At 57.5% G+C, this 61575-nt stretch overlaps 4 protein-coding genes across 4 annotated transcripts; 2 read left to right on the forward strand and 2 right to left on the reverse strand.

The window, feature by feature from the left end:
• Positions 1–2292: 2292 nt before the first annotated feature.
• Positions 2293–15429, reverse strand: KAT7 (lysine acetyltransferase 7). The gene is made up of 15 exons (XM_054000339.1): positions 15165–15429; positions 13685–13832; positions 12060–12236; positions 10966–11205; positions 10419–10501; positions 10119–10208; positions 9468–9566; positions 9219–9329; positions 8118–8309; positions 7498–7587; positions 6950–7090; positions 6481–6574; positions 6195–6341; positions 5568–5674; positions 2293–4272 (listed from the first exon to the last, which is right to left on the reverse strand). The coding sequence occupies exons 1-15, from the start codon at positions 15417–15419 to the stop codon at positions 4171–4173; spliced, it is 2076 nt and encodes a 691-aa protein (XP_053856314.1). The 5' UTR covers positions 15420–15429; the 3' UTR covers positions 2293–4170.
• An 882-nt stretch (positions 15430–16311) lies between these two features.
• Positions 16312–22281, forward strand: SLC35B1 (solute carrier family 35 member B1). The gene is made up of 9 exons (XM_053999992.1): positions 16312–16495; positions 16882–16985; positions 17092–17222; positions 18533–18563; positions 19071–19228; positions 20566–20692; positions 21107–21213; positions 21536–21689; positions 21917–22281. The coding sequence occupies exons 1-9, from the start codon at positions 16317–16319 to the stop codon at positions 21967–21969; spliced, it is 1044 nt and encodes a 347-aa protein (XP_053855967.1). The 5' UTR covers positions 16312–16316; the 3' UTR covers positions 21970–22281.
• A 7602-nt stretch (positions 22282–29883) lies between these two features.
• SPOP (speckle type BTB/POZ protein) lies at positions 29884–49025 on the forward strand. Its single transcript, XM_053999990.1, has 10 exons — positions 29884–30151; positions 36271–36403; positions 37490–37611; positions 38873–39024; positions 39879–40006; positions 41981–42158; positions 42941–42996; positions 43695–43817; positions 45919–46061; positions 47920–49025. The coding sequence occupies exons 2-10, from the start codon at positions 36326–36328 to the stop codon at positions 48062–48064; spliced, it is 1125 nt and encodes a 374-aa protein (XP_053855965.1). The 5' UTR covers positions 29884–30151; positions 36271–36325; the 3' UTR covers positions 48065–49025.
• Positions 49026–57308: 8283 nt separating this feature from the next.
• On the reverse strand, positions 57309–59530 carry NXPH3 (neurexophilin 3). Its single transcript, XM_054000292.1, has 2 exons — positions 59261–59530; positions 57309–58373 (listed from the first exon to the last, which is right to left on the reverse strand). Exons 1-2 carry the CDS (start codon positions 59315–59317, stop codon positions 57642–57644), a joined length of 789 nt encoding a protein of 262 aa, XP_053856267.1. The 5' UTR covers positions 59318–59530; the 3' UTR covers positions 57309–57641.
• Positions 59531–61575: the final 2045 nt, after the last annotated feature.

A 61575-nucleotide genomic window follows, 5' to 3' on the forward strand; every position in this document is an offset into this window, starting at 1 on the left:
TCCATGGATTCCATGGATCCCTCCCTCCATCCATGGATTCCATGGATCCCTCCCTCCATCCATGGGTTCTGTGGATCCCTCCCTCCATCCATGGATTCCGTGGATCCCTCCCTCCGTCCCTCCTCCTCTGCAGTGACTCACAGGGAGCAGCAGCTCCCGGTGAATCACCAGGAAAACTTCCTGATCCAGCCGGATCCGCAGGGAGAGCTCCCCTGGAGAATCCCAGAGTCCGAGCCAGGCCCTGCTCTGCCCAAACAATGCCAGGGCTCCGTGCAGAGGAGCCTTTCCCGATGATCCCGGAACCTTGGGATGGTTATTGGGATCCGGGCTTTCGGGATCCCACTCGGGATCACCTGTCCCTGTTCCTTTTGGGAACCTCCTCCCTGGCAGAGCAGGAGACACCAAAAGAAGGGAAAAAGGAGTCCCTGAGTTGGGATAAACCCCAGCCACGGTGAAATATCCACAGCACCCCCATCCCCATCCCCATTCCCTGGGATGGAATGAGGAGGAATTCCCTGTCCCAGCTGGTGGCAGGAGCCGGAGCGGGGCGGGATGCTCGGGGCTCCCTCGGGAAGGGGAGCGAGGAGGACACAGCCCATGGAATGTCCTGGGCTGGCAGGGAAGGGGGGCACTGGAGGGGCTTTGGCTTCCTTCCAGCCCGATCCAGGCTGGGATTCCCGGATTCCTGATGATTCCCTGATGATTCTCTAATTCCCCACCAACACCCCGCAGAGCTGGGAATGGTTCAAACACCCCAGCACAGCTCGGGAATTGTCCCTCTCCCCGTGCCCTTCCCACAACACCAATATCCCTCTCTTTTTGCCCAGAAATCAGGGATAAATTCCCAGCAAAAGCCACGCCGAGCTCCCGGGAGGTTCCTGCCTTTGCCCGGGGAAGCAGCACCCTCTGCTGCCCTTCCCGGCAACCCAGTCCTGCTGGAAAACCTCGGCAGGGCTTCCCCTCACTGCCACTTCCCCGGGGCTTCCCGGGGAGTTTGGCTCACCAGGAACCCGCTGGAATTGCCCCAAATCCCCGTTTTGCTGGGATCCTGCTCCTTCCCAGCTGCTCCGGGCTCAGGCTGGGCCTCCAGGGGCAGAGAAGCCTCCTGCTCCCAGCTCAGGAAAGGATGTTCCAGGTGTGCCCAATCTGGGAGAACTGGGATCAGCAGGCGTGGTGATGAGGGGCTGGAACGGGTTTTTCCAGAGAAAATGTGGGTGCTCCATCCCTGCAAGTGTCCCAGGATGGGGCTTGGGGCACCCTGGGATGGTGGAAGGTGTCCTGCCCACCGCAGGGAATTAAGATCCCTCCATCCCAAACCGTTCCACGAGCTGTGATCCCAAAGCAGGCCTGGACCCGGGAACGTTCCAGCTCCCTGGGCCCTGCAGGGAGGTGTCAGGTCCCGTCTGGCAGCTCCGGGGGCTGAGCTCTCCTGCAGGAAAGCCACTGGAGCCTTTGGGATCCGTGGTTTCCTGGGGATGTTTTCTTTTCCCTCTCCTGGCTCCCGTTTTTTTTCTCCTGCACCTCTGGTGGTTTCGGGGCCGCGTGGGCCGGGCTGGGGAGGGCAGGAAAGGCTGAGATAATTACAGGGGATGATCCCAGGAATAGAGCTGCTCTTCCCTGGCCAGGAGAGGCTGGTCCGGCTCTTTCCGTGGGTTTGGGACAGCAGGGGGGGGCCGGGGGCACAGGGATTGTCCCCATGGATTGAGGATCACAATAGGAACAGCTGAAGTCACTGCATGGATTTAGCTCCCGTTTCTTCCTGCTTCCCCCGGTTCCTTTTGGGAATATCAGCCTCTGTTCCCTGCCACATCCTGCCCCAAACCATCCCAGCAAAAGGGAGCAGCCAGCAGGAGTTCCAGTGGGAGAAGGATCAGGAAGCACAGAGCAGCTCCTGGAAATTCAGGGAGATCTCGGGGAATTTACTGAGGGAAAACTCTTCTGGTCCCAAGAACGGCCTCAGGTTGTGCCAGGGGAGGTTTAGGATGGGTATCAGGGAAAATTCCTTCATGGAAAAGGGGAAAACTCCATGTGGGGAAAACTCTTCTTGTCCCAAGAACAGCCTCAGGTGCCAGGGGAGGTTTAGGATGGGTATCAGGGAAAAATTCCTTCATGGGAAGGGTTTAAAGCACTGGAACTAAACAAAGCAGGATGTCTGGGAGAGACTCAACCCCGAGGCTGCTCCAGTCCCAATCCTAAAACCCCCAGGCCTGGGGATGGGTTCCAGAGGAGCCCTGGGGACACGGAGGAGCAGCTGCTGCTCCCTGGAGCTGCAGGGAAAGCAGGAGTCACGGCTGGAGCAGGAACATGCTTTTATTGAGGAGTGGGTACAGGAGCAGCACAGCCCAGCAGGGACGGGAGCAGGAGCACGGCCTCGCCCCTTCCCTGCTCCAGAGCCACTGCCTGGGACATTCCTGGGAATGCCAGCTGGGCAGCAGGGACAGCAGGAGTCAGTAATGCCCACGAGCAGCGAGGGGCTGGGGCTGGTTTGGGGCTCCAGGAGAAAGGCAGGGAGCCAGAGGAGCAGCAGGGAACTTTTCCAGTCAGGATAGGGCAGTGGTTGATGGGAATGGCTCCCACCTTCCCAGGAGTGCTTCATTTCACACCCTGTTCCGTGAGGGATCACTGGGATGGAGGAAATCAGCACTGGGATCACTGAAATCAGCACTGGGATCACTGAAATCAGCACTGGGATCAGGGAATCCAGCACTGGGATCACTGAAATCAGCAGTGGGATCACTGAAATCAGCACTGGGATCACTGAAATCAGCAGTGGGATCAGGGAATCCAGCACTGGATCACTGAAATCAGCACTGGGACCAGGGAATCCAGCACTGGGATCACTGAAATCAGCACTGGGACCAGGGAATCCAGCACTGGGATCACTGAAATCAGCAGTGGGATCAGGGAATCCAGCACTGGATCACTGAAATCAGCACTGGGATCAGGGAATCCAGCACTGGATCACTGAAATCAGCACTGGGACCAGGGAAATCAGCACTGGGATCACTGAAATAAACACTGGGATCAGGGAATCCAGCACTGGATCACTGAAATCAGCACTGGGATCACTGAAATCAGCACTGGGACCAGGGAATCCAGCACTGGATCACTGAAATCAGCACTGGGATCACTGAAATCAGCACTGGGATCACTGAAATCAGCCCTGGGACCAGGGACTCCAGCACTGGGATCACTGAAATCAGCCCTGGGACCAGGGAATCCAGCCCCTTCCCAGGGCTGTCCCCTCTGCCAGTGACACTGGAGCCACACAGGGACGGGTGGCACAAGGACAGTGGTTTTACTGGGAGGCCATTCTGGGATATTTCTGCTGATGGGAGGGAGGAATCAAAGGGTTTTTTTTTTTCCTCTGCCAGGGAATCCATCCCTCCCTGGAGCACAGCAACCCAACAGCTCCTGGAATTGGTGCTGGGAGTTCTTGTGGCTCTTTGGAAAAGGCCAAAGTTTGGATTCCTTCAGCCTGGAGGGGAAAAAAAAAACTCCAATAAAAAGGGACCTGCAATTCCAGGAAGGCTGCTCTGGGAAAAAACATCTCCAGGGGAATACACTCAGCAGGCTGTTTATGTACAGGAACTCAGCAATTCCACGAGATACACACCAGGAAAAATGGGAATTCTAATCCAGAGGTGCTTCCAGCAGGGCTGTGGTGGCTCCAGGAGGGGGTGACAGGGACACCCAGTGGCTCCCTCAGGTGCAGGAGGTGCAATTCTGGCTGTACAACAGGAACTAAGTGAAGATCTGCTGGATCCTAGGGAAAACTGCTGGGAGAGAGGGGGAATGATCCCACTAAAGCTATTTCAGACAGGGAACGGGACAGGAGCCCAGAGAAGCATTTCCAGCATTGTCCAAGAGCCAGGGGTGACCCCAGCAGCCAGGGAAGCTGCAGGAGGGACAGGGGGACGGAGCAGGACAGCAGGGACAGGGACAGGCCCAGCAGCCAGAGCTCCTCAGCTTCCTGGGGCTCCCAGACACTTCCAGTCCTCGCGGCCTCACTGAGGCCGAAACATCCGAGTTCCTCAGAACTGTGGGGACACGGGGCCAGGCCAGGCCAGCCCGGGGGTGACCCGCCCTGGGGACACTGCAGCAGCCAACCACCACGGCACCACACGGATCCCTACGGCGCTTCTCTGCTGGGGACACTGGCGGGGACACTTAGGTGCCCTTGGGAGGGGTCCACTTCAGGCAGCTGGGATCCATGGTCTTGTTGCTGTTGGACCTCTTGGCCTCCTTGGCGATCCACTCATCAATCAGGTCCTGGGGAGAGCAGGGGAGGGGCAGGTCAGGGCTGATCCTGGTGGGGAATCACCCCTGGGACAGCAGCACAAAGGGGAGGGGGGCTCAGCCATTAATGCCTCAAAGGAACGGCAAAACAACAGCAGAGTTACAGCAAAACAAGGCCAAAACAACACCAAAACAACAGCAGAGTTATAGCAAAACAAGGCCAAAACAACACCAAAACTACAGCAGAGTTACAGCAAAACAAGGCCAAAACAACACCAAAACAACAGCAGAGTTATAGCAAAACAAGGCCAAAACAACACCAAAATAACAGCAGAGTTACAGCAAAACAAGGCCAAAACAACACCAAAACAACACCAAAGCAACAGCAGAGTTACACCACAACAACAGCACAATAACAGGAAAGTAACACCAAAGTTACCCCAAAAGAACAACTTCTCCCCCATGGAGTTTTCTAGAAGCCCTTCAATCGAGCTCCAAAGGGGCCCCAGGGAAGGGAAAAGGTTTGGGGTTCAAACCCCACCACCCAGGGATTGATCAGGGAGGGAACAAGCAGGAGCCGTGCAGGGTTCCACCAGTCCCGTTCACAGCGGGCCAGGGAGGGTTGGGTTGGATTTTAGGGAAAAGTTCTCCATCCAGAGGGTGATGGGCACTGGAACAGGGAATGGGCAGGGCCCCGAGGCTGCCAGAGCTCCAGGGGTGTTTGGATACCCCTCCCAGGGATGCTCAGGGTGGGATTTTGGGCTGTCCTGCAGGGCTCATTCCTGCCCTGCTGAAGAACAAGGTCAAATTCCCACCTCCTGTTTTATTTGGAGATGAGAACGAGCAGGCTGGAGAACCCAAGGAAGCCCTGATTGCAGCAAGGAAAAGGAGGAGAACCCAGGGAACCTCTGATTCCAGCAAGGAAAAGGAGGAGAACCCATGGAAGCCCTGATTGCAGCAAGGAAAAGGAGGAGAACCCAGGGAACCTCTGATTCCAGCAAGGAAAAGGAAGAGAACCCATGGAAGCCCTGATTGCAGCAAGGAAAAGGAGAACCCCAGGGAACTTCTGATTCCAGCAAGGAAAAGGAGGAGAACCCAGGGAAGCCCTGATTGCAGCAAGGAAAAGGAGGAGAACCCAGGGAAGCCCTGATTCCAGCAAGGAAAAGGAGAAGAACCCAGGGAAGCCCTGATTCCAGCAAGGAAAAGGAGGAGAATCCATGGAAGCTCTGATTGCAGCAAGGAAAAGGAGGAGAACCCAGGGAAGCCCTGATTGCAGCAAGGAAAAGGAGGAGGTGAAGGGAGATGCCCCCAGGAAGGCCCAGGCTCACCTGTCTCTTGAGGACCAGGTGTTTGCCCTTCCAGTACTTGAGCATCTGCAGGGCCTGCAGGGTGCTGACGATGTCCACGGGGTTCACGGCGGTCTCCTGGCTGATCTCTGCAATCAGAGCCCACCCAGAGCCTCTGAAACAGCCCCCAGAGCCCAGGGCTCCAGCAGCAGCTCGGTGCAATCCCCTCAGGAATGTGGGACTGAGCAGGCACAGCCAGGATTGCAGGGGTTTGGGGGTGCAGGGTTTGGGATCTGTAAGAAATCCCCTGAGAGAAGATGCAATCCTGCTTTTCCAGGGTACCTCGTGTCCCCAGGAAATCCCCAGGTGCCACCAACAGAGAAATACCATTAAAGAAAGGCCAAATATTCTCAATATTGGCTGCTGGAGCCTTTTTTTTTTTCTTGTTTGTTAAAATAAACATTCTAATACACAGCTGGATGAAGCTTTTTGCTGAATCTTTTAAAAACTGACGTTTTTTCATCAAGCAGCCAATTCATCCTTTCAAAATGCTGCAAATGGCCCATTCCCAACCACAGGAACATCCCATGAAACTCAGTGCTCCACAAACACCTGGGTGGGTGAGGCAGGCCTGAGAGGCACAGGGATGTTCCCAAAATCCCCCCTGACCTTTGATGGAGATCTCCTTGCCCTGGAAGTTGTGCAGGTACCGCAGCAGAACTTCCTTCCAGTAGCTCCTGTAGCTGATCAGGCCCAGGTCAGACAGGGGACGCTCAGGGGAGCCAACTTTTTCTTCTACTTTAGACAGCAAATAGCCTAAAAAATGTAAAAATAACCATGCTTAAACGACTCAGGAACAAGCCAGGATGGAAGCTGCTCCAGCAGCAGCAGCCAGGTGAGATTTCCTGGTGGAGCTGGAGGGATTTGTCCCTGGAATTTCCCCCCCAACACTCACTGAAGTCAATGAGCATTTTGCCATAGCCTTGTCTCATGTACTGGGGCATGGTCAGGATGCAGGACACGTTGTAGTTGAGGAAGGAATTCTTCTCCTGGAAACAAGAGCAGGGGCAGAACTCAGAATTTTTATTCATTTAGCTGTTTTTTTTTAAATCATGGTGATAAATATTTATTTTAATGTATTTTCCTCCACATTCCTTCCCAGTTTCTTTCTCCCTAACGAAGACACCACTCTGCTTCCTGGCAACAACAATTCCTTGGAGCTGGTTTGGCTTTTGCTGGGAATGAGAAAAGATTGCACAACACCTGCAATCCCTCAGCAAACAGAACAACCCCTGCAGCTCAGCCTTGGACTTTTATCTGCTCCCAAAAGCAGCAAATCCTGAGACTGCAAAAGGGATTCAGTGCTGATAAGGGGGCCCTAAATCCCATTTTAGTGAGGTGGGGGATGAATGTTTTCCACTGACCTTGGAGAAATACCCGATCAGGTGGCAGCCAGTGTTGTCAGCCTCCGTCATGACATAGAAGAGGAAGGGTTCCACATCATAATAAAGGGTTTTGTGGTCCAGGAAAAGCTTTGCCAGCAGACACAGGTTCTGACAGTAGATCTGGGCACAAAAAAAAAAGAGATGCAGGTGTTTACTCCAGTGGGATACCCCAAATGTGGGCAAAACCACCTGGGAAAGGACAAAAAGAGTCAGAATCTGAGAAATGATGGGGAAACAGAGCAGCTGGGCCAGGAAACAATTCCATTGGTGACAGAAATGGATGAGCCTGAATCCCACCCCTCACCTCTGCTGGGTGAGACGCAGAGGGAGCTGCTGGGAGCACCACAGGAGCAGCAGCAAAACTCCTGCAGGAATGGCCAAACTGCAGCAGCCCCTGCGTGAGCAGGGCCAGCAGGGCCACCCTGGCAGGCTGCAGGGCCAGCAGGGCCACCCTGGCAGGCTGCAGGGCCAGCAGGGCCACCCTGGCAGGCTGCAGGGCCAGCAGGGCCCAGCCTGCTCCCTCTCACCTTGTTCTTCTTGCCGTCCACCTCGAACACGGAGATGGAGCCCTTGCGGTAGATCTCGTCCCCCGGGGGGTGCTTCCAGACACACTTGGCCTGGGACAGGGACAAAAGCGGGGCTGTCACCGCTGGCCTGGGGACAGCAGCTGCTGCAGGGGGACAGGGAGCTGCAGCCTGGCCTGCTGCTGCAACCCAGCCACGCCAGCCTGGTGCCAGACACTGCCACGTGCACGGGCTGAGCCTGGCTGGGCATCGGTGCCACAGCGGCATTCTCAGAGGGAATGAGCCACTCCCTGACCCCACAGCAGCATTCCCAGTGGGAATGAGCCACTCCCTGACCCCACAGCAGCATTCCCAGTGGGAATGAGCCATTCCCTGACCCCACAGCAGCATTCCCAGGGGGAATGAGCCATTCCCTGACCCCACAGCAGCATTCCCAGCAGGACTGAGCTCTCCCTGACCCCACAGCAGCATTCCCAGTGGGAATGAGCCACTCCCTGACCCCACAGCAGCATTCCCAGTGGGAATGAGCCATTCCCTGACCCCACAGCAGCATTCCCAGTGGGAATGAGCCATTCCCTGACCCCACAGCAGCATTCCCAGCAGGACTAACCCCCAGCCCTCACCATGTGCCTGCGCAGGATGGTCTGGCTCTTCATGTACTTGAGGCAGAACTCGCACATGTAGAGGCGCCCGAGGCGCGCGTACTCCTCGGGGTAGGGCGAGTGGTACCACGTGTCCAGCTCGTAGCGCCCAAACGCGATGGTCTTGATCATGTTGCTGCCCTCAGTGATCTGCCCCTGCAGCCTCAGCTTCTCCTGCCCCAAGGGAAAAGCAGGGTTAGCCAAAAAGTTTCATTCCAAGAGGCAGGAGGGGAATTGGGATTTGTTCTCCTGGAGGAAATCGGTTTCGAGTTTTCTGGATTTGTCTTTCATGAAATTCCTACAGCTCCTCGCCACTCCCTGCTCCTTTCCTGAGCCACAGGGACGGGGCTATGAGGAGCAGCTGAGGGTGTTTATCCTGGAGAAAAGGATCAGGGGACATCTCCTGGCTCTTCAGGGTGCAGCCAGGGTGGGGCCAGGCTCTGCTCCCAGGGAACTGCAGGACATGAGGACACTGCCCCAGGCTGTGCCACGCCAGGTTAGGCTGCACGAGGAGGAATTTCTTCCCAGAAAGAGGGATCGGGAATTGGAAGGGGCTGCCCAGGGAAGTGCCGCCATCCCTGGAGGTGTTTAGAAGAGCCTGGATGTGGCACTTGGTGACAAGGTGGTGTCAGGTCACGGGTGGCACTCGATGACCTCAGAGGGCTTTTCCAGCCCAGTCCATCCTGTGGCTCCATGACACAGCCCAAGGTGCCCCAACTGTCCCAGGAAAGCATCAAAGGATCGTTTGATCCCTCTCTGGAATGGGATGTGGCTTTGGGAAGCTCCTCGGGAGCTTCAGCAACACCAGCCTGTGAACTCAGTCACGGGCTAAGGCCAAGGTGGCTTTTGCTGCCACCAGCCCTCAGCAGGGACACTGAAGCTGTCACTGTCCCCCGGGAGCACCCCTGGAATGTCACCACACATTCCTGAGCACAGAGCTCAGCTCCAGCACTCCCTGGGGATGCCTGGCACTCACCCCCAGCCCGGGCTGACTGTGCTGGCCTGGAGCTGCTGCCCAGCTCCCCGTGCTGCCTCCAGGGTCCCACAGAGCCCCCGGGGCTGTGCCAGGGGCAGGGATCTCACCAGGTCCTCGGAGGCGCGGGCCTGAGCCCTGCGGAACAGCTCCAGGTCGTACTCGCTGGTCAGGTTCTCCAGGAGAGGCTCCCTGGTGTTGCCATAGGTTTGCCTGTGCTCCTGGAAAACCAAAGGACAGCGCTTTGGCTGCTGAGCTGTTGGATCCTGCAGCTTTTCTAGCTGGGAGTGCTGCAGGATGACTGGGAGAGCCACACTCCATCCCCGGGGGGGGTGAAAGGATAGAATTCCTGCTTTTACCATGTATTTCTCCTTCTGCTCCTTGCTGAGCCCTGAGTTCCTCTTCTTCCTGAGCTCAGCCACCTTCTCTTTGTACCGCAGCTGCCTCTCTGTGGGGGCCTGAAAGAAAGCCCAGGTGGGACCTTGAGAGGCTGCAGCCCCTCCAAACCCCCCCCTTCCCTGCCCACTCCAAAGAATTCTGTCCTGGCTGCCATTCCATGAGGTCTGAGCCAGATCCTCTGCTAATCACAGGGCACTGCAGCTGCAGCACAGGAATGCAAAGCAGGAAATTTTCCTTCCCACCACAGGACAGGGTGAGCTCCCCACAGAATGCTCCGTGCTGGGGAAGAGCTCCCAGCTGACTCAGGGACTGGGAAATGTCATTCCCCTGGTTTGTCTCTCTGCTGGTTACTCAGAGGGAAATTGCAGTTTACAGCTCTGCAGGAATTCCCTGGTCCTGCACATCCAGATGAAGGGGAAGGATCATCCTGAGAACACAGCTCTGCTCTCCCTGCCTGCTCCAACCTCACTGAGGGGATCCAGGGAATTCCCCCTCTGGAATGGCAGCTGGGCAGGGTCAGGATTGCCCCAGCAGCTCCTCAGGATGTGGAGAAGGGAGCCCGGGCCCCAAGCCCTGCGCTGGGAGCTGGGAGCTGAGGCTGTGCCCCTTACCTGGTGCCTGGTGGCGTGCCTGTTGTTGTCATCCTGCCTGTGGGCCAACATCCGCTCCTCAATCTGCTTGTCCCGGCTCTGCGCTCGCACCTGGAGGCCAAAATTCACCTGTCAGGGCTGCAGCCACCTCCTGTCACCCCCTGCCCTCCCAGGTGAGACACACAAATGCTGCTGCCGCACAGCCAAGCACAGCAGCACACAGGTGTGAACTGTTTGGTGCTCACAGATCACAAGGCTCAGCATTTTGTCCTAAAAATCCCAAAGGAGGAGAAATCAGAAGGCAAAACCATTCAGGTTTACCTTGCACTCATCTGCTGAGAGGTTGTGGTAGAGAGGGCAGCCCGAGATGGAGAAGTGGCGCTCGTGCTTCCCGGTCAGGTGTCCTGCAAGGGGTCAGAAAAACAACAAAACTTGTGACAAATGATACAAAATTTGTGACAAATGATTCCAAAGAGGTGGAGGAAATGTCCCAGATGGGCAGATCCCTCACAGGATCATCGACAGGGGGATAGGAGGAAGAAACTTCCTGGTTTCTCACACTAAGCCAAAGCGGCCAGGGATCTCTGCAATAGTTTGGCACTGAAATCCTGTTTCTGGCAAAAACCAGTTCCACAAATCTGGGACATTTCCTCCCACACCTGTGCTCACCCTCCTGTCTGCTTCCTCATCCTGTCACCCCCCAAAACAGAAAACACCTCCAGGAATAACATCCCTGTATTTATGCTTCACATCCCTTCTCCAGACCCGCTCCTTGACATTCCTGACCCTGATTCCCTTCCTACTTTTAGGATTTCCACCCAGCCAAGCAGGAATCCCGGAGCAGGACTGCCAGGGCCGCGGGGATTACCCAGGGAGTTGCAGCCAGGAGTGGGACACTTCATGTTGAAGTTGTAGCTCTCGTGGAAGCGGCGGCGCTTGGGCCGGTGCGAGAGGTCGCTGCCCGAGTCCTTCATGGACATGTCCTTGGCCAGGCTCTCGTCGTGGGACACGTTGGGGCTGGAGATGTCGATGTCGGACTCCGAGGACGGCGCGTTCCCCGTGGGCGTGCGGGGCGGCGACTCGTCGTGATCCGCCGCGTTTTTGGTGTCTGGGGAGGAGCAGAGGGGACAGAGCTGAGGGGAGAGCTCCCGAAAATGCCTCAGGGGCTGCACAGAGCCTCTCCCACCCCGGGAGCAGCATTCCCTGTCCTTCTGGGTACCAATGTAGTGCTCCCTGTCCCTCTGGGTACCAATGTAGCATTCCCTGTCCCTGTGGGTACCAATGCAGCGTTCCCTGTGCTCTGGGTACCAATGCAGCATTCCCTGTCCCTGTGGGTACCAATGCAGCATTCCCTGTGCTCTGGGTACCAATGCAGCATTCCCTGTGCTCTGGGTACCAATGCAGTGCTCCCTGCCTCTGTGGGCACCAATGCAGCATTCCCTGCCCCTCTGGGTACCAATGCAGCATTCCCTGTCCCTGTGGGTACCAATGCAGCGTTCCCTGTGCTCTGGGTACCAATGCAGCATTCCCTGTCCCTGTGGGTACCAATGCAGCATTCCCTGCCCCTCTGGGTACCAATGCAGTGCTCCCTGCCTCTGTGGGCACCAATGCAGCATTCCCTGTGCTCTGGGTACCAATGCAGCATTCCCTGTCCCTCTGGGTACCAATGCAGCATTCCCTGTGCTCTAGGCACCAATGCAGCATTCCCTGCCCCTCTGGGTACCAATGCAGTGCTCCCTGCCTCTGTGGGCACCAATGCAGCATTCCCTGTCCCTCTGGGTACCAGTGCAGCATTCCCTGCCGCTCTGGGTACCAATGCAGTGCTCCCTGTCCCTCTGGGTACCAGTGCAGCATTCCCTGCCCCTCTGGGTACCAATGCAGTGCTCCCTGTGCTCTGGGTACCAATGCAGCATTCCCTGCCCCTCTGGGTACCAGTGCAGTGCTCCCTGCCCCTGCGGGTACCTCTGTCAGAGAAGTCCACGGCCTGCTCGGTCTCGGAGCCGGAGGAGCGGGTCTGTCGCAGCGGGTACTTCTTGGGGGTGACAGGAGCCGGCTGCTGCTGGCTGCGGGTCACCCTCCGCGTGGAGTACACCGGCTCGTCCGGCCCGAACGCCGGCGGGTTCCGCACCGGGCTGGAGTCTGCTCCCGGGGAAACGGGACAGTTACACCGGGGGACACCGCGGGGACACCATGGGGACACCACAGAGACACCACAGTCACACTGCGGGGATACCACAAGAACCACAGAGACACCACAGGAACCACGGGGACACCACAGTCACACCACAGCCACACCACAGCACTGAGGGGACACCACAGTCACACCACGGCACCCACAGGGACACCACAGTCACACCACAGGGACACCACAGTCACACCACAGCACCCACAGGGACACCACAGTCACACCACAGTCACACCACGGGGAACACCACAACACTGAGGGGACACCACAGTCACACCACAGCACTGAGGGGACACCACAGTCACACCACGGCACCCATGGGGACACCACAGTCACACCATGGGGAACACCACGGCACCCACGGGGAACACCACAACACTGAGGGGACACCACAGTCACACCACAGCACCCACAGGGACACCACAGTCACACCACAGCACCCACAGGGCCCCCCTGTCCCTCGCTGACTGACACCCTGCCGCTCAGTCCTGCTCACGTCACCTTGCCTGATAAAATCTCAGGACACTTGGAGCAATCTGGAGTGACAGCAGCTTTCTCCGGGTTTAACAACTTAATTGACCCGTAATTAGCACCCAGCTCCCATTTGGAGAAGCAAAGATCCCTTAGTTTAGATAAGAAGCCATAACCCTGGGGAAGAGCAGGATTGCCTGTGGAGCTGCAGCTGGGATTTGTGTGTGGGGCTGGAAGAGCCTTGCCCCCGTTTAAGGAGAAGCTTTTCCCCAGTTTAAGAAGCTTCTCTCCAGTTTGGAGAGAAGCCTTGCCCCGGTTTAAGGAAAGGCTTTTCCCTGGTTTGAGGAGGAGCCTTTTCCTGGCTGGAGAAACCTTTCCCCCGTTTGAGGAGGAACTTTTCCAGGGTTTGAAGAGGAGCTTAACCCCGGTTTAAGGAGGAGCCTAGCCCCGGTTTAAGGAAAGGCTTTTCCCTGGTTTGAGGAGGAGCTTAGCCCCGGTTTAAAGAAGAGCCTTTCCCGGGTTTAAGGAAAAGCTTTCCCCAGTTTAAGGAGGAGCCTTTCCCCAGTTTAAGGAGCCTTGCCCCGGTTTGAGGAAAGGTTTTCCCCAGTTTAAGGAGCCTTGCCCTGGTTTAAGGAAAAGCTTTCCCCAGTTTAAGGAGCCTTGCCCCGGTTTGAGGAAAGACTTTCCCCAGTTTAAGGATCCTTGCCCCGGTTTGAGGAAAGACTTTCCCCAGTTTAAGGAGCCTTGCCCCGGTTTGAGGAAAGGCTTTCCCCAGTTTCAGGAAGAGCCTTGCCCCGGTTTAAGGAAAGACTTTCCACAGTTTAAGGAGGAGCCTTTCCCCAGTTTGAGGAGCCTTGCCCTGGTTTAAGGAAAGACTTTCCCCAGTTTAAGGAGGAGCCTTTCCCCAGTTGGAGGAGAGCCCTTCCCTCACCCTGGGAGCTCTGGCTGAGCCGGGCCGAGGAGCGGGTGACGCGGGCGGATCTGCGGGAGGTGCCGTCGCTCTCGGAGCTGTCCGTGTGCTCGGGATCCGTGGAGAAATCCGAGTCCTCCGTTCCATCCGAGCTGCTGCCCGCGTTCCTCTGCAACGGCACGCGCTGCACTGAAACGCTGTGCTGCTACCGCCAAAAACCGCAACAAACTCAGCGAATATTTCATATTCTCCACAGCCTTCAGCAAGGGTGACCCATGAGGTTTAGGCCAAGTCAGGGATTCTTTTTTTCTCCTTCTTTTTGTGTCTCCTGCTCTGGCAGTGAGGAGTTTCCAAAAAACAAACCGGGACAGGTGATCCCTCAAGCCCGAAGGGATATTCCCACCACGGGGTGTCACTTCCAGGATATAAACTGGAGGAATTATCAGAATTATCCCAAAACGGGGTGGGGAAGCAATCTGGATGTCAGAAGGGCGCCTGGCACCGGTCAGCAATTGCAATTTTTTCTCCTTTCCCTTTCTGTTATTTAACACCAACACAGTATTTTACTTCATTTCTCATTATTACGCCGCCCACACTCCAACCCAAAAGCTTTAATTTTATTCCCCCCCCCCCCCTTCCAGGCTAGTGCCTAATTTCCAGGTGCGGTTGAACGGTAACACCGTGAGGGGAGGCCGGGGGTCTCGGCAGGTGCCGGTCGGGGCCGGGGGGCGGCTGCGGGAGCCCGGCGCGGGCAGGGCCGTGAGGGGGCGGCGATGGCGGCGGCCGTGAGGGGACCGGGGAGGGGCGTGGCCGCCATGAGGGGGAGTGGGCGGGGCGCCTCGCGCCGGTGGCGGGAGCGCGGCCCCCGCGCCGCTTTGTTTTGCCCCCAGCGGAGCCGCGCCGGCCCCAGCCAATCACAGCGTGCGTGGGCGGGGCCGAAAGGGAGGCCCACCAATGGCAGCCCGAGGAGCAAAAAGGCGGGCCGCCACCGCGCGTGACTGACAGCGAACGGCAGCCAATCAGCGCCAGGCTTGCTCCCACGGCAACGCCGGCCGTGGCGGGGGGGCCGCGGCGCGATGGGGGAAGGGAGAATCGAGGCTCGCGCGGGGAGGTGACCGTTGGGGGCGGGGATGGACAGCAGCAACAGCCAATCAGCGGCCAGCCCGGCACTGAGACCCGTCCAATAGACGGCCGGTTCTCCGAGCGCGTGTCCAATCGGAAACGGCAAGGGGCGGGCCCCGCTGGCGGCGCGGGGGAGGGGAAACGGCAGCCGTTGGGGGTGATGAGTGACAGGCAGCGCGGCCAATCAGCGCGCGGCCTGCTAGTGCTCCAGCCAATCAGGGAGCGCGGGAGGCGGGCGCTGGGGGCTCAAGGCCGCTATTTTTCCCCCAGTTTTGGAGCCGGGAGAGGGAGCGGAGGGGCTGGGGAAGGGCAGAAAGCAGCGGCCCGAGCTCGCCGGTCTCCCCGCCGGCCGCCTCCCCCGTTTCCCGGCCGTGCTCACCTTCCTGCGCTGCATCCTGGGCGGGGGCAGCGAGGTTGCCTGGTCCCCGGCGCCCGCTGCCCGCGAAGCGGCGGTGGCCGCCGCGTTGTTGCTGCTGGCGGACTCCGTGGTGACAGCCGTGTCCCCCGCCCTGCGGCACGTCTGCTCCTGCGGCGCCAGCCCCGCTCCCGCCGCCGCCAGCCGCTGTTCCCTGCTCGGTCCCTCACGCTTCCGCCGGGACGCGGCCCACACCCCCGTCACGTGACCGCGCGCCATCTTGGAGCCGGGCAGGCGCCGCCGACAGTGAAGCCGCGCGCCGCCATCTTTGATTGGGGCAGCAGGCGGGGGCGGCCGTGGCGGCCGCCATCTTTGATAAGGGCACAGGCCCGGCTCCCGTTACCGGGGCCGCCGTGTTGAGTGCGGGCAGCGCCCGCTGAGGCGGAGGAGCTTCCAGAGCTCCCTCGCGGTGTGGAGAAGCCTCGGGAATTGCAGCACCGGCAGCTCCTCCGCGGAGCCTGCGGGAAGCAGCGCCCTGGAGGTGGGATGTGTGGCCCGGGGATTGTGAATCGTGTTGGAATTCCCGGAAGGATGAGAGGAACTGTGAAGGACAAAGTGCCATGGCGGGGGTTCGTCCCTCCCCGGCCCCGCCGAGCCCGGGAACCTCCCAGAGGCGCGGCTTGGAGCAGCGGGAGCGACTGAACGGGGCCTTGGGAAGGGCGGAACGGAACCTGGCCGGGATCCGACACCTCCGCCCCGCCGGGTTCGAGCCGGGCCCAGACCGGCGGAAGGACCCCGGAAGGCCCCGCTCGGCGTCGCACAGAGTAGGCGGAGCCACTCCGCCGGGACCACCAATCAGAGCCCGTCCCTCTATCCCGCCCCCTCGGCCCAGCCAATCGCCGCGCTCCACATCGGGTGGCGCTCCCGCGGGCGCCGCGCATCGAGGAGGCCCCTGAGGTTGGGGTGCGCCCGGTACTGCCTGCGCCGCCCCGCACACCGCCGGTCCCATCGCGGCCGAACCGCGGCGGGCTCAGCCCCGGGGAGGGCTCGGCGATCGCGGTGCGCGGCCCCCGCCCGGCCCCGCGCCGTCCCCAGCGCGCCTCGCCCGCCTTTCCCCCAGCGGCGGGTCCGGCGGCGCGTTGGGCGGCGCGGGGCGGGGCGGGCGCGGCGGGGCCGATGAGGCCGCCCGGGGCGCCGCGGGATGTGGCGCTGGAGGTGCCGCCCGCGCTGAGCGGCCCCGCCGCCACCATGGGAGCGAGCGCGGCCGCGGGGCTGCCCGAGCGCCTCCGCCTGCCCGTCTGCTTCCTCGGCGTGTTCGCCTGCTACTTCTACTACGGCATCCTGCAGGAGAGCATGTGAGGGGCGCGGGGCGGGGGCACCGGCGAGGGGCGCGGGGCTGGGGGCTCTGGGGAGGAGGGACCGGGGCAGACCCGGGCAGCCGGAGCGGGCCGGGGCGCGCCGCTCCTTGCCGTGTTCTCGCCTTCCCCTGCGTTCTCTCCCCGGTGTCCCCGGTGCCGGTCCCGGTGTCCCCGGTGCCGGTCCCGCTCTGTCCCGGTGTCCCCGGTGTCCCCGGTGCCGGTCACGCTCTGTCCCGCTCTGTCCCCGGTGCCGGTCCCGCTCTGTCCCGGTGTCCCCGGTGTCCCCGGTGCCGGTCCCGCTGTGTCCCGCTCTGTCCCCGGTGCCGGTCCCGCTGTGTCCCGGTGTCCCCGGTGTCACCGGTGTCCCGGTGTCCGTCCCGCAGCACCCGGGGCCGCTACGGGGAGGGCGCGAAGCAGGAGAAGTTCAAGTACGCGCTGACGCTCGTGTTCATCCAGTGCGTGATCAACGCCGCCTTCGCCAAGCTCCGTAAGTCCGGTCCCCCCGGTGCCCCCCGGTGCCCCCGGTGCCCCCGGAGCCCCGGGCCGGTGGCGGCGGGGCCGGGGCCGCTCCTGAGCCGTCGCTGTCCCCGCAGTGATCCGCCTGGTGGACGCGGCGCGGCCGGACCGCACGCGGGGCTGGCTCTACGGGGCCTGCTCGCTGTCCTACCTGGGCGCCATGGTGTCCAGCAACTCCGCCCTGCAGTTCGTCAGCTACCCCACCCAGGTGGGCACGGGGACACGGGGGGACACGGGGACACGGGGGGACACGGGGGGACAGCTACCCCACCCAGGTGGGCACGGGGACACAGGGGACACGGGGGGACACGGGGGGACAGCTACCCCACCCAGGTGGGCACGGGGACACGGGGGGACACGGGGGGACACGGGGGGACACGGGGACACAGCTACCCCACCCAGGTGGGCACGGGGACACGGGGGGACACGGGGGGACACGGGGACACACGGGGGGACAGCTACCCCACCCAGGTGGGCACGGGGACACGGGGGGACACGGGGGACACGGGGGGACAGCTACCCCACCCAGGTGGGCACGGGGACACGGGGGGACACGGGGGACACGGGGGGACAGCTACCCCACCCAGGTGGGCACGGGGACACGGGGGGACACGGGGACACAGGGGGACACGGGGACACAGGGGGACACGGGGGGACAGCTACCCCACCCAGGTGGACACGGGGACATGGGGACACGGGGGGACACGGGGGGACAGCTACCCCACCCAGGTGGGCACGGGGACACGGGGGACACGGGGACACGGGGGGACAGCTACCCCACCCAGGTGGACACGGGGACACGGGGGACACGGGGGGACACGGGGGGACATGGGGGGACAGCTACCCCACCCAGGTGGGCACGGGGACACGGGGACACACGGGGGGACACAGCTACCCCACCCAGGTGGACACGGGGGGACACGGGGACACGGGGGGACAGCTACCCCACCCAGGTGGACACAGGGGGACACGGGGGGACACGGGGGGACAGCTACCCCACCCAGGTGGACACGGGGGGACATGGGGACACAGGGACATGGGGACACAGCTGCCCCACCCAGGGGACATGGGGACCCTGGCTGTGACACCGAGGGGACCCTGGCTGTGGCACCCACCCTGCCATTTTCCTGGGGTCACAAGAAGGGACAGAAATAGTGGCAGTGTCACCTGGCAGGGATCTGGGGCCGCTCCCTCTGAGGCAGGGGCTGAGCTCTCCCTGCAGAGTCTCAGCTGCCCCGGGGGGCTTTGGGGGTCTCTCTCTGTTTGGGGGTCTCTCTCTGTTTGGGGGGCTCTCTCTTTGGGATTTCTCTGTTTGGGGGGCTCTCCCTCTCTGGGGCTCTCACTTTGGGCTCTCTCTCACTCTGGGGGGCTCTCTTTGGGGGCTTGCTCTCTCTTTGGGGGTCTCTCTCTCTCTTTGGGGTCTCTTTGGGGGGCTCTCTCTCCTTTTTGGGGGCTCTCTCTCCTCTTTGGGGTCTCACTTTGGGGCTCGGCTCGTTAACGCCCATCTTCCCTTCCCAGGTCCTGGGCAAGTCCTGCAAACCCATCCCAGGTGAGAGCTTTGCCCGTTTTTGGGGGGTTTGTGGAGTTGTGGGGCTGGGCTGGCTTCCATCCCAGGGAGGGGTTTGGGGTCAGGGTGTGATGTTCTGTCTCCCCAGGCATGATTTGGGAACGACTTTGTGGGGTTTAATTCCCGTGGGTGGATTTTGGGGCCGTTTTTGACCTCCCTTTTCCCAGTGATGCTCCTGGGGGTGACATTTATGGGGTTTAATTCCCGTGGGTGGATTTGGGGCAGTTTTTGAGCTCTCTCTCCCCAGTGATGCTCCTGGGGGTTTCTTTTTGGGGTTTAATTCCCGTGGGTGGATTTTGGGGCCGTTTTTGATGTCCCTTTCCCCAGTGATGCTGCTGGGGGTTTCTTTTTTGGGGTTTAATTCCCGTGGGTGGATTTTGGGGCCGTTTTTGAACTCTCTCTCTGCAGTGATGCTCCTGGGGGTTTCTTTTTTGGGGTTTAATTCCCGTGGGTGGATTTTGGGGCAGTTTTTGATCTCCCTTTCCCCAGTGATGCTGCTGGGGGTGACCCTGCTGCGGAAGAGGTACCCCCCAGCCAAGTACCTGTGCGTGCTGCTCATCGTGGCGGGGGTGGCCCTGTTCCTCTACAAGCCCAAAAAAGGGACAGGGGACACCGAGCACGTCTTTGGCTACGGGGAGCTGCTCCTGGTGAGTGCAGGGACCCCACAGGGACCCCACAGGGACCCCACAGGGCCGGGCCTCAGGGGTGACACCTGGGAGGAGCCCCGGGGGACTCAGGTGGGATTTACTCCTGGAAGAAATCCTGGGACTCAGGTGGGATTTACACCCTGACCTGGGGTAAATTCCAGGGTTTCAGGTGGGATTTACACCTGGGATACACCCCGGGCTCCCAGGTGGGATTTACTCCTGGGTTACACCTGCTCCCAGGTGGGATTTACACCTGGGATACACCCCGGGCTTCCAGGTGGGATTTATCCCCTCACCTGGGATAAATTCCAGGGTTTCAGGGTGGATTTACACCTGGGAGAAACTCTCAGGTGGGATTTACTCCTGGGTTACTCCTGCTCCCAGGTGGGATTTACCCCTGGGTTACACCTGCTCCCAGGTGGGATTTACCCCTGGGTTACACCTGCTCCCAGGTGGGATTTACTCCTGGGTTACATTTGCTCCCAGGTGGGATTTACCCCTGGGTTACACCTGCTCCCAGGTGGGATTTACCCCTGGGTTACACCTGCTCCCAGGGGGTTACACCTGCTCCCAGGTGGGATTTACCCCTGGGTTACACCTGCTCCCAGGTGGGATTTACTCCTGGGTTACACCTGCTCCCCCCTCCAGCCCCTCTGGCCGTCCCTGTCGGGCGCTGCTGGTCAAGGGGGAATCGCCATTTCCCTGGGGAGAAGAACGGGGGCCTGACCGTGTGCCCCGTCTGTCTGTCTGTCCCTGTCTGTCCCTGTCTGTCCATCCCCCATCTGTCTGTCTGTCCCCCATCTGTCCCCTGTCTGTCTGTCTGTCCCCATCTGTGCTCTGTCTGTCCGTGCCCTGTCCATCTCTCCTCATCTGTTCCCATCCTGTCTGTCTGTCTGTCCCCTGTCTGTCTGTTCCCATCTGTCTGTCTGTCCCCCATCTGTCCCCCATTTGTCTGTCTGTCTGTCCCCTGTCTGTCTGTGCCCCAATGTCTGTCTCCCATCTGTTCCCTGTCTGTCTGTGCCCCATCTGTCTGTCTGTCCCCCGTCTGTCCCCTGTCTGTCTGTCTGTCCCCCATCTGTGCCCTCTCTGTCTGTCCCCCATCTGTTCCCTGTCCGTCTGTCTGTCTGTGCCCTGTCTGACTGTCTGTCCCCCATCTGTTCCCTGTCTGTCTGTCTGTCCCCCATCTGTTCCCTGTCTGTCTGTGCCCTGTCTGTCTGTCTGTCCCCCATCTGTGCCCTGTCTGTCTGTCTGTGCCCTGTCTGTCTGTCTGTCCCCCATCTGTTCCCTGTCTGTCTGTCTGTCCCCCATCTGTTCCCTGTCCGTCTGTCTGTGCCCAGCTGCTGTCGCTGACCCTGGACGGGCTCACGGGGGTGTCCCAGGACCACATGAGGGCTCACTACCAGACGGGCTCCAACCACATGATGCTCAACGTCAACCTCTGGTCCACGCTCTTCCTGGGGGCAGGTGAGGAGCCAGGCTTGGTTTTCTTGGGGGTTTTTGGGGTTTTTTGCTCAGCCCTGCCCCTCCCTGGGCTCTCCTGGAGCTCCCAGAGCAGCTCCTGCCCCAGCTGGGAGCTCAGATGGAGCCCAGGAGGGCTGGGAGCTGCCCCTGGCGCTGGAGCGGCTTTCAGGTCCCTTCCAGCCCAACCATTCCGGGATTAGCACTCCTGATTAATTGCTGGGGAGTGTTCTGCTGGAATTTGATCCCAGTTAAGGCTCTTCCTTTCACTAATTAACCAGGAGGGCGATCGCTTCTGCTGCTGGTGTTTCCTGCTGGCGTTTGTGGGGCTCACTCCCTGGTTTGGGGGTCCTGAGCCCAACCTGACCCCACGTGGGCAGGAATCCCCACCCAGGCTGCTCCTCCCACGCTGTTTTCCAGGGATCCTATTCACAGGGGAGCTCTGGGAATTCCTGAGTTTCACGGAGCGTTATCCCAGCATCATCTCCAACATCCTCCTCTTCGGCCTCACCAGCGCCCTGGGCCAGGTCGGTGCCCTGGGCTGGGTCCCACGGGGTCAGGGATGGGATTTTGGGTGGGGTTTCCTTCCCTGGGAGGGGCTGGGATGGAATTCCCAGGGAATCTGTGGCTGCCCCATCCCTGGCAGGGTCCCAGGCCAGGTTGGAGCACCCTGGGATTGGGGAAGGCGCCCCTGGATGAGCTTCAAGCCCCCTCCAGCCCATCCCAGGATGCCATAAACCCACTTGAACCCAGGAAGATGCAGGATTTGAAGGGAGATCCTTTGGGATTTCCCCCTGGCTGCCTGTCCTGGCAGTGCCAGTGACGGGGGCTCCGTTCTGGTTGGGGCAGAGTTTCATCTTCATGACCGTGGTGTACTTCGGGCCCCTGACCTGCTCCATCATCACCACCACCCGCAAGTTCTTCACCATCCTGGCCTCCGTGGTGCTCTTTGCCAACCCCATCAGCCCCATGCAGTGGGTGGGCACCGTCCTGGTGTTCCTGGGTGAGTTTTGGGGGGGGGAAACCCACGGGATCCCTGCCCTGGGAGCTCCTCAAACCCATGGGAACGGGACGAGGACGCTCCGGAGGGCGTGCGGGACGGGCAGAGCGATTCGGTCCCTTCCAGCTCATTCCATGGGTGAATTTGGGGATATTCAGCTGATTTTTCCCAAAATTCCCATCTCCCTGCTGGTTTGAAGAACACAAACCTTGTGTTTTGTCTCCTGCCAGGCCTTGGGCTCGATGCCAAATTCGGGAAGGGGGTGAAGAAGACGTCGCATTGAGGTCGATCGGGCGACCCCGCAGTTGGAATGAACTTTTAATTTATTGTCTTGTACCTCAGAATCTGGTGTGGAACTGGACTCAGGACAGGGAACCAGAAGGAAAGTGTGTGGAATTTATTTTTGGGTTGAGTTTGGTTTGGTTTTTTAATTCTAAATGGTCTCTAAAATGTAATCCTTTAGTTTGAGGTGTAATTTTGCTTTTTTTTTGTGTAATCAGAGCTGCCCCTGAGCCGAGCAGCAGCAGCAGCAGATCCTTGCCTTAACAGGAAAACACAAATCCTTCCTATCTTTATTAAAGAAAACCAGACAATGGCTGCTTCTCTGGGACTTTTTTTGGGGATTTGGCTGATTTGGGGGGGACCCAGCTCTGCTCTCCAGGGAGGGAGAGGAATGATCCCAGTTCTTTGGGGTAATCCCGGGATTAAAGCCTTGTTGGAGGCACCCCCTTCGTGTTTTGGAATTTTCCAGAGGGTCGGAGCAGCCCCTTGGATTTTCTCCCAGTGGGATGTGTCAGCAGGGAAGTCCTGGACTGCCTCAGCTCCCTGTCCTGGCTCCCAGGAAATGAGAATTCCCTAAATTTGGGGCAGCTGTGGGGCTGAACCCTCTGGGACGCCCAGGGCAGCTCCTCTCCCATCCCCTGGGATCCCCCAGCAGGAATTCCCAGAGTCCTGACCCCTCCTGAGGAGTCTTTGGGATGTTCCTGCCTGGATCCAGCTGTCCCTTGGAATAAACCCTGAAAGAACAGGGTGGGATTCGAGGAATTTCCATCCTCTGCTGCTTCTTCTTCTCCAAGGCACTTTGGGAGAGGGAAGATTCTGTTCCTTGGATTTTGGGCTCTGCTCCTTTTTTCTCCCAACCCGAGGCAGGGCTTGGATTGAGGGGAAACCTCAGGAGACTCCTTCTGTCCCCAAGGAGGAGCCAGGGATGCACAAAGTGCTGCCAGAGCATCCAGGGAAGGGCAAAAGGGATTTTAATTCCTGCTGCCAAGGCCTGTTGGGTTTATTCCTGGCAGGAAGTGACCGAGGGAGCCCCATCCAGCCCTGGGATCCTGGGAGGTGTCCCAGGGTGGGACTGGATGGGATTTAAGGTCCCGTCCAGCCCCAGCCATTCTGTGATTCCCGGTGTAAATGCACCTGGAGGCAGCTCAGAATTCCCAAGGGACAAATCCCAGTGCCCAGGGTCTCCACAGCTCTCTGGGCTTCACTGGCTCCGGCTCAGCCCCAGCTTGGACCAGACCTTCTCCAGCTCACGGGATGCAAATCCAGGTAAATCAAAGATTTTTGGGGTTTTCTCAGCTCTGGGAGTGGAGCTCCCTCTGCCTTGTGCAGCTTTGGGATCAGGAGCTCTTTCCCAACAGGAATTCTGGGGCAGGAGCGAGGCTCTGGAATGTTCTGGGGCTGGCCTGGCAGGGCAGGACGTTCCCGCAGGGAATTCCTGGGGGTTGCTCTCCCACAGCCGGGGCCGGGCTGGCCCCGGGCAGGGGGAGAATTTGCAGGTGCAGATGGCTCGGGCCGAGCTGAGCAGCTCTGAACCGATCCCAGTTTTCCTCCCTCCTGGATTTTGTTGGCTTCAGATCCCAATTTCAGCTCACTCCGGCCTCAGTTACCGGCAGGGGGAACTCTGCTTTAACCATTCCCAACCAGCACCGGGAGAAACCCAACAGAAAGCGGCTCCTGTGCCATCCCTGCTCGAGCCAAACCCAGCTGCAAATCCAGCTTTTCTCCAGGTTTTTCCCCCCTATTTTCATTTTGTTTTGTCCTTCCCAGCCACCAGCAGAGCCCCTGGAGCCGGGCTTGGAGCTGAAATCCTGCCCTGCTCCTCCCGGCTCGGCATTGTGCCTGGAGAACGTTCCCGCTGGAATTCTCCCGGGAGAACGTTCCCGCTGGAATTCTCCCGGGAGAACGTTCCCACTGGAATTCTCCCGGGAAGCTCCATCAGGGGAGGATCCCCCTGCAATCAGAACCGGGCCGGGAAGGGGAGGTGGGATTGAGGAGCTGAGCCCGGCACCCGCAGCGGGAATTTGGCAGCTCCGCTCCCTCTCCTTTCATCCCCACCGCTCCTCCTGCAGCTCCAGCAGCAGATGGCTCAAAAAAAAAACCAAAAAACAAACCCCAAATGTTTGAAGAGGGAGGTGGAGGGGACTGAAATTTTGGCTATTTTGTAGGGATGGAGATAATCGTGCAAATGATGGTTTTCTGGTCATGGGAGAGTAAAGGTGGGCAAGGAATTGCTGTTATTCCCTTGGGATCTTGGCGTTCCTTTGAAATACCTCGAGGATGTTTTGGGGACAGCAAGGAAAGGTTTCCAGGCTGGAGGATGATTTGATTATTTGCTTCCCTGAAGGTTTGGTTTAACTGTCCCCACATCGAATCAAATATTGGGATTTTCCCTTCACAAACTCGCTGTTTGGAGGCCCCAGGAGGGAGCTGGAGGCAGCCCTGGGGCAGGAGCAGAGGCCAGCAGCAAACTCTGCTCCAAATACCCCAAACCCTGAATATTCCAAGGCAATAAACCCCTCGTTTGTTAATTTGTTTTGTTGTGAGCGTGGCTGGGAAAACAAAATCCTGGAATGGTTTGGGCTGGGAGGGAGCTGGGCTGGAGGCTGTGCTCCCCGAGGACGAGCTCCTGTTTGAGGGGAAAAGCTGCCTCGGGATGAATTTGGGGGACTTTGGGGACAAAGCTCTGGGCCCCCCCACCCCGCAGGTGCCGAGGTTTGGGGAGAGGGAAACAATTCCACAGCAGGATGAGGTTTTAATGAGTGTGGGATCAAAAGCAGCCTGGAAAACAAGAGCAGCCTCATCAGGAGCCGCTGCTAACGAGCAGCAGAGCCCGCTCAGGGCTGGGGGAGCTGCTCGCTCGCCGTTGTCAATTGAAAGGCTGAGTTCCTCCTCTCCTCCAAAATCAGCTTTGATGCCTCTCCAATCCAGGTAAAAATAGCAACCCAGCAGATTCCCCTCGACTGAAACCTCCAGGGCAGGGTTTGTTTTAGGCGGTGTTTGTTTTCTCCCAAACAAAAGTGGCTTTTTAATCATAGCAGCAGGGACTGAGGGAAGGTTTCTGGAGGTGTTTGGGAGTCAGGGAAGGAAACCTGGGTGGGAAATGGTTTAAGAGGGGCCTGACCCTGCACAGCAGCAGGAATTCCCTTGTGGAAGGGCTGGTCCCTGTGGGTTTGCATCGAATTTAGGGCTGTGCTGGACTGTCATGGTTTGGGATCTGTGTGCCTCCCTCACACAATTCCAGAGTGGGTTTGGGTTGGAAGCACCTCAAAGCTCATCCAGTTCCACCCAGGGACACCTCCCACCGTCCCAGGCTGCTCCAAGCCCTGTCCAGCCTGGCCTGGGACACTCCCAGGGATCCAGGGGCAGCCACAGCTGCTCTGGGAATTCCATCCCAGCCCCTCCCTGCCCTCCCAGGGAAGGAAAATCCACCTGAAGGAAAATCCTGCAACCCTCTGGATTCCTGCCTCGGACCTAGAGGGGACCAATTCCCCCACTCTTTTCTACACAAATACAAAAGACATCAATATTTGATGTATTTCTGTAAGAGGCACCGATACTTTATTTACACAGGAAAATAACTGCTTAACCTCTCTCCACTGGAGGAGCTGTTGAAGGTGGGGATATTTCCCCTCCCCTCCTGCCCCGTTAATTCACGGGGAAGGGAAGCTGCCACTGCAGGGCTCAGCTTTTGCTGTTCCACCGTGAATCCCACCCGGAGGAAAAGGGCTGCAAATACAAATTTAAAAAAAAAATAATAAAAATACAAAACAAAAACCCAGGCTCTCCATTCCCCTTGCCGGGAGGATGCTGGGCCTTCCACGGCTCAGGGGTTGCAGGATCCAGCAGCTCTGCCCGTGCGAGCCCCCTGGGGCACGCCGAGGTGACAGAGCCGGGGCTGCTGTGACAGGAGAAAACCTCCAGAGGGGCTGGGCTGGGCTGGGGGGAGCAGGAGATCTGCGAGGGATGGAAACACCCCGGCGCCAGCGGGGGAGAACGGATTCCTAACTGGCCGTAACAAAAAAATGACCATTTCACATCGCAGGCTGTGGTATCCACGGTATTTAAGGATTTAAACCGAGCACAAAGCAAGCAGCTCCCCAGAGCTGGCCGTGGCTCCGTGGCACAGCGTTCCTGGTGCTCTCCAGATGGGAAATGGGCTCCACAGGTGCCCCTGGCACGGGCAGAGGGGAGCAGCACCTCGCACCGGTTCCGCGAGTGCTGCACAAATTAAAGCCTCATTAAGTCTCCCCCGTGATTGAGCTGGGCTTTGTCTGCAGCGGGTTTGTTTGGGTTCGTAACAGAGCTGGCGAATCCAGGAAATAATGAAATAACTGCGTTTTCATCCTCTCCTGATAGGGGAGTTTAATTAGTGCTGCATTTTCAATAGCTCTGATCCCGACGTGCCGCAGATCCTTCCTGGATAAGGGGATAATGATTGGAATCCTGTCCTGCAGCCCCGCGCTGGAGGCAGGGCCGCTCCGTTTAATCACGGCGGAGAAACGCTGGCAGCTCTCCGCAGCTCAGCCTCTCCCTAATTACATTTCTGGAGTTTTAGTAAATTGAAAGGGAAAACGCAGGAACGAAATAATTAAACCCGAAGAGGAAGCGAATATTAAAAAGCAGCAGCTAGTTAAAATTCTTGCACGCAGCTCCTGTCAGAGCCATGCGTTTAATCAGCTTCCCGTGGAAGTCAGAGTGAGAGGGTGACACCTCCAGACCTGGGGGTACGGCAGCGTTTGGTGTCCCTTGTCACAGGGAAATGCCACCTGCCTGCTGCCATCCGGGTGGGAATTGTCCCTAGAGCCGGGAATTCAGAGCTCTCACTCCACACACGCCAAAATCCCCATCCCAATACCCAAGGTGCAAGCACCTGGAATTGTTTATTTATCACAGAATTGTGGCCCAGGCACGAAGAAGTGACAATAGTTCTCTTCTCCCAGCCACCAAGAGGGAACAGAGCTGAGACTTTTGCAAAGGGAGGAGTGGTGAAATTCCACCTCCATTTCCACAGGTGCCCAATTTAATTTTCCACTTCCTGGGAACAAGAGGATTTTGATCAGGAGAACCTGAAAAGGAACTTGACTTCCCCACTGCAGAGCGACACTTGGCCAGTGCTGGATTAAAGGAGAATTTCTGTTTGTTCTGGTTGCAGAGAGGCTGCCGGGGGAGGAGGGGGAATCTCTTTGTTGTCTGTAAAACTGGTGCTGTAATTTCCTCTGCTACTTCAGCTCCGAGAGGAGAAACACATCGCTAAAAACCCGCAGCTTAGGTGGGAATATAAAACGGGAATGGAAAAGGGATGAAAGGCGGTTTCCAGGAGAAATGTGTGGCCAGTGTGGGAATGCAAACACCAGCCCTGCACCTCCCAGAGCCATTTCTTCATCACCTGCTGCTCCGTCACCACGGGCAGCACTTGGGGACACGAAGGAATGCAGCAGGAGCTGAGGATTGCTCGGAGGAGGAGAGGCTGGCCAGGAAAACCTGGGACACTGCGGAGAACATTCCCAAAAATCCAGGAGGCAGCCGTGGGTGGACGTGGCAGCCCCTGGCCAGGAGCAGCATTTCTCACCTGGGAGAAGACAAAAATGTTTTGCATTTCCCATTTCAATAAGCGTGGCTGTGCCCTGGCAGCTGGGTAATTCTGTTCTTGAGGTGCTTTGTGTGCAGTGGAATTAATTCACCCCGAGGCTGGAGGTGAGGAGGGGAAGGCTCGCTCTGGATAAGCTTCTCTACAAACCTTCCTGTAATTAAGGACTGGTAACAATGACATCTTTGCTTCACTGGTTACAAACCACTACAAAGTAGCAGAGAACAGCCGTACCAACGAATTAACTGCTTCCTTTGCTTAAAATGTATAAATAAGTTAAAAAGTTTTGTATCAGCGTGGGCGTGGAGCAACTTTGTCAGCCACACAGCAGCCTGGACCAAGAAGAAAGCAAGGCCTGACTCGATAACACTGAAAAACGGGTGGAGTCTTATTTTTCACGATGTTTTTGGAGGATTTTGGTAACACTTCTTCACAGAACTGCGAGGGGAGGCAGCACCTGCCATTCCCTCGGGCAGCCAGGCCCTCATGGAGCCGCGAGGGGAGGAGAGATGGTTCCTGCCATTCCCTCAGGCAGGTGTCCCCTCATGGAGCTGGGAGAGGAAAACAACTTCAGCATTCCCTCAGGCAGGTGTCCCCTCACAGATCTGTGAGGGGAGATGGCTCCCATCATTCCCTCAGGGAGTTGTCCCCTCATGGAGCTGTGAGGGAAGGGGAGATGGCTCCCATCATTCCCTCAGGCACCAGGTGTCCCCTCATGGAGCCATGAGAGGAAAATAGCACCCACCATTCCCACAGGCAGGTGACCCCTCATGGAGCCGTGAGGAAAGGGGAGATGGCTCCCACAATTCTCTCAGGGAGGTGTCCCCTTATGGAGCCATGAGGGAAGGAGAGACGGCTCCCGCCATTCCCTCAGGCAGCAGGTGTTCCCTCACAGATCTGTGAGGGGAGATGGTTTGCACCATTCCCTCAGGCAGGTGTCCTCTCAAGGAGCCATGAGGGAAGGAGAGACAGCACCCACCATTCCCACAGGGAGGTGTCCCCTCATGGATCTGTGAGGGGAGACGTCTCCCGCCATTCCCACAGGCAGGTGTCCCCTCACAGATCTGTGAGGAGAGATGGTTTGCACCATTCCCTCAGGCAGGTGTCCCCTCACAGATCTGTGAGGAGAGATGGTTCCCGCCATTCCCTAAGGCAGGTGTCCCCTCATGGAGCTGTGAGGGAAGGGGAGATGCCTCCCACCATTCCCTCAGGCACCAGGTGTCCCCTCATGGAGCTGTGAGCGGAAAACAGCTTCTACCATTCCCTCAGGCAGGTGTCCCCTCACGGAGCTGTAAGGGGAGATGGCTCCCACCATTCCCTCAGGCAGTCAGGCCCTCATGGAGCCGTGAGGAAAGAGGACATGGTTCCCGCCATTCCCTCAGGCAGCAGGTGTTCCCTCACAGATCTGTGAGGGGAGATGGTTTGCACCATTCCCTCAGGCAGGTGTCCTCTCATGGAGACATGAGGGAAGGAGAGACAGCTTCCACCATTCCCACAGGGAGGTGTCCCCGCATGGAGCTGTGAGGAAAGGGGAGATGGCTCCCACAATTCTCTCAGGGAGGTGTCCCCTCATGGAGCCGTGAGGGAAGGAGAAACGGCTCCCACAATTCTCTCAGGGAGGTGTCCCCTTATGGAGCTGTGAGGAAAGGGGAGATGGCTCCCACAATTCTCTCAGGGAGGTGTCCCCTCATGGAGCTGGGAGAGGAAAACAGCTCCCACCATTCCCTCAGGCAGCAGATGTCCCCTCATGGAGATGTGAGAGGAAAACAGCACCCGCCATTCCCTGAGGCAGGTGTCCCCTCACGGAGCCGTGAGGAAAAGGGCGACGGCACGCCCAGAAACCTCCCCAGCGACGGGGGAAAGGCGATACCGCCTGCGAGAGCGGCGTGAGGCAGGGCTCTGTGGCGGACGTGTGGGCAGCGAGAGCGCCGCCCGCGCCGACCCCGCGGTGGAACGGCACTGCGGCAGCAGCAGCCGGTGCCGAACGGGAACAGCGGGGCGGGCGAGGCCAGACGAGCATTCATCAGCGGGGAGCAGAAGGGCAGGGCCGCCGGGGCGCGCCTGCCACAGAGTGAGCTGTGTGTGGGAGCGCAGGAGGGACGGGAGCTGCCACAAAGAGGGGTCTGAGGCACAGCGCATGCGCAGGAGCCGGCCCGGCCGCGCGTGCTCGCGGCGCGGGGAGAGGTCTCGCGCGACGGGCGCGCGGCTAAAAAAAAAAAAAAAAAAAAAAAAAAAAAAAAGGCGGTGGGCGTGACCGGCGGCGTCAGTCCCGCAGTGCGCGTGCGCGGCCGTGAGGGGAGCGCTGGGCAGCGCCATATCCCGACCCCCCCCACACGCCGCCCCGGCACCGCGCGCATGCGCGCTGAGCTGCTGCGGGCACCTGCGCAATAGTGATCCCCAGGTCGCGCTCGGCGGAGACCGGCCCGGGAGGACATGCTGCCAAATAGTGATCCCTAGCTGCTGGTGGTCTCCTGAGGGGGCTGCGGGGTCCGGGCGCCGTCCCCACACACCGCACCTGCCCGGGCAGCGCTCCCCGCCTCCCTCCGGCCTCCCAGCAGCGCCGCACCGCCGGCGGGGCCGCTCCTCGGGCCGCGAGGTGAGAGCGGAGGGGAAGGAGTTGTGAGGGGAGGGGTGGGGGGGGGGGGGGGGAGCGCAGGGCCTGAGGGACGAGGGCGGCGGGGAAAAGTTGGGGAAAAACCTGGAGCGGGGATTCCTGGAGATCGCCAGGCTGGGGCACAGGGGCTGTGGGGTGCCTGGAGCCGGCTGAGGGAGCACGAGTGGGAAACAGCGAAGCGGGCCGGAGTGGGAGCGCTGGGACGAGGAGCGGCAGCATCAGGCGCTGAGGGGTGACAGGTTGTGGCCTGGCCGCAATGTGAGCCCGTTCCCGAGGCAGGAGCGAAGCTGGGCTGGCTGGGAATGGGAGCCGGGCTCGCGGCTGTGCTCCCCAGGCGAGTGTCGGGCCTGTGGTGCTGTTTGGAGGAAATGGTGCATCATCCTGCAGTGTGGAAAGGGAAATAATTCCCTTTCCCGGGGAGCTGGGGCCGTCCTGGAGCGCTGCTGCTGCCAAGCATCGTCCGCATTCCTGGTGTTCCAAAGGGGAAACAGAGCGCCTGGAGTGGGAGATGGAATTGTCTGGGTCTGACAGGAGTTCTGAGAGGGGCAGGAGGATCCCAGGTGTGATGAGATCTGCTGTCAGCCCTCTCCAACTCAGCATGGCTGAATGTGTTTGTGTTGTGCTTCCAGAGCATCGTCCTGACATAACGAAAAGAAACACTTTTCCCTCATTTCCTCTTTTTTTTTCACTTTGCCTTTGGAGTTCTAAGTGGTGGCTTGTTGTGAAGCCCTGTGAGAGTTTGAAGAATGACACTTATTTATGCTTTATAAAGCAGAACTCTAAAACCCTAAATTATTTCAGTAAAACACCCACCTGATTTCTCTTTCAGTGACATTTTCCAACCAGCTGCCCAGAACGACTTGGTGTCATTTTCTCCCTTGTTTTGTTGTGACTTGAAGAAAAAACAGATGTGTTTTTTTTTTTTTTTTTTCCCTCTTTTTGTTACTTTGTTATGGGTGGGATTGAGCTCAGGACAGCCCAGCAGCAGAACGCTCAGAGGGTGTCATCCTGTCCCTGCAGCAGCAGGGGACAGTGGCACAGAACTGTGCCCATCAAATGGAAACTGCTCTCACGTTTGACAGCCTGATTGGCTGGAGTGGAGTTCCTGTTATAAAACCACCCCTTTTCTCCCCAAAATCTCGAGGATTTGGGCACAAACACAGGTCGGGGAGGGGGGTTAAAGTGAGGGCATCACTGCCGGCCCAGCCCACGCTGGAGTGCTTCAAAACCCCACAATTTCTTGTGCCATCCTTACTCCAGTTTCCTGCTGGTTTCCTGTGCAGGGGGCTCCGGTGCTGCTAAATGTGAAACCAGTTAACGGAGCAGCTCCTGGCCCAGTTTGCACTGGGGTTAATCTGGGAGCTCGCTGAGCCTCTCCTGGGCAGGGACTGGGGGCTGAGCTTGCTCCCAGGAAGGAGCCCAGGGATTGTTCCGGGCACGTCCCAGCACTTCCCCGTGGGCTTTGCTGCTCTCTCCTGCCCACCTGGGAGCTCGGGATCATCCCAATCCTGGGGGTTATCCCTGAGCAGCTCGGGCAGGAGCTGCTGCTCCCTGAGCAGGCCTGGGAATCCCACGGGAATTCTGTGGGATCCCTGCTCCCCGCCCGCTCCGGCTGGATCTGCTGCACGGCTGGAGGATTATGTAAGATCTCTCTGGCTCCTCAGCCTCGCTCTGCTGGGGTTTGCTGCTCGGTGCAGAGAGGAAACGCAGCAGAAACCTGTCGGAAAATGGAGAAAGCCCAAGATAAACAAACAGGGACGGCCAAAACCCTTTTAGTGAGAGAGCTGCTCCTTCGTTCTCAGTCCAGGAGCTGCTGCCGGGAGTTTCTCTGCCGGGAGTTGAGAGCCCTGGAATGAAAACGTGTGGCCAAGTCCAGAAACACCTGATGGGGCAGGAAGCTGCTGTGGGCTGAGGTGTTTGCACCCCCGAGGAGGCAGAGGAGCTGCTGGTGTTCAGAAGCTGATCTGGGAATCAACTGGATTCTTTTTGCTGTTGTTTCCCTGTTTTTAAATGTCCCTTCAGTGCTTGCTGTGGGAGGAAGGAGCTGAGCAGGAATTGAGTGTTGAGCTCTCCTCTCTGCTGAGCAGGGACAGGACCCGAGGGCTGTGTCAGGAGGGATTTGGGGTGGATTTTAGGGATTTAGGGTGGATTTTAGGGAAAAGCTCTTCCCCCAGAGAGTGGTGGAGCACTGGAACAGCTCCTCAGGGAATGAGCACATTCCCAAGGCTGCCCAGGGATGGGATTTTGGGATGGCCTGTGCAGGGCCGGGAGCTGTGGGTGATCCCTGTGGGCTTTGTGCTGTTCCACAGAGGTTCTGGAAGTCTCTGTGCTGCTGAGCACGGCTGAGGAGGAGGAGAACACGGAGCAGGGATGAGCTGGGACTGAGGGGGGGGGGCTGGGGTTGTTTTGGGGTTTTCCCTCCACGTTTTTGGGGCTGGAAAGGCACCAAAGACCTGACTGTGGTCAGTGCCTGGGGAATTCCTGGGTGTCCTGGGAGGGAATTCTCTGGCTGCAGGCAGGGCTTGCACTGCTGTGATCTGAGGTGTTGCTGGCCTCACAGCTCCAGGGATTTTTTAGACATCTGTGGAGTTTATAAAGTTTATTTTTAGGCATCTGCAGAGTTCATAAAGTCAGGATCGTGGCAGGGATTAAACATTCCCATCTGGAAGGTGCTGGTTTGGCCACGGATGCAGCAGAACCCAGGAGGATCTGCTGATTTTAGAGAAAATAGGGCTGAAATTTTCATATTAAGACCTCGGTTCAGCTTTTCTCAGTCTGTGTTACAGATCCTCCTGGGAAGGTTCTGGTTTAGGATTTAAAAATGGCTTTAGGCACAAACACAAGTTTTAAATTGTGCATTTGAGGCTGGTTCTGGTGTCACACTCGGGCTGTGAATTAAACACAGCAATGCTGGGGCTTTGAAAATTGATCCAACTTGTGATAACAAAAATCATTTTCCAGCAGCAGAGAACGGCCTTGTGCACACCTGGGGCAGAATTAAACACAGCAGAAGTCCAGAGGTTAATCTGAAAATGGGCTAATTTTAGATATTAGGGGTCTGGTGAGGTCAGTAATGTTGGTGAAAATACAGTGCTCAGGGTACAAACATTTAATTTGATGGCATTCGGGACATTTTGGGTCGTGTCACAGGATTTCGGGTCCCTGGAGGGGGCAGCCCCCCATGTCTCAGCAGGGCACAGCTGGCACAGCCCCCGTGGTTGGGGGCTGGCAGGGCCAGCAGAGGCTGCAGGGCTCTGAAAGCAGAGCCAGGCACAGCTCCAGAGCTGATCCCAGCCCCTGCACGGGGCCTTGGGGAGCGCCCCGGGGTCACCTGTGGGGTGACAGAGCTGGGCTGCTGGGGGATTCCTCCTCTCGGTCCAGCCCAGGGACAGAGCCCCCAGTATGGCTGTAAGTGTGAGCATCTCCTCAGGCTGGGGCCAACCTGAGCCCTGAGCAGAGCAGACAGGGAGGCTTGAGCAGGGAAAGCAGAGCTGGACAGGTACGAGTTTGTTTGCTGGCCTGGGCCGGGTGAAAAAGTCATTCAGGAATTTGTGTCGTTTTTGAAGGGTGGCTTTGATTACTGCTCTGCCCACACTGCTCCAGAAATGGGCAGCTCTGCCCTTTCATTCCCTGCCCTTTCCCCCCTTTTTCCTGTTCCAGCCTCCTGCTGTCCTTCCCGAGGCTTTGAAGGATGCAGGGAGTAAAGGAGCTTTTCCTGCCTCATCCCTTGTTTTCCTGCTCCACGATCCCGTCCTGCTGCCTCTCCCTGCGCTGTTCCCAGGCAATGTTTGATGCTTTGCTGGCCCCAGGAGCAGCCACTCATCTTTTGAACCCCTCAATTAAAAATCTCCTTCCTTCCCAGCCCGCCCTGAGTTCCCTTTCCGTGAATAAACCTGGCTGGAAGTGGAAATTCCCAGGAATTTCTGCTGTGTTTCTTAAGAGGGAGTTGGTTTATCCTGAGAGGCGGAAAATGACCAATTTTTGGGACAAAAGTCTGGTGATTCCAGAGTCTGTTCCAGGATTGTTTGTTGGGTTTCTGTGCTCACCTGTGGCAGGTGAGGTCTCAGGGGTTTCCCTGCTGGAGGCAGAGCTGAGCTGTGGAGCCGGGAGGGGATTTTGGCAGGACAGGGTGACAAGGGAACGTTTCCTGTGCTTCCCCAGGTGCTCTGGCTCTGCCCTCGGATCCATCTGGAAGTGCTTGGGAATGGGGTGAGACTCACTCTGCCCTGAGCTGTGATTTTAACTCTGTCCCGAGCCAGGAGTTTGTTATTTATAGCCAAGGAGTAGCAAACTCTCACTGTACACAGGGGGCCATAAAATAATATTTTCTGTTTTGTTTCCTGTGTTTTGATATTTCTGCCTGTGCCTGACGTGTGTCCCTGCCTCTCCTGAGCCGTGACATCTCAATTATTTCCCAAATATTTCCCTCAGACCTCTGTGCCTGCCGTGCTTTTCCATCCAGCTGCAGTGCAGAGGTGCCAGCACTGCTGGGGAGGTGACACCTGGTGACATCTGAAGTGTCCTGAGCAGGCAAACCCAGCCAATGGAGAATTCCCTGTCAGGGAGAAGACCAGGAGCTGGTTGTGCCTGGAGGTTTCATTCCCACCTTCTGGCCAGGGATGTGTGGAACTGCTGTTTCGGGGGATTCCAAAGTTATTTCAAGTTGTTTTTATGACTTTTTTAAATCCATCCTTTTAACTCTTCTTAAATACAAGCTGCATTTTCAGAGATCAGACTACCTTGTGTGGCAACGAGTAAAAAGATGTTAATTACAAACTAAATCACTGAAATTTACTGCAATTTTAACAACAAAATCCAGTTTCATGGCCTGCTCTCATGGTTTATTTATTTATTCCCTGCGTTTCCTCCTGCTGAAGCATTTCCATCCCCGACCATCTTGTTGCTCAGCGTGCAGACAGGTGGCCAGTCCCAAAAACCCTGCCTGCCTTCCCTGGCTGCTGCTCCTGCTGCAGGAATCCGTGACCCCGCTGTGTGTGAGGTGCTGCAGGACACAGAGCCGTGAGCAGAAGGCTCAGCTGGGCTCTTCCCTCTGCCAAATCCCTCCGTCCTGGGCTCCAGGTTGGGCTTTGGGGTGCTTTGCGTTGGCTGGAAATGTTTCAGTGAAACGTTTCAGTGTAACATCACATTCTGAAGGTGTTTAGAGGGAGGTCGAACCCCTCGGGTTGGTTTGATTTGTCCTCAGTTCTGATGGTTTCTGTCTCTCTGTGCCCCCCAGGTGCAGCTGAGCCCCCATTTCTGTGCTGGTTGTTGATTTTTGTGGTTCCTCTCCCCCCCCAGGTGCAGCTCAGCTCCCATTCCCATGCTGGCTGTTGATTTTGATGGTTTCTCTCCCCACCCCAGGTGCAGTTCAGCCCCATTCCCATGCTGATTGATGATTTTGGTGGTTCCTCTCTCCCAGGTGCAGCTGAGCTCCCATTCCCTGCTGGTTCCTGATTTCTGTGGTTCCTCTCCCAGGTGCAGCTGAGCTCCCATTCCCTGCTGGTTCCTGATTTCTGTGATTCCTCTCCCAGGTGCAGCTCAGCTCCCATTCCTTGCTGGTTCCTGATTTCTGTGGTTCCTCTCTCCCAGGTGCAGCTAAGCTCTGTTTCCTGCTGGTTCCTGATTTCTGTGGTTCCTCTCTCCCAGGTGCAGCTCAGCTCCCATTCCTTGCTGGTTCCTGATTTCTGTGGTTCCTCTCTCCCAGGTGCAGTTCAGCTCTCATTCCCTGCTGGTTCCTGATTTCTGTGGTTCCTCTCTCCCAGGTGCAGCTCAGCTCTGTTTCCTGCTGGTTCCTGATTTCTGTGATTCCTCTCCCAGGTGCAGCTCAGCTCCCATTCCCTGCTGGTTCCTGATTCCTGTGGTTCCTCTCCCAGGTGCAGCTGAGCTCTGTTTCCTGCTGGTTCCTGATTTCTGTGGTTCCTCTCTCCCAGGTGCAGTTCAGCTCTGTTTCCTGCTGGTTCCTGATTCCTGTGGTTCCTCTCTCCCAGGTGCAGTTCAGCTCTGTTTCCTGCTGGTTCCTGATTCCTGTGGTTCCTCTCTCCCAGGTGCAGTTCAGCTCTGTTTCCTGCTGGTTCCTGATTTCTGTGGTTCCTCTCTCCCAGGTGCAGCTCAGCTCCGTTTCCTGCCGCCTGTGCCCTGCCCGATTCCAAGCTGGCGATGTCCAGGGTGCCGAGTCCCCCCCCTCCGGCAGAGATGTCCAGCGGGCCCGTGGCCGAGAGCTGGTGCTACACACAGGTCAGCTGGGCTGGGCTGTGCTCCCGGGGCTGGGGGTGTGCACTTACACACACTGCACTTACACACACTGCACTTACACACACTGCACTTACACACTGAACTTACACACAGGGCACTTACACACTGCAGTCACACACTGCACTTACACACACGGCACTTACACACAGGGCACTTACACACTGAACTTACACACAGGGCACTTACACACAGGGCACTTACACACTGCACTTACACACAGGGCACTTACACACAGGGCACTTACACACTGCAGTCACACACAGTGGACTTACACACTGCAGTTCCACACTGTACTTACAGGGCACTTACACACAGAGCATTTACACACTGCAGTCACACACAGTGGACTTGCACACTGCAGTTCTACACTGCACTTACAGGGCACTTACACACTGCACTTACACACAGAGCATTTACACACTGCAGTTACACACAGGGCACTTACACACAGAGCATTTACACACTGCAGTTACACACAGGGCATTTACACACTGCACTTACACACTGCAGTTACACACAGGGCACTTACACACTGCACTTACACACAGGGCACTTACTGCACTTAGACACTGCATTTACACACAGGGCAGTCACACACTGCACTTACACACTGCAGTTACACACAGGGCACTTACACACTGCAGTTACACACAGGGCATTTACACACTGCAGTTCCACACTGCACTTACAGGGCACTTACACACTGCACTTACAGAGCATTTACACACTGCAGTTACACACAGGGCACTTACACAGGAGAGTTACACACTGCACTTACACACTGTAGTTAAACACAGCAATCACACACTGCAGTTACACACTATAGTTACACACTCTAGTTGCACACTCCAGTTACACACCGCACACAGCAGTTACTCAGCAGTTACTCAGCAGTTACACAGCGGTTACACCAGCCCCACACTGCAGTTGTCACTCAGGAGCCCTGGGGCAGCCGGTGCCCCTGGCAGCCATTCCCGGCCCGCCAGGTCCCCCACCCCGAGCTGGGGGCTGCACCTTGTCCCTCTGGGATGGGCAGGGCTGACCCTAAACTCTGTTCTCTCCATCCAGATCAAGGTGGTGAAGTTCTCCTACATGTGGACCATCAACAACTTCAGCTTCTGCCGGGAGGAGATGGGGGAGGTCATCAAGAGCTCGACCTTTTCCTCTGGAGCCAACGACAAACTCAAGTGGTGAGGCCCAGGGAGAGAGGGAGAGGGGTTCATCCCAGCTGGGCTGGGACAGGGGAATCCATGAAAACATGCTTGTCCTGCACATGGAAGCCCCGATGCCTCAGCAGTGTTTGCACACAAAGCAATATTTACCCTCAGAACAGATTTCTGTGACGAGCCCAGGTGAGGCCGTGAGGGTGCACAGCCCAAATCACCCCCCCAGCTCCAGCCCCTCATACTCCATGGGGTTCAAAAGTGAATTTTTCCTGCTGTGAATTCCCTTTCTGTGAGTGGCAGCTTTTTGTGGCCGTGGAGAGCTCAGGGATGAGGGAAGTGCCAACATCCTCTCACTGCTGCTGCCTCTTCAGGGTGACCTCATTTGGGGCCTTTCCCTGTCCTCTAAACCTTCCTTATCTTCCCTGAGGCCTCAGTCATTTCCAGTAACTCAGAGTGGACTTTGCTCAGAGCCTGTGTCTGCTCTGAGCCGTGTCCTGGTGCATCCAAGGGCTCTGATTCCTGGTTTTACCCTGCTGCTGAGGGGTTCAGAATTTCCCTTTTCAGTAGCACTGGTGGGAAAGCAGCCCCTGGATGAATTGTATCCATGGGATACAGTGTGAGCTCCCTCCTTTGGGTGGCAGAGCTGTGCTTTCCTTGGCCTGCCTTTGTTCCTGTCACCTTTGTCCCCTCTGCTCTCAGCCCTCCCTGGAACATCTGGATCTGTGGATTTGGTCCCTGTGTGTGGGAGCTGTTCATTATCTGTCTGCTTTTTGTTCTTGGTGGATTCTGTGTCATGTTTCAGGTCATGGAAGAGCCACTTCCTGCCTTTTCTTCACACAGGAGGAGTTTTTCCTTTTAACCTTTGTATTTATTTTTTTTTAAGAACCACCAGCCTTCCAGAAATCCCTTGTTCCTTGCAATTGCCTCCTGTGGAATTTTATCAACCATTTCTCTGCATTTGTTGCACTTCCCCAAGGCCATTGCCTCCATTTTATTTATTTCACTTTCCTTTTGTGAGGATTGGTATCCAGGGGGCTTCTCAGTGATTCCAGCCCTTCTCCCTGCTCTTTTCCCTAGGGATCTGGTGGGCTGCCCATAATTCCTGGGTGTTTTTCTCAGTGTGGGGGTGCAGCTGTACCCCAGCTCTGCCCCTTTCAGCCCCCGTGCTCCCCTGGGGCTCAGGGGTCGTTGTCAGCCCTTGTTTGCTGTGCAAATGTGAAAATCCCACAGTGCCCTTCCTGCAGAGCACCCCTGACCTGCCAACGTTCCCAACCCCCTTTTGCAGGTGTTTACGTGTGAACCCCAAGGGGCTGGACGAGGAGAGCAAGGATTACCTGTCCCTGTACCTGCTGCTGGTCAGCTGCCCCAAGAGCGAGGTCAGGGCCAAGTTCAAGTTCTCCATCCTCAATGCCAAGGGAGAGGAGACCAAGGCCATGGGTGAGTGAGACCCCTCTGAGGGAGGGAAACCCCACTTGGGGTGAGTGAAACCCTTCCTGGGGTGAGTGAGACCCTTCCTTGAGTGAGTGAGACCCCTCTGGGGGAGGGAAACCCTTTCTGGGGGAGGAAAACCCTTCCTTGGGTGAGTGAAACCCCTCTAGAGGAGGGAAACCCTTCCTTGGGTGAGTGAAACCCTTCCTGGGGTGAGTGAAACCCTTCCTGGGGTGAGTGAGACCCCTCTGGGTGGGTGAAACCCCTCTGGGGGAGGGAAACCCTTCCTGGGGGAGGGAAACCCCTCCTGGGGTGAGTGAGACCCCTCTAGGGAAGGGAAACCCTTCCTGGGGTGAGTGAAACCATTCCTGGGGGAGGGAAACCTTGACTGGGGTGAGTGAGACCCCTCTGGGTGGGTGAAACCCCTCTGTGGGAGGGAAACCCCCCCTGGGGTAAGTGAGACCCCTTTGGGGGAGGGAAACCCTTCCTGGGGTAAGTGAAACCCTTCCTGGGGTGAGTGAGACCCTTCCTTGGGTGAGTGAAACCCTTCCTGGGGTGAGTGAAAGCCTTCCTGGGGGAGGGAAACCCACCCTGGGGTGAATGAGACCCCTCTGGGGAAGGGAAACCCACCCTGGGGTGAGTGAGACCCTTCTCGGGGAGGAAAACCCTTCCTGGGGTGAGTGAAACCCTTCCTGGGGAGTGAAACCCTTTCTGGGGTGAGCGAGACCCCTCTGGGGAAGGGAAACCCCCCTGGGGTGAGGTGAGACCCCTGTGGGTGGGTGAAACCCCTCCTGGGATGAGCCGGGCCAGGGTTTGGGGTTTGCTGTGCCCCTGGCCCGGGTTCAGCCAGGCCTGTCCCGCAGAGAGCCAGCGCGCCTATCGCTTCGTGCAAGGCAAGGACTGGGGCTTCAAGAAGTTCATCAGGAGAGATTTCCTGCTGGACGAGGCCAACGGGCTCCTGCCAGATGACAAACTGACCCTGTTCTGTGAGGTGAGCCCCACACAGCTCCCAGCCCAGGCAGGGCTGAGCCTTCCCTCACCCCGCTCTCACGGGTTGGGATCACTGCTGGGTGCTCTGACCCTGGGCTCCTCTGCTCTGGCTGTGCCTTTCCCCTGCCTGCTTCATCCCTCTGCCTTTTGGCTGCTTCCTGCTCGGCTTTTCCCTGGAGTGATGGTGGGAATTGGGCAGGTTTGAGGATCATTTCCTGCTGCTTTGGCGTTCCCATCCCTCTGTTTGTGCTCCTTGATTTGGGGCTTGCTTGGGATAATCACAGTCTGGATCTGCACTGGGAGCTGCCCTGCTCAATAAAAGTGAGCTTCTCTTTATTTCCTTCAATGTGTCTGCACAGCCAGCAAAGAGAAAAATGTGAGAAAAGGGGATTTTGTAGTAATCACCATTTTCTGGTCATTGTGTTTGTGTTTTTCTACAACATCATTATTATTTCACTTGTGCTATTCCACGCAAAGATGCAGCCAGTTATTTCCAAACCCAGAGATTTAAGTTGAAAAACCTTAATGAGCAGATAGAAACTCTAATTTAATGTCTTCAGAGCTGCTTCTGCCTCACTCCCATTGTCTTTTTAACTGCAAACACTCTCCTGGAGCTGTTTTTTTGTTGTTCTTTTTTTTTTCTTTTTTCCAGAAGAGAGCAGAACAAGTTGTTCTCTCCTTGCATCTCCTGCACTTTTTTCTGGGAGTCTTTTTTTTTTTTTTTTTTTTTTTTCTGTGTTTGCTTTCAGGAATAAAAGAAGGGCTTCAAAGTCCTTTGACAGCTGGGATTTTTGGGGGGTTTTTGGTTTGTTTTTGGGGTGTTTTTTTTTCAGGTTTTGGCCATCATAATCATGCACATGTTTAAATGAGCAAACACCTCAAGGATGTTTGATCAGCAGCAGAAATTCCTAGGGATGGAGGGAGCCCTTCCTTGGGCACAAAATGGGAGGAGAAAGGAGAGTCTGGCGTGGAAGAAACAAATCCTTACCTAGTTTGGCATCCAAGACTGGGATTTCTTTTTTCTTTTTTCTTTTTTCTTTTTCTTTTTCTTTTTCTTTTTCTTTTTCTTTTTCTTTTTCTTTTTCTTTTTCTTTTTCTTTTTCTTTATTTTTTTCTCCTTCACTTCCTGCTTCCCTTCTCCTTTCCCACCCTGTGGAGCTTCCCTGGCTGTCCTTGCTCTCCCTTGGCCACTGGTCCTGAACAGAACTGGAATTTACCTTGGGCTGGACAGCAAATCCAGGGAATGGCCTCACCTCTGCCTCCCCTCCATCACTCCTGATTGCAGCAGGGCACAATTAATCACTGAGCTTTGCTAATTGGCCTCTGCTGCAGCTGTGGTTTACCCAGGTTTAACCACGGGGTTGGTGCTGCACAGGCTCCCAACGAGGCCCTTCTGGAGGAGATTCCTCACCTTTGGAGCAGGGATTGGGAATCTGCCCCCTCCAGATCTCCCTCAGTGTCTGACAAAGCCTGGGGTTTGTTGAGCTCAGTCTGGAGTGAGCTTTAATTGTGTTGTAGAGTATTTAGCTCTCCTGGAAGGAGAAGCAGGAGGGCACTGAGGGGTCAGCCCCTGCCCCTGTGGGGTCTGTGCTGGGCTCTGGGAGCTCTGTGTGTCCCTCATTTCCCCTGGAGTGGTGGCTGTTGCATTATTGATTGGGGAGGTTTCACAAGGATGGAAGGAGAAACTGGGTCAGGTGTGGTGTCTGGAAAAAATCAGGAAAGAGCAAAAATCCGGTTCCACTTCCTTCAGAAACCTCCTCCTGAATTGCATGGACGTGCTGTCAGTGCGGGGCTGCTGCTGGGGTTTGGGATTTGGGATGGACGCCCAAATCCCAAACCTTCTGCAGGGATCTCTGCAAAGGACCCTTTAAAAGTGGGGAATTTTTAACCCCCTCGGTGCCTGGGGCGAGGGGGCTGCCCTGGAAGCAAAGCCTGCTGCGGGGCCGGGGCAGCGTGTGAGTGTCCCTGTCCCCAGGTGAGCGTGGTGCAGGACTCGGTGAACATCTCGGGGCAGAACACCATGAACATGGTGAAGGTGCCCGAGTGCCGCCTGGCCGACGAGCTGGGCGGGCTCTGGGAGAACTCGCGCTTCACCGACTGCTGCCTCTGCGTGGCAGGCCAGGAGTTCAAGGGCCACAAAGCCATCCTGGCAGGTGGGTGTGCCCCGGGGGAGAGGGGGGAGTGGTTTGGGATTGGTTTGGGATGGGGGAAGTGGTTTGGGATTGGTTTGGGATGGGGGAAGTGGTTTGGGATTGGTTTGGGATGGGGGGAGTGGTTTGGGATTGGTTTGGGATGGGGAGAATGGAGGAATGGTTTGGGATGGAGGGAATGGGGGGAATGGAGAGAGTGGTTTGGGATGGAAGGAATGGTTTGGGATGGAGGGAATGGAAGGATTGGTTTGGGATGGAGGGAATGGGGGGATTGGTTTGAGATGGAGGGAATGGGGGGAATGGAGGGAGTGGTTTGGGATGGGGGGAATGGAAGGAATGGTTTGGGATGGGGGAATGGGGTGAATGGTTTGGGATGGAGGGAATGGAGGGATTGGTTTGGGATGGAGGGAGTGGTTTGGGATGGGGGGCAATGGAGGGAATGGTTTGGGATGGGGGAATGGAGGGAGTGGTTTGGGATGGAGGGAATGGAAGGAATGGTTTGGGATGGAAGGAATGGTTTGGGATGAAGGGAATAGGGGGGATGGAAGGAGCTCAGAGCTCATCCATGGCAGGGACACCTTCCACAATCCCAGGGTGCTCCCAGCCCCATCCAGCCTGCCCTGGGACACTTCCAGGGATCCCGGAGCAGCCACAGCTCCTCTGGGAATGCCGTTGCCCTGGGCAGTCCCTGGTGGGAAGTGCTGGGAGCTGGGGAGGTGCTGGCAGCAGCACACAGCCCTTCCCAGAGGATGCAGCATTCCCAGCGAGTTCCGTTCCCCCCGCAGCGCGCTCCCCGGTGTTCAGCGCCATGTTCGAGCACGAGATGGAGGAGAGCAAAAAGGTGAGAGCCAGGGGAGGAGCACCCCAGCAGGGAAAGGCCCTGCTCAGGTGATCCCCGTGTGCCTCTGGCACTGCAGCTGCTCCTCTCCTCTCGCACAGGGGCACCTCTGCTCCTGCAGAGAGCAGGGAAAGATCCGGGATCAGCTGTCCCTTTGTTCCCTTGGGAAGGAGCCTGGGGGGACAGGGGAAGTGGAGAATGTGGGATACAACTTGGAGTTGTTCTTGCTCTATCCATATATTTCCTTTTCCCCCTCCTTTTCCCCCTCCTTTTCCCCTTCATTTTCCCCTCCTTTTCCCCCTCCTTTTCCCCTTCATTTTCCCCTCCTTTTACCCTTCCTTTCCCCTTTCCTTTCCCCCTCCTTTCCCCCTCCTTTTCCCCCTCCTTTTCCCCTCCTTTTCCCCCTTTTTTCCCCCTCCTTTTCCCCTTCCTTTTCCCCTTCCTTTTCCCCTTCCTTTTCCCCTTCCTTTTCCCCTTCCTTTTCCCCCCTTTTCCCCTTCCTTTTTCCCCTTCCTTTTTCCCCCTCCTTTTCCCCCTCCTTTTCCCCTCCTTTTCCCCCTCCTTTCCCCCCTTTTTTTCCCTTTCTTGCTCAATTTCAACTCCTTGTAACCGATTTCCCTGTGACACTGAAGGGTTTTGGGGCAGGAGGAGCCCTGGAGCCCCTGGGCAGACCCCAAAAGGCTCCGTTTTCCCCCCTGCAGAACCGGGTTGAGATCAACGACGTGGAGCCCGAGGTTTTCAAGGAAATGATGTGTTTCATTTACACTGGGAAGGCCCCAAACCTGGACAAGATGGCTGATGACCTGCTGGCAGCTGCTGACAAGGTAAACTCAGGATTTATGGGTGCTGGAGGAGCTGGAATGCCATGGGATTTCCTCTCCACAGTGCTCCCAGAGCCCTGGGATGGGCAGGTTCCTCAGAACTGAGGCTTCCAGGGAAACCTGGGAACACACCTGGACCAGCAGATTGACAGAGAACACACCTGGAGCTGCACAGCTGGAGATCCAGCAGGGATTTCTGTCTCCACTGCTCATTTTTGAGCATTTTTGAAGCTTCCAGAGGACTCTGCTGCAGATCTTCCCATTAAACCATCAGGAATTTTTGCTCTACTGCTCATTTTTAAGGATTTTTGGAGCTCCCAGAAGAGCCTGCTCAGCATGATCCGAGCTGGGCTGAGGAGACAATTACAGAGCAGACCCAGGGATGTTTTTCCATGTGGTTATTCCCAAATCCCCAGAGCAGTGCTGAATCTGGACAAACAGTTCTACCTCCTGCCTTGCCTCCTGCCAGCCCTGAGGCTCTGGAAATCCAGGAGTGGGAAATGCTGTTGGTTTTCCTGCTGCACTGCCAGTCCCTGCTGCTCCTGGGAGCTGCTGGAATTCCCTGGGACTCTACCACTCCCCTTTGCAGCCCCAGAGATGGGAGTGAGAGCTCTGTTAACCCCTGAAAATCCATCATTTACCACCCAAACTATTCCCTTTTTCTTCTTTTTTTTTTCCCTCAGAAGTGACTCCGTGCTAGGGAAAGATCCAATCTGGAGCCTGAATCCTGGGATTTTTCCTGCTCCTGGAATCCTGGGATTTTCCCTGCTCCTGGAATCCTGGGATTTTCCCTGCTCCTGGGATTCTCCTGGGCTGGGGGTGCTTTGTGCCCCTTTGTGTCCCTGGGCTCCATCCCAGGGCTGGGTCAGGGAGGAAAAGCTCCATTCCAGCCAGGATTGAGGTGGGAATCAGAGCCAGGAGATTCCAGGAGTGGTCACAACCATCCCCACATTTTTCCAATATTCCAAGGTATTGACTGGAGGAGCAGCACTTAAGGCAGGGAGAGCTTTAATTCTGACTTTCCTTACCTTTTAACACAGCTTTGCTTTCCTTTTCCAGCTCATTGTGTGCCTTAAAAGCAGGAATAAAAAACTCCTCCATGAAAGCACATAAAGCAACCAATATTTACCCCCGGGGACTGAAGCAGCTCCCTCAGAGCTCTGCTGTCTCTTAGGAAAAAGCTGTAATTAGCCCAAAACCAAGCAAAATTCAACTTCAGGAGCTCTGGGTGCAGGAGGCTGGGGGGAGCTGACGTGGAATTAAAAAAGGAGGAAGGGGAAATGTTGCTGCTGAGAGCCCACAGTGGCCACTCGGGGCCAACAATGTAATTAAAAATGAGTTATTTGTAGCAAAAATGGAACTAAAAAGTGCATACATGGAGGAGAATGTTCCATCTCCAGCAGGAGAGTGCCCAGCTTTATTTGTTACATTTTGAGGCTCTGACAGGCAATTATCCAAACTCATGGCTGGCCTCATAAACTGCTTTATTTATTGAGACAGATTAGCAAAGAAATTTGATTTACCCTCTCAATTTGCCAGAGAAAACTCCGAGTGCTCTGCCTCTGTTATGAGCCAGGCTTCAGGGCTTCACGAGCTGGAATTCTGCATTTGAATCCAATCCTAATGGGGAAATCTCACTCAGAACCTAAAATCAGTCAATCATAAATCCATGTATGGTGATGGAGCTGATCCCATGGCAAAGATCCCACAGATGGATCCCAGCTCAGGGCACAGAACATTCCTGGGGTACAAACCTGAAGTGGAGGAGCACAGCCTGAGGGTTCCCACCTCCCCTGACGTGTTCCCTGCTGTAATTCCATGGGTTTGTCCCCAGTATGCCCTGGAGAGGCTGAAGGTGATGTGTGAGGGTCCCTGGGCACAGGCAGGTGTAATTCCAGGTGTAATTCCATGGTTTTGTCCCCAGTATGCCCTGGAGAGGCTGAAGGTGATGTGTGAGGGTCCCTGGGCACAGGCAGGTGTAATTCCAGGTGTAATTCCATGGTTTTGTCCCCAGTATGCCCTGGAGAGGCTGAAGGTGATGTGTGAGGGTCCCTGGGCACAGGCAGGTGTAATTCCAGGTGTAATTCCATGGTTTTGTCCCCAGTATGCCCTGGAGAGGCTGAAGGTGATGTGTGAGGATGCTCTCTGCAGTAACCTGTCCGTGGAGAACGCAGCTGAGATCCTGATCCTGGCTGACCTGCACAGTGCAGACCAGCTCAAAACCCAGGCCGTGGACTTCATTAATTAGTGAGTAATTGCTCCAGGATGGACAAACCCTTCCCTTTCCCTTTCTCCTTTCCCCCTTTTTTCCCCCTTTCCCCCTTTTTTCCCCCTTTCCCCTTTTTTCCCCCTTTCCCCCTTTTTTCCCCTTTCCCCTTTTTTTTCCCTTTCCCCTTTTTCCCCTTTTCCCCCTTTTTTCCCCTTTTTTCCCCCTTTCCCCCTTTTTTCCCCCTTTCCCCTTTTTTCCCCCTTTTCCCCTTTTTTTCCCCCCCTTTCCCCTTTCCCCTTTCCTCTCTCACTGCTCACTCCAAACAAACCAAGGCTGGGCTCCCTCCCAGCCCCAAGATTCCAGGATTTGTTGTGAGCTGTTCCTTGGGAGCAGCAGGGTTCCCACTCCTGTGCTGGCCCGTGCAGGGAAGGTTCTGCTCTGTCATTTTTGAGTTCCCTCCCTGTGATCCATGGTTTATCCAGCATTCCTCACTTGGAATTGCCCCAAACCCAGGCCAGCCTTGTCCCCTGGGGTTGTCCAGAGTGGGAACAGCCTGGGAGCTGCTCTGGAGTTTCCTGGGATCACCAGAAGGTGCAGGCAGGGGAGGATCAGGGAGTTCTGATCCTGGAATGGTCCTGGCCGGGAGCAGCCTGGGATAGCAGGAGCCATCCCTGCCCATGGAGCTGGATGAGCTTTCAGGTCCTTCCACCCCAAAGCATTCCATGATTTGATGCTGAGGGATTGATCCCAGCTCTCAATCCAGCAGCAGATGGAAAATCCCTGCCAAGCTTTAATAAATGGAACATTTCTGTCACTGGGTGCAGTTCTTCCAGTGCTTTTTATATCGATTTAAAGCATTCCTGTGCCGAGAGCTGGGCTTGGGATGAGCTCTGTGTTCTTCCATCCCACCTGGAATCTGCTGCAGCTTTTCCTCCTGAGCTCCCAGCCTGAAATGGGGCCAAACCCCTCCGACACCTGAGAGAGCCCAGGAGGAAGAAACCCCCGAGTTCCTCGGGGTCCTGGGAAGAACCTGGAGGGCTGCTCCGTTATCCTGGTCCCTAATCCCACTTTGCTCCCAGTTATTCCCATCTCTAATCCCAGTTTGTTCCCTGTTATCCCAGTCCCTGATCTTAGTTTGTTCCCTGTTATCCCAGTCCCTGATCCCAGTTTGCTCCCTGTTATCCCCGTCCCTGATCCCAGTTTGCTCCCTGTTATCCCAGTCCCCTTTCCCAGTTATCCAAGTCCCCGTTCCCAGTTTGCTCCCGGTTATCCCAGTCCCCATTCCCGGCTATCCCAGTCCCCATTCTTGGTTTGCTCCCAGCTATCCCAGACCCATTCCCGGTTTGCTCCTGGTTATCCCAGTCCCCATTCCCGGTTTGCTCCTGGTTATCCCAGTCCCCATTCCCGGCTATCCCAGTCCTCATTCTTGGTTTGCTCCCAGCTATCCCAGACCCATTCCCCATTATCCCAGTCCCCATTCCTGGTTTGTTCCCGGTTATCCCAGTCCCCATTCCCAGCTATCCCAGTCCCCATTCCCGGTTATCCCAGTCCCCATTCCCGGCTATCCCAGTCCCCATTCCCAGCTATCTCAGTCCCCATTCCCGGCTATCCCAGTCCCCATTCCCGGTTATCCCAGTCCCCATTCCCGGCTATCCCAGTCCCCATTCCCAGCTATCTCAGTCTCCATTCCTGGTTATCCCAGTCCCCATTCCCAGTTATCCCAGACCCATTCCCAGTTATCCCAGTCCCCATTCCCGGTTTGCTCCTGGCTATCCCAGTCCCCATTCCCGGCTATTCCAGTCCCCATTCCTGGCTATCCCAGTCCCCATTCCCGGCTATCCCAGTCCCCATTCCCGGTTATCCCAGTCCCTCAGGCGGGCCCTGTCTGTGTTGCAGCCACGCCTCGGACGTGATGGAGACGTCGGGCTGGAAGTCCATGGTGGTGTCGCACCCGCACCTGGTGGCCGAGGCCTATCGCTCGCTGGCCTCGGCGCAGTGCCCGTTCCTGGGCCCGCCCCGCAAGCGGCTGAAGCAATCCTAAACCCCTGCCACCCTCATCCCGAGCTTTTCTGGAAGCGGCCCCAGCTGCTGCTGCCGCTGCTGCCCAGCCCTTGACCACCGGGGAGCCGGCGAGGCCTGTGGAGCTTGGACTCTGTTGCTGGGGGGAAGAGGCTGCTCCGTGTGACATCCAGACTTTGTCCAACAGCACCGAGAAACTTTGGGAAAAGGGGGGAGGGTGGGCTCTGGGGCTGTTCCTGCGATTCCCTGTGTCTGTGTGTTCCCTTGCACCCGCCTGAGGCCCTCCAGGATCCGGCTGTTCCCCCGGCACTCCCGGCCCGGGGCTCTGTGTGTGTGGGATGCCTGGGGCAGAGGACTCTGCTCGCTTTGGGAGGAGCGAAGGCAGAAGTTCCACCGAGGTTTTGGGGAGGAAACCTCCAGGAGTATTTATGGCAAACGTTCCGAAAGTCCTGGTGGCCGAGCTGAGCCGGACGTGCGCGTGCCCCGCTGCCCTCGGCCAGGAGATGAATTTGCTGTTTTAGCACTTGTGTGTCCACTGCAAACAGAAAAAAATGGTTCAAAAGCCCCTTTTTCTATGAAATGCCAGCTCGGAGCGCGAGGGGCGGTGAAGGCTGTGCTGGGAGAGGACTGCAGACCCCTCGAGCCGAGAGCAGCACCGACGGTTTCTGTTTTCAACATTGTGGGAAATGCTCTGGGCATTTTTCCCTGCTTTGTTTCCCCGTTCCTCCCTCTTTTTTTAACGAAAGAAAAAAGAAAAAACCAACCCAAAATCCCCCCCCCCAGGACGAATTTCACTCTTGCTGACGGCTGCGTGCGACGTCCCTGAGTTGCTCCGTGATTCTTACACTGTTTGTACCTGGTCTGGCTGTCTGGGGCCAGCCCTGTCCCTTTCTATTTAGTCACTTCTTACAGCAGAGATGTTTCAATAGCTGGGAACTCTTTTTGTTTTTCTTTTGGAAAATATAAATAATTCCTATTTTGTACCCTGTGGTATCTCTGGCCTTTTCTTTTCGTTGTTTGGTGTTTTTTTTAAATTCTGTTCCGTTTTTAAGCCTCCTCGGGTTCTCCTCACTCTGCCATGTCCTGCTGGTGCCCTGAGGTTCCTGGAAGCCAGGGGAGATTTTTTGGGAATGTTGCACAGGGAATTTCAATACAAATCTGCTGTTTCTCCTTGCAGGTGAGGCCAAAATTCCAGAGTTTTTAATGATTCCTGCGGGATTCCAGCCCTGGGTCCTTCCCTTCACCTGCACCTGCCGGGAGGTGAGGAGGGAGAGCAGGACAATCCTGATGGGATTCAGGATGGCTGGGACGAGGGAATGTTGGGATGAGCCCCAAATCCCCTGGGAAGGGAATGGGAGCAGTTCCAGAGGGATTTGAGCTTGAATGCCCGGGCTGGGCAGGGGATGGATCCCAGGGGATGGATCAGGGATCTCCTGTCCCGGATTTTCCATCCCTGGAGGAAGGAGAGTTCTTCTCCCTCCCTTTTCCACCCCCAGGGATCTCATCCCTGGCATTCCCTGGCAGCGTGTGCTGGGAATATCTCCCAAAACGCGGGGATGGAATTCCCAGAGCAGCTGTGGCTGCCCCATCCCTGGGGGTGTCCCGGGGATGGAGTGAGGTGTCCCTGGATGGCTTTGAGCTCCCTTCCATCCATCCATCCATCCATCCATCCATCCATCCATCCATCCATCCATCCATCCATCCATCCATCCATCCATCCCAAAGCGTTCCCTGCTGTTATCCCGAGTCAATCCCGGCTTTCCGTGTCCCTGGTTTTGGTGCCAGCTGGAGCCGCCTGCTCCTGCCCCTGCCCCCTCCCACAGCCAGAGGCAACTCCAGCCTGTCCCGATCCTGATCCCCGATCCTGATCCCCGATCCTGATCCCTGATCCCCGATCCTGATCCCCGATCCTGATCCCCAATCCTGATCCGCGATCCCCGATCCCTGATCCTGATCCGCGATCCCCGATCCCTGATCCCCAATCCTGATCCCCGATCCTGATCCCCGATCCTGATCCTGATCCCCAATCCCTGATCCCCGATCCCCAGGGCTGGCCAGGACAGGGAGCAGCTGGAGCTGGGAATTCCACAGGCACAGGGAACATTTAACCAGTCAGCTTTTCAGAGGAGCTGAGCCTGGGCCTCGTGCTCCTGCTTGGAATTCCGGCTTTGAATTCCTGCTGGTCCCTTTCCTCAGGGATCACCTTTCATCCCCCTGGGCCGTCTTTGATGTGCCTCCTCCTGCCTGCTCTGCCCTGGATCCCTGGGCAGCTCCAGGGATCCCTGAATCCCTTGGGAGTTGATCCCTGGATCCCTGGAATGGCTCCCTGGATCCCTGAATCCCCATGGAACAGCTCAGGGATCCCTGAATTTCCCGGGAATGGATCCCTGGATCCCTGGAATGGCTCCCTGGATCCCTGAATCCCCTGGGAACAGCTCGGGGATCCCTGAATTCCCCAGGAATGGATCCCTGGATCCCTGGAATGGCTCCCTGGATCCCTGAATCCCCTGGGAACAGCTTGGGGATCCCTGAATCCCCTAGGAATGATCCCTGGATCCCTGAATCTCCCATGAATGGATCCCTGAATCCCCCAGGAAAGGCTCTCTGGATCCCTGGGATAGATCCCTGGATCCCTGAGCCCCCCAGGAACAGCTCCCCAGATCCCTGGGATGGATCCCTGGATCCCTGAGCCCCCCAGGAACGGCTCCCTGGATCCCTGGAGTGGATCCCTGGATCCCTGCCCTGTCCCTGCTCCCAGCTCCAGCCCCTCAGAGCATCCAAACCCGGACACTTTTCCCTGGGTTTGTCCCCGTTTGTCCCTGGCTGTCCCCGTTTGTCCCAGGTTTTCTGGGCGATTTTCCTGGATCTGGGAGCTCTCCCAGGAAAGGGAATGGAGCAAATTTTGATTTCATTTCATTTTTTGGACTCCATTTCTGAAGCTTTCTCCATTTCCTGGGATTTATTCGCTGAAATTCTCCCTCCGTTTTCCTTCATCTCCGTCCTGGTGTCCCAAATCCCCCCACTTGTTCCCAATGACTTTTTTTGGAGTTAATTTAATATGAAGACATTTAATTAGAGAGGGTTTGGTTGGGTTTATTTGTTCTTTCCTGACCTGCTGCCCACTTTGCTCCTTGGCTGCAATTCCAGGCTCAGGCTGCAGGAAAATTGGCAATCCCAGATTCTTGGGTGTGTTTGATTTCAGTTTAATTGAAATAGAAATATAATTTTAATTTTAATTTTAATTTAATTTAATGTAAAGCTGGGGGTGCTGTGGATGCACAAAAAGAGGGAGAGACTTCCCTGAGTGGGGCAGGGGAAAAAAAAATGGGAAAAAACAGGGAAAAATAAAAGAGCAGCACATGAAATAATTGGGGAAATAAATGGCCTGGGAGGCTTTTGGAAAATAAACTGGATAAATAAAGCAGGAGCAGCTCCGTAGGATTTGGCTTTTTGAAGTTTCCTGGGCAAAGCGTGGGCAGGGAAATCCAGCCCAGCTTTGGTTCAAGTGGAATTGGGATTTCTGCTGCTCCTTCCATCGGATTCCATCCGTGGGACTGAATTATTCAAATCCCTGGAGGAGCTGTGTTAATTGAGGGAGTAAATTGGGAAGGGCTGGGGAGAAGAGGGGAATTGTGGCATGGAATGAGGAGGAATCCTGGGAAGGAGGGGATGGGACCGAGGGCTCCTCTTGGAAATAGTATTATCACTACTACTATTATATTTATATTTATATTTATATTTATATTTATATTTATATTTATATTTTATAATTACTATTGTTGTTGCTATTATTATAATATTATTATTATTATTATTGCTATTATATATTGATCTATTACTATATTTTATTTTTATTCTTTTATTTTTTTAATGTTTTTTATTTATTATTGCCCTCTTGCTCCCAGCAACAGCTCAGCTCCCCGGATCCCTGATTCCCCCAGGAACAGCAGGGAGAGGCAAGGATTTCATCCAAACTGGGAGAACTGGGACAGCCCCAGCCCTCGGAGCAGGGATGAGGTCCTGGAAATCCCTCTGGATTTTTTGCCTGCATTCCTTGGCAAATTCTGATCCCTGAAGCAAAAAAAAAAAAAAAAAACAAAGCCTGGCTGTTCTTCCCAGAGCTCTCTCCAGGCTCAGCAGTTCCCCCCTGCTGAGGATTTTTGGGGTGGATGCTGAGGATTTTTGGGGTGGATGCTGAGGATTTTTGGGATGGATGCTGAGGATTTTTGGGATGGATGCTGAGGATTTTTGGGGTGGATGCTGAGGATTTTTGGGATGGATGCTGAGGATTTTTGGGGTGGATGCTGAGGATTTTTGGGATGGATGCTGAGGATTTTTGGGGTGGATGCTGAGGATTTTTGGGGTGGATGCTGAGGATTTTTGGGGTGGATGCTGAGGATTTTTGGGGTGGATGGAGTTTCCCAATGGATTTGTTTGGGTGTGGCCACTCCAGGCCTGGTTTCCCACAAACATTGGAGGAGATCGTGGAAAAACTCCTTGGAATGTTGATCAAATCCAACCAATTTTTGGGAAAGCTGTGACCAGCATTCCCTGCATCCCACGGGCAGCTCCAGGGGGGGATTGGGGCTGATCCCAAAACCTCTCGCTCGTGTCCATGGCTTGGAAATCCTGCTGTTCTGGGTAATTAAAATCTCCTAATTAAATTAAGCTCCATCTGGCTGAGCCCAGCGAGCCAAGGAGGGCGTTAATTAAAGATCCCAACGTTTGCTGTGACCCAGGGCTGGGATGAGCAAATCCCTGTCCGTGGAAAGTGCTGGAGCATCCCAAAATCCGGGTAAATCCAAGGGGAGCGGCGCTGGGATGAGGGAAAATCCAGGAATGGCTCTGCTTTCCCCCAGGGAAAGAACAACTGCAGAGGGGAGCTGGCATCTGGAAATTGGTGGGAATGGGAATGGGAATGGGAATGGGAATGGGAAAGGGAATGGAATGGGAATGGGAATGGGAATGGGAATGGAAATGGAGTGGGAATAGGAATGGAATGGGAATGGGAATGGAGTAGTAATGGGAATGGAAATGGGAATGGAAATGGAATGGGAATGGGAATGGGAATGGAGTGGGAATAGGAATGGAATGGGAATGGGAATGGAGTAGTAATGGGAATGGAAATGGGAATGGAAATGGGAACGGGAACGGGAATGGGAATAGGAATGGAATAGGAATGGGAAGATTCCAGGCTGGATTTTAGCATCCAGGGGGATGTTTCGGATGCTGAGGCAAGGAGAGGGAGCAGAGTTAAAACCAGGCTGCAATTCCAAAGGTCTGGGAAACACCAGGAGATCCCAAACTGCTCCACAGGCACAGCAGGATCCCGGGATGCTCCAGCACTGCCTCGCTCCCTCATTTATCCATCATTCCCTGGACAGAGTCCAGCAGGAATCTCCTTCAGCGCCGTCTCTTCCCTGGATTTGCCGTTGGAATTGTGTTTTCCTGAACAGGACAGGAATTCCAGAGCCCCCGTGCCTGGAGCTCGGGATTCCCTCCCGCTTTGGGCTGTTCTCCCAACAGCAGAGGGATTTTCTCTCCTCTGGGGAAATGCCCTGGATGGAAGGGGCCGTTCTGGATGCAGTTTGGAACAGAAACATTGGAAAAGCCTGGGAATGTGGGAGCCTCTCCCCTCTCCTGCATTCCCGGATTTCCACAGCCACCACAATTCCATGGGAAGTGGGAGCAGCAGCTCCCAAAGCCGGGAGCCATCCTGGAATGGGGTGGGGGCTCCTCCATCCCAGCCCTTCCGAGCCGTTCCCCCGGGAGCGTTCCGCGGCTCCGGAGCCCATCCTGAATTATTGACGGCGTTTCCACCGCAGGCAGGGCTGGGATTTGAGCTGGGAATTCTCTGCTGAGGACTTGGAGTCCGGAGGGATTTGAGCTGGGGCTGGATGAGTTTTCCACTCCTGTCCTTGACAGCTTTCCCTGTTGTTTTTTTCTCCAGGTCTGAACTGTGTTTTCCATCCTCCCAAACTTCCCTCTCCCGTTATCCTGCTGCTGCTCCTGCCTGTGGATCCCGGGAGCGCTGGCAGCACCGGGATGCTCCCTACTGGGTTCCAGCATTCCCAGGAGCTGCTCCCTGATCCCAGGGGATCCAGGCACCTCCTGCAGCCCTCGGGAGGAGCTCCTGGAGCTGGAAAAGCCCCCACAGCCATGGAAAACGTGGCAGGAGCCAGGCTGGCACTGGAGCCATCCAGCCACTTCCTTTGGGATTGCATCCCAACCTTCCCTTCCCTTCCCTTCCCTTCCCTTCCCTTCCCTTCCCTTCCCTTCCCTTCCCTTCCCTTCCCTTCCCTTCCCTTCCCTTCCCTTCCCTTCCCTTCCCTTCCCTTCCCTTCCCTTCCCTTCCCTTCCCTTCCCTTCCCTTCCCTTCCCTTCCCAAAATGCCTGGAGGGTTTGGGATGGGATTCCCAAGGTTTTGGGATGGGATTCCCAAGATTTTGGGATGGGATTCCCAAGGTTTTAGGATGGGATTCCCAAGGTTTTGGGATGGGTTTCCCAAGGTTTTCCCTCCCCCTGGCACAGGACAATCCATGGATGGGGAGAGCTTGGTGGTGGCAGCTCCTTCCCGCGAGAGCTTTGTCCTGTGCCGTGGATGGGAGGGAGAACAGTCCCAGAACCTGCTGGAAAACCGGGAATGTTTGACATCGGTGCTTGCCGGCCTTTGGGATGTGGCTCTGAAATCCGGGATAATTCCTGGATCAAAGGCGGGCTGCCCTGTGCAGTAACACCCCCCAGCACCGGGAATTCCAGGAATGATCGCTCCCGCTGCGCCTCCCCTGCGGCTCCCGGGAATGGCTTTGGGATGCGGGGATTTTCCCTCGGGCGTTGCTGCTCCTGCAGCTCCTCCCTCGCTCCCCGCGCGGGCCGCGGCTCCCGGAGCAGGAATTCTCCTCTCCAGGCTGGAATAATGGCCCGTCCTGGTCTCCTTAGAAACCGCGGCTCCGCATCCCTCCGGCAGCCGCGCATCCTTGGAGCCTCCTCCTGCTCCCGCCCGCTCCCGGGGCTTCTCCCGGCGGCGATTCTCTGGAATTTCTCCACATTTCTCCAACTTCTGTGCGGTTTTTTTTTTTTGTTGTTGTTGTTTGTTTCTTGTTTTTGGGTTTTTTTTTTTGTGTGTGCTGCCTCAACGAGATTTTTACGATCTTTTTTTGTCTCCTTCCTCCAGCAAACCTGAATCCTTCGGGAATATTTTTAGTTCCTCACACTTCCCTCTCCCTCTCCCCTCCTGAATCAAAACCTCGCTCCCGTTATTTCCTGGAAAAGTGAAATTTCCCGGAGCTTTTTCCAACTTTCTGGGCTCGGTGAGGAAAAGTCTCCTCATGGATTCTGGAGGCTCCGTGGGTTTTGGGAAGCAGCTCCTGGCTGGATGTGGGAGCTCATCCCGAAACTCCACCAGCAGCCGGCAAAGCCCTCCCAGAGCTCTGGAGAAGGGATTTATTTTGGGAATAAATAAATTTTGGAAATTACAAACCCTGCTCCGGGGGCAGAACCTATCCTGTGAGGATGGGAAGGAAATTTTGGAGCTGGCCTGGTGCTCTGGATTCAGGGAATTTAGGGGGAAAGGGAAGGGAAGTGGCTTTTTTTGGTCTTTTCTGGAGGAGGGAATGTGCCAGTGGAAGTGGGAGACGGAAGTTTGGATGTCTGGGAAGGGGAGGAGGTTGGGAATGCCCCAAAAATAGGAGCCTGAAATTTGGATGTCTGGGAAGGGGAGGAGATTGGGAATACCCGGGAGCTGGGAATGCCCAAAAAGGTGAGAGACTGAAATTTGGATGTCTGGGCAAGGGGAGGAAACTGGGAATACCACAAAAATGGGAGCTCGAGGTTTGGATTCCTGGACAAGGGGAGGAAACTGGGAATACCACGAAAATGGGAGACCGAGGTTTGGATTCCTGGGCAGGGGGAGGAAATTGGGAATACCCACATAAAAGGGAATCTGGGAATTCCAGTCCTGGCAGCCCAAAGCTGGGCCCCATTCCCAGGAAGGAGCTGAATTCGGGCCTGGATCGTGGCCATCCCTCATTCCCAACCCTCCACATTTCTTTTCCCTCTCCCTGCCAACACTTCCAGGAAAAACTCCGGCCCTGCCTCGGTGCCACCATGAGTGCTTTATTCCCTCCCCGGGCAACGCAGGGGAGTTTCTGTTCCTTCCCTGGGAATGAAATCCCGGCCCTGAGCTCCCCTTCCCACCCCTCTGCCCGGGAACGGCGGTGCTGGGGGCTGGGAGCGGGGCAGGGGTCGGGACTGGGATCGGGACTGGGATCCAGGCAGGGATCCGAGCAGGGATCAGGACTGGGATCCGGGCAGGGATCTGGGCAGGGATCAGGACTGGGATCTGGGCAGGAATTGGGCCTGGGATCCGGGCAGGGATCAGGACTGGGATCTGGGCAGGGATTGGGACTAGGATCCGGGCAGGGTTTGGGACTGGGATCCGGGCAGGGATCCAGGCAGGGATCCAGGCAGGGATCGGGACTGGGATCCGGGCAGGGATCCGGGCAGGGCAGGGATCCGGGCAGGGATCCAGACAGGACCGGGCAGGCGTCGGGGCAGGGAGGGGATGGGGGGGAAGCAGGGCGTGAATCAGCACCCGGGGGAGCCGCGTGGATCCCTCGCTGTGCCCGCACACCGGACCCGCTCCGCCGGGATTGCTCTGCCCGGGAATGCAGCTCCGAGTCCCCAAACTCCCCCCGCGGCACCGGCCTGGCGTGGGGAGAGCTCCCCCCCGCCCGTCCCGGCTCGCTTCCATCCCGGGAGCCTTTGGGATGGGAGAGCTCATCCCCAGCTCCTGCAGAGCCGGGACCTGGGGGAGCCGAGGGGTGCCCAGGGACAGGTGGCACCATCAGGTGACTTTTCCCCCCCTTTCCCGAGCTCTTCCCGGTCTCCAGGGGTTGCGACCCTTCCTCCGGAGCCCTCTTTACCTGGAATCACCAACCCCAATCCAGGCCGATCCATTATTGCACTGAGGAACTCGAGTCCCGACCGTGGCTCTCTGTGCTGTTCCCATATCCCAAATCCAGCCCTTGTTCCACATCCCGGGCTCTGCAGACCCCGGGGCCGGGTCTGCCGCTGCCGCTGCCCCTCTTCCCACCGGGGAAAACGGGAAATTCTCCTCTTCCTTCCACGCCTGCGTTTTCCAGGGAGCATTCCCCGCTCCAAAGCCACCCCCATCCCTCCCCCCGCCCCCGGCGCCTGCGGGACCCCGGGAATCGCGGCCCAGGAATCGCGGGAATCGCAGCCCCGGGAATCGCTGCTCGGGAATCTCTGCCTGGGAATCGCGGGAATCGCAGCCCCAGGAATTGCAGCCCCAGGAATCGCTGCCCGGGAATCTCTGCCTGGGAATCGCTGCCTGGGAATCGCTGCCCGGGGATCGCGGACTGGGAATTGCGTCCTGGGAATCGCTGCCCGGGAATCACGGGAATCGCAGCCCCAGGAATCGCTGCCCGGGAATCGCAGCCCCAGGAATCGCTGCCCGGGAATCGCTGCCCGGGAATCGCTGCCCGGGAATCGCTGCCCGGGAATCACGGGAATCGCAGCCCCAGGAATCGCTGCCCGGGGATCGCTGCCCGGGGATGGCGGGAGTCGCGGCGCGGGGCTCATCCCGAGGGGAAGTAGGGCCGGCGGCTGTGGGCGTTGTAGTCGGGACACACCTTCTGCACCAGGCGGTAGTCGCTGCTGTAGAAGGTGATGTAGACGCACACGGCCCGGAAGGGCTGCGAGCACAGCCAGGCCGCGCGGCTCTGCGTGTGCTCCTGCGAGCACGTCTTGGCGGGGTCGAAGGTGCACAGCGAGGTCTTCCTGGCCCGGGCCACCTGCTCCGACTCCACGCGGCAGTTGAACACCTTGGACTCCTTGGCCTCGATGAAGATCTGCTGCTCCAGGTCGAACTCCACGGCCTTGGTGGGGGGCACGAGGCTCACGGAGATGTTGCCGTGGCCCGTGGAGTTGTGCTGGAAGAAGACGTTGACGCTGCCGTTGCCGTGATCCACGACCTTGCCCGTGATCAGCAGGTTCAGCTTCACCGTCTTGATGTTGGAGTAAAAGTCGCCCCAGCCGAAAAGCTTCTGCAGCCTGCCCGGGGCCGGCCGCGGGTCCCGCTGTGCCCGCGGGCCGAGGTCCCGCCCGGCCCGGCCCTCCAGGGCTGCCCCGAGCTCCCGGGAGCCGCTGCCCGGCCCGGGGAGGGTCCGGTTCTGCGGCGGGGCCGGGCTCAGGCTCGGGAGGGGCTTTGGGAAGAGCAGCTCCCGCAGCTTCGGCCCCGGGGCTCTCCCGCGGGCCCGGGGCTCGCCTGGATCCGCGCCTTTCCCGGGGTCCTCTGGAGCGCAGAACACCTGGACACGGGGATGGAGGAGCTGCGGGCTGGGGGTGTCACCGAGCCCTGCCAGCCCCCTGCCCAGGGTCACCGAGCCCTGCCAGCCCCTTCCGCAGGGTCACTCACCCCTGCCAGCCCCTTCCCCAGCCTCGCTCCCCCCGATTTCCCCTTTACTCTCTGCTTTGTTTCCCCTCCGGCAGCGGCTTCTCCAGCTCTCCTCCCTCCCGGCTGCTCCGGGGATGGGTGCGAGGAGCCGGGATGGCTCCGGTTCGCTCTCTGCTGGCTCGGGGCACAGCTCCTGCACCCCCTGTGCCCTCACCCCCACCCCTGCCCCCGGCACGGCCCCTCCAACCCCGCCGGGCCTGGGGACACCCGGGCCAGGGGGACGGGACAGGACAAGGGACAGCGGAGCGGAGTTGTCACCCGGGGAGCTGCCCCGGGCTCCTGCGCCAGCTCCGCTCCCAGAACCCCCAAACCGCCACATCCAGAGGCTGCCGGGGGGGGCTGGGGGCACCCGGAGGGGCTGCAGCCCCATCGCCCGGGGCTGGGGGACCCCGAAAAGCCCCGGGGTGCCGCGGCTGACCTGGCCGAGGAGGCAGCGGGAAGCGGAGCCCGGAGCCGGCCCGGCCCCGGCTCTGCCCCAGCCCTCCCCGGGCTGCCGCGCGGGGCTGGGGGCGTGCGGATTTCTGGGGTGATCCGGAGCCTTCTCCTCGCCAGCCCTGCCCGCTCCCCGCGGCCAAATAACAGAAGTTTTGGGACGCGGTTTTTTTTCCCGGGGGCGGGCGGGGATGCGGGAACGGCTTCGGGGATCGCTGCCGGCTGCCCGCACGCCCCATGGCCGTGGCTGCGCGACCCCCGGTGCCCGCAGCCCCCGGTCCCCCCCTGCCCTGCCCTCCCGGCGCTCACCAGCAGCGCGATGCTGCCCTGGAGGAGGAGGAGGACGCAGCTCCGAGGAAGATGCATTTTCCAGCCGGCGCCGCCGCCTTCTCCGCGGCTCCGGTTTGGGGAGGGTTTCGCTGGGATTTTCCTCCTTTTTCTGTCTTTCCCTCCCTTCTCCTCCAGCGTCAGCGAGGGGAAAGGGGGGTCCCCCTGCGAAGCGGCTCCCTACGGCCCCCCCCGGCCCATGGTGGCCCCGGCAGCTCCCGCCCCGCGGGGCCGCTCCGGGCGAGGCGCGGCGGCTTCACCGGCGGCCGCTGCCGTCCCCGTGTCCCCTTGGCTGTCCCCTCCCCTGTCCCCCTGCCCGCCCCGCCGCCTCCCGGCCCCCTCGGCCGCTCCTCCGCTCCCCCTCCCGCCGCTCGCCGGAGTCTCAGGGAAACTCCGCTCCATCCCCGGCTCGCTCCATCCCTGCTCGCTCCAGCCCCGCTCCAGCTCCGCTCCCGCCTCCCCCGCCAGGTGCCGGGGCCGAGCGGCACCTCCGGAGTAACCCTTTGGTGCCCGCGGCCCAGCAGAGCCCCCCGAAGGGGTCCCTGGGGGCTGGGGGGGGTGTCCTGGGGGGCTCAGCGGGCTCTGGCTCCCTCGGGAGGGGCAGCCCAGGCTGGGGCAGAACTGGGAGAACGGGAGCGAACTGGGATGGGGGGACCCCCGCGGGGGTCCCCGGCCCTGTCCTTGTCGCCGGCATCGCCCTCTGGCCCAGGATCAGTTCTGGCCCTGCTGGGATCGGCTCTGCCCCATCCCCCGGCTCCAGGGAAAGGCAAAAGCCCCTGGTCACCTCGGTTTCCAGTTTATCCATAAAGGAATGACAGGGATCCCTTAGAAAGGAGCCGGAGGCCGCTGGTTTGGGATCTGTGATGGCTTTTAACCCATGGAGGGCAGCAGTTCTCCTTTTCTCACCTTCCAGGAGAAGTTGGAATACTGGGAATTAACTTCCCATGGGCAGGATTGGGATCAAACCCGGGATTCTCCCGCCCTGAGGAGAAAATCCCTTTCCTTACATCCCTTTGTGTTCCTCTCCACATCCTTCCCTCATCTCCCCTTTCCCCGAGCTGCTTTGGGAAGCAACGACGCTAAAAATGGAGCGAATTCCCGGGAAAGATCCCGGTGTGGTGCAGGATGAGCTGCCGGAGCCCCGCCAGCCCCCATCTGCCAGGCAGGGCCGGCCAGATTCCCACCGGGACGGCGGGGCCGGGTCTGGGTGGGGATTTTTTGGGAAGAGGAGGAAGGTTGAGTTCCTGCAAGCGCTGCTCAGCTCCTCCTGGAATTATTGGAAAGCCAAATCCTGCTGGAAATCCGACCTTGGGCGGGAATTTCCTGGCAGCTGGATCGGGTTTTATTCCCTGAGCAGCTTCCCTGGCACGGTGGCACTTGGGGACACGGGAGGACAGGGGGATGTGGCACCTCATGGGGAATGGATTCCTTAGGGAAAGGTGGGATTTGAGGGCCTCGGGGTCTTTCCCAGCCTTTCTGACCCTGCGGTTCTCAGACTCCTCCTTAATCCCAAAGGAGATCCCGGTTTCTGCACCAATGGGATCAAAAAAAATGACGGATCCCCCCAGAAACCCTCCCTGGCATCCAGGGCTGGTAAATTCCAGAATATTCGCGCAGGAGCAGACCCCGGAGCCTCCCAGAAGCCGGAGGAAGCGGAGCTGGAGGAAATCCGGCGGCACCGGCTGGGATCCCCTCAGGGGCTGCCGAGATTCCCATAAAAGATCCCCATCAAACTTCCCGGTGCCTCGGGCATTCCCGGCTTTTCAGCCATCCCAGGCACTGCATCCCAGCATTCCCAGAGCTCCCCCGGCCCGTGCCGGGTCCGTCCCGCCCGCTCCCAGGCTGAGCCTGGGTTTGGGGAGCAGCTTTGGGGATGAGGAGGGATAAAAACGCTTTTATGTCGCTTCCCAGGGGCCGGGAGTGGAACAAACCGGGATTGATCCAGGAGCTGCTCCGGCTCCCTCCGGAACCCTGGCACATCCAGGGATCTCCCTCCTGCCCTCCCCGAGCGGCGCTGGAAGCCCAAGAGCCCAAAAAACGCATCCAGGCCGGACTTCGGGGCCAGCTTTCCTTCGAAACACTCGGGAATCCGATGAGGAGTGGGAGCAGCGGGAGGGATACGGGAATTTTCCTGCTGTTTCCCGCAGGAGGGTCCTGGCTCGGGATGTGGGGTTGGGATCCGGCCTCTGGGTGAGGATGGGGTCAGTCAGTGCCGAGGGTTTGGCTCTGGCTTTGCTCAGCCACAAATTCCTGGGTTTTTTTTTTTTTTTGGGAAACCTCTTTTCCCGCAGATGCAG

Source organism: Vidua macroura, chromosome 27, assembly GCF_024509145.1.
Source record: "Vidua macroura isolate BioBank_ID:100142 chromosome 27, ASM2450914v1, whole genome shotgun sequence".
Lineage (NCBI taxonomy): Eukaryota > Metazoa > Chordata > Aves > Passeriformes > Viduidae > Vidua > Vidua macroura.

Coding starts and splice junctions, on each gene's coding strand:
- SPOP (XM_053999990.1), top strand. CDS start 36,326: ATGTCCAGGGTGCCGAGTCCCCCCCCTCCGGCAGAGATGTCCAGCGGG. Junction 43,818..45,918: donor TGCTGGCAGCTGCTGACAAG/GTAAACTCAGGA, acceptor TTTTGTCCCCAG/TATGCCCTGGAGAGGCTGAA. Junction 46,062..47,919: donor GCCGTGGACTTCATTAATTA/GTGAGTAATTGC, acceptor TCTGTGTTGCAG/CCACGCCTCGGACGTGATGG.
- KAT7 (XM_054000339.1), bottom strand. CDS start 15,419: ATGGCGCGCGGTCACGTGACGGGGGTGTGGGCCGCGTCCCGGCGGAAG. Junction 10,209..10,418: donor TCTCAGCAGATGAGTGCAAG/GTAAACCTGAAT, acceptor TTTGGCCTCCAG/GTGCGAGCGCAGAGCCGGGA. Junction 7,588..8,117: donor CCATCCTGCGCAGGCACATG/GTGAGGGCTGGG, acceptor TCCCTGTCCCAG/GCCAAGTGTGTCTGGAAGCA.
- SLC35B1 (XM_053999992.1), top strand. CDS start 16,317: ATGAGGCCGCCCGGGGCGCCGCGGGATGTGGCGCTGGAGGTGCCGCCC. Junction 17,223..18,532: donor TCGTCAGCTACCCCACCCAG/GTGGGCACGGGG, acceptor TTCCCTTCCCAG/GTCCTGGGCAAGTCCTGCAA. Junction 21,690..21,916: donor CACCGTCCTGGTGTTCCTGG/GTGAGTTTTGGG, acceptor GTCTCCTGCCAG/GCCTTGGGCTCGATGCCAAA.
- NXPH3 (XM_054000292.1), bottom strand. CDS start 59,317: ATGCATCTTCCTCGGAGCTGCGTCCTCCTCCTCCTCCAGGGCAGCATC. Junction 58,374..59,260: donor AGGGCAGCATCGCGCTGCTG/GTGAGCGCCGGG, acceptor CCCCGTGTCCAG/GTGTTCTGCGCTCCAGAGGA.